Source organism: Paramormyrops kingsleyae, chromosome 24 (assembly GCF_048594095.1).
Source record: "Paramormyrops kingsleyae isolate MSU_618 chromosome 24, PKINGS_0.4, whole genome shotgun sequence".
NCBI classification, from domain to species: Eukaryota; Metazoa; Chordata; class Actinopteri; order Osteoglossiformes; family Mormyridae; genus Paramormyrops; species Paramormyrops kingsleyae.
In genome coordinates, this window is record NC_132820.1 from 21,897,916 (window position 1) to 21,970,004 (window position 72,089).

The 72,089-nt window shown below is 44.4% G+C and overlaps 1 long non-coding RNA gene and 1 pseudogene across 1 annotated transcript; one reads left to right on the forward strand and one right to left on the reverse strand.

The window, feature by feature from the left end:
• Window positions 1-16,310: 16,310 nt before the first annotated feature.
• Window positions 16,311-16,557, reverse strand: LOC140582505 (U2 spliceosomal RNA; annotated as a pseudogene).
• Window positions 16,558-41,468: 24,911 nt separating this feature from the next.
• LOC140582264 (uncharacterized) lies at window positions 41,469-51,356 on the forward strand. Its single transcript, XR_011985191.1, has 2 exons — window positions 41,469-43,309; window positions 49,098-51,356. It is a non-coding gene; the product is annotated as an uncharacterized lncRNA (long non-coding RNA).
• The last annotated feature ends 20,733 nt before the right edge of the window (window positions 51,357-72,089 follow it).

Consider the following 72,089-nt stretch of genomic DNA (forward strand, 5'->3'; position numbering starts at 1 on the left):
GTCTTTCGTTAAAATATTAAGTTACAAATGCGTCCTGTTCCGCTAATTTCCGGTTTATGATCTAACGCCATCCGACCTTACTGACAATTTGTCAGTTGTATTGTTTCGCACTGTCACAGCTGCAACACTAAAATGATATAACTACCAGGCATTGGCATTGTCTCCGCGATCCTTGAAAATCCATCGTCAAAGCATCTCTGTTGCAGAAACATCGCTACCGAACATTGATTCGACATTCCCCCGATGTCTGCGCCATGTTTCTCAACAGCGAGGCGACGTTAATGTGCTCACTATGCTACCTATAGCCCACTGTTATTTTTCCTTATTTGGCTTTATAACCCACAACAGGTTTATAGTATATATGTATTCCTATAGGGTAGATGTGTTCTGTTAGCCCCACATGCAGGCATACTGTTTAAAAGCACATATATAGAATCAATCCATTACAACGTTTACTGTTTGATATTGACAACATGACAGAAACAGAAACACTAGGTTTAACATTTATGCTGAAGTGATTATAACACAGCAATACTGTCCGATAGTGGTGGGCGGATCGATCCAAATATCGATAATAATGTTGGTATTTATATTGATCAATACCAGTTTAATGAGATCGATACTTATAAGTTTCAATCTCTCTCCCGAATGCACCGCAGCTGTGTGTTCGCGCTGCTGCTCTCAATTGCTGCTCCCAGCTGTCACATGACTCAGCGGCGCCAGGCTAGCAAACAGGCGCGGGCGCACACACATACACACACACACTATAATATTTCTAATAAAGTATTTTAATAGTGGGTCGCTGAGCCATGCTCACAATAATTAACCCTCTGCAGCCTAGGGGTAGGAAACACACTTTCACTGACTGGGGCATGGTCACACATTTCTTCAAATATCATAAACTTAATTCATGACAAATAAATTATTTCTTATATATTTGGTTTGGCAACAAACTCATCTTAATCTTAGTGTACTTTGTAAATATGTCAAATTTATGTGAAGTTTGTAATTTGACATTCAAAGTATAGACATTGCAAAATGCAGTTTGGAACACTTGCAGAAACATTATAAAAGTACATAGTAAGCAATGCTGGCTACATGAAGATGACTAAATGGTGTAGTTGCAACATTCATTTGGATAAATAAATAAGAAAAGCCTAACTCATGTAACTATTTCTGGCTCCTTTCATTGAATATGTAGCAACTTTAATGTGTATGAATGAACCATTGTCACCTGGCCACGTCCCTACCCCCCTTTTATGGCGCTGATGGGGACGTACAGTATCTGGATCGCGTTTCACCATTGCGCTGTTAATCAAATTACCATGCGAATGCGATTTGAATACGCGCTACACGCCCCCGATGCAGGTAAAACAAAGTAAGGTGACATGGTTTACTTTTTTGCCGATTCAACCTAATTTAAAAAACTTTAATACTTCCGTCAATGGATGTTTTGAAAAGAAGACAGATTACGGATTTTTCATGATTCTACATTAAGATTTGTGGGATTCAATAGAATTATAAAGAACATACAATGAATAGAGGAAAAGGAGAATATAGCTTAAAGCAGGGCATGATGAAAGGAGGGGGTTGATTCTAAAATAATACAACTAACAGAAATCAGGAACTGACAGTGTGCGAGCAGGGCAGGATGACCTCGTCCCAGACAGTTGGAAAAGAGGAACAGATGCTTATTTTAACTTTTGCTTAACAAAAGGGGGCTGCAAAAATGCTGACACAATAAGATGCTGGGAGGGGGAACATGTGCTAACTGACAAACAGAAGCAAATGTAAAAACATGTTGATGTCACGTAGCTGGGAAAATACCAAAAGAGGGGGGAACACGTACCCGGAGGGCTATAAAAAGACAGCCGATAACTATTGTTCGAGCTTCTTACTGTACATGCTGAATGTATGTCAGATAGTCGCTCCCTGATTGTAATCAGTCAGAGAATAAACTGGTGACTTGCAACTACTCCTCGTCTCAGCTGTGAATCTCTTCTCATCCACGGACCCGGTGGAGATTACTTACTCCAACAGATTTCAGCGAGATATAAACTGAAATAGACGCGAAAAGTACGTTGCATCGCCGACGATGCACTCGACCCCAGAGGGTAAAACAGCAGGGATAGTTCGGGGTTTAATCATCAGATGCATGCGTTTATTACAATTGCACTACTACAACCCACACACCGGCACTGCTCACCGTGCACGTCGCCCCGTTTACTCCTCATACACACGGTGGGCGCACGCACACATACACACACACTACACACAACAATAAACATTAACCACTATACATGACATAACACACAGCACATTTATAATCACACAAGCGATTACTTATAACTATTTATAAGCTATCATCAGTCCAAGGAGTGACGCCGATGTTTCCGTTCTGCCTTATTTGCTGTAACTGTAGTTCCGCTTTTTGCCAGCAGGCTGCGCACAGACAGCGTTTCTGTGGGCTGCACATGGTATGTAGTTAGATTAGTATTTCATAACTGCACTGCAGGACATTGCGTAAAATCATTTTCTGCAGTAAGTATTGGAGTGTTTATAAATGATCTTTTAAATAATAATAATAATAATAAATCAGTTTCTCACAAACACCTCCATTCATGACTGACTGAAATATCAAGGATGAAAGTGATTAGAATCAGCTCAGAGAGCCCATGCCGAGCTGTTGCTAAAGTAGCAGCAGTCAACTTTAAACCAATGTTAAACAAATACTAGTCTGAAAACAATCAGTCATTAAAATTAATCAGCTTGCTAAGTTGTGTTTCCTTTAATAATATAAATGTTATAGAAAAATGGAAACCCCACGCTCTCCGCGAATATTAATCACCAAGATTTATAAAAACCGCAACTGTACTGAAAAATAACGTTGCTTATGAATGTTGGCAAGTAAAAAGTATTTGTACTTTGTGATCAAGTGCCATTCTTGGCACATCACACAACGACGAAATGTGTCCTCTGCATTTTAACCCATATGTGACATATTAGTGGGCGGCTATATTATTTAGCTTCATTCTTAAAATAATAATACTAATACCAATAATAATAATAACAAAACCAAATATCCTGTAAATTTTAGAATGTGAAATGGTCGGCTAAGTTGACCTCGAACGGTTCTGCGTACTCATTGTTTTTTTTTTTTTTTTTTTTTTTCGTTTCTTGTTTTAAGAAACTGAAGCCACCCAATCAGCGTGCCAATGGAGTGACGTCAAGCGAAGGTTCAGAGAGATTCTAGAATTTATAGTTATTGCTACGTATATCTGGAAGCAGAAGCTGTAATTTTTTTTATTTCTCTCAGTCTTGATTTGGGCTTGGTTGGTGATTACTGTTCCTGTTCAATTCCTTTAAATAACTTCGGCAATGGCTCCTTTCAGTCGCTTGCGTAGTTTTCTACGCACTTGCCTGAGAAGCTTGAAGCGTTCCAACTTTCGTGTGGGCAAATCCACTGCACCATGCTCAAGTGTTGCAACGGGGGTTGCTATAAATGGCAACGCCCCTGCAACGGTCGGGAGTGGCATCCACCTCCCCAGTGGACACGGGGATCACGGGGATCAGTGGGCGGCAGTCTGGGAGAAAATTACAGCCCTCGAAGACGAGGTGGGCCGTTTACGGTCCGAGATCTCCCAGCTTGCCGGTGCCCTGACTCACCCAAATATGCCCCGGAGCAGTTCGGAGACCACTCTTATAGTCCCCACTTCAGCTCCAAGCTGTTTCCCGCCCCCTCCTCCTCCTCCACCGCCTCCTCCTCCACCGCTGCCTCCTCCTCCTCCGCCTGCTAATATCCAGGGCCCGAAGCAGAAGAGGAGTCATCCTCAGGGAAGTGGCACAGGACCCACCAATGGCCCCAGCATGGTGGATGTTCTGGCGGAGCTGCCGCACATTAAACTGCGCCCAGTGCAGAGGTCGCCAGGTGGGACGCCAGTGACCAGGAGGGGACCGACGCAGGGGACGCCCATGCCCTCAGAGGACTTTGCTGCCATTTTAGCAGAAGCACTGAAGAAAAAGTTTAAGCATCAGAACCACTCTGATGAGTAAGAGCAGCAGTCCTCTGAGGCCTTTAACACTAGGTTTGCTAAACCTACGCAAATCTACGTAAAATCCCCTCGGCCCGACCGGAATGGAACTCCGTAACCGATTCATGCTGCAAAAGGCAATGGAAGCAGAGAGGGAAGCTTTTGCAGCTGCTGCATCATTTGCTGCTGCTGTGCCAGGAACTGTTCAGACAACTCAGTGCCAGGTACAAGAGAGCTGCAACAGGAATCGCAGCAGATATCTCTGCGCAAAGTGTTGCAAATTCACCTGCGCCAAATGCAGGCACAGACGTTACTGGGTCTGCAAACGCTGCAAACACTGACTATGAAACCACTGAGATGATGAAGAGGAACTGAGGGACTGAGAATTTTTTTTTACTTCTTTTATTATTATTATTATTATTATTATTGATTCTGTTTTCAGTCTATTTTTGACAAATAAAACACTTGTGTTTCTATATTTTGTGAAATTGTGTCTTTCATATTTGTGGGTCAGTCAGAGTGTGGGATATTTTGTATAGATATGGCAAGCTTGCCAGCAGCAGTGGCGGTAAAGAAATGCAAATGTGGCAGGGTTCACAGGTAACTAGTGTTTTTGCACAACAAAAGCAGGAGGACAATGGAGCTAATGGCCTCTCCACCCGAGGTCGGGCCGAGGGAATTCTCACCAGTGTTACGACCCTGTCTAGGGGTTAGGGTGTAACAGAGGAAGGGAATGGGGAAAGGGGAACGAGGGGAACACAGGGTGTGGTGTACAAGGGAACACACGTGGACAAAGGGGATATTTTTATAGTTTTTTTATATTTTATTCACGCAAGACAGACACAGAACAGCAAACCTGGTGCAAGAGCTTCAGGAGTGATAAAGGCCAAAACAATAAACAAAACCCCAACTACCGAACGAAACCCAAGTCTAACTGAACTACCAAAGAACACAGAAACAACAAAACCTATACCTAACTCCCTATCCAAATCAGTGGACACAAAGTATAACAAAACAAAACGGCAACCACTCCCTACGCACCAGATACATACACAAACACACATACAAGCCAAAGCGTAAAGTCCGAGGGGCGCGCGAAGTCGTAAACCAAAAACCGGGCGAGAGATCGAAAACCAGAAAGCAAACAAAACCAGGGCAGAAGTACAGAGAAGGGCAAAGCGAGAAATCGTAATCCGAGAAACCAAAAACCGTCATACACAATAATCAATCAAATAGTAAACCAAACACAATCCAAAATATGAGCAGAGCTCCTGAGGGTTCTTTCTGTCCGGCTTTTCACTTCCGCCGGACGGAAGTGACGGCCGGTTTGCGGGGAAACGTGGGCGGGGTCCAGACGGGGAGGCGGAGCAAGGGTCGAGCCGAGTGGTCCTGGTGGAGGGGCGGAGCGAACAACAGCGGGGCGTAACACCCCCCCCCACAAGTGTGAACCTCATAGGTTCCACAATCCCAGTTAATTACAAAATTACAAGTAGGTAGTAACACACAGTATATTACCCCAGTCTATACAAAAAAAAAGGTCACATACGTGAGAGGGCGTCAGCCACCAAGTTACTGGCGCCTTTCTTATGGATAATCCGTAAGTTGAACGCTTGTACAATGAGGGACCAGCGCATGAGTCGTTGGTTGGAATTACACATTTTGTTTAAAAACACAAGTGGGTTGTGATCGGTAAAAACGGTCACAGGTTGGGGACTATCACCTACGTACACTTCGAAGTGCTGCAAAGCGAGTAACATCGCGAGGGCCTCTTTCTCTATCGTGCTGTATCCCAACTGGTGCTTCACGAATTTCTTTGACCAATATGAAATCGGATGGTCTAAACCCGCGGCGTCCTCTTGGAGAAGGACAGCGCCGGCTCCAGTACCGCTGGCATCTACCTCCAATTTGAAGGGTTTACCAAAGTCAGGGGCAGCTAACACGGGGGAACTAGTAAGCAGAGATTTTACCGAGTCGAAAGCAGATTGGCATTCAGCAGACCAATTCACTTGGGCGTCCTTACGGAGTAAATTGGTTAGGGGTGAAACGACATCCGAAAAATTTCGGCAGAAACAGCGGTAATAACCCGCCATCCCCAGGAAGCGGCGAAGGTCTTTCTTTGTCTTTGGAATGGGGAACGACGTAATAGCTTGGACTTTTGCGTCCACAGGCTTGACGGTTCCGTGTCCCACCAGTTTACCCAAGTAAGTGACAGTGCCCTGTCCGAATTCACACTTCTCCAGGTTTAACACTAACGAAGCCTCCTTTAATCTAGTAAAAACTAGGTCCAACACCGTCATATGGTGTTCCCACGAGTCAGAGTAGACAACCACATCATCTAAGTAAGCTTCACAATGTTTAACACCGCCGAGTACTATATTCATTAGTCACTGAAATGTGGCTGGGGCATTACGTAATCCGAAGGACATAACCGTGTATTGTAGGAAGGTGTCTGGGGTAGCGAAGGCGGAGATCTCCGAAGCACGAGGGGTTAATGGTACCTGCCAATATCCTTTCAGGAGGTCGAGCTTGGTTACGAACCGAGCGGACCCAATGCGGTCCACACAATCTTCCATTCTAGGAAGCGGAAAGGCGTCGGGTTTGGTTACCGCGTTGACTTTCCTATAGTCGGTGCAGAAACGAGACGTACCATCGGGTTTTGGGACAAGCAAACAGGGTGAACTCCAGGGACTGGAACTAGGAACGGCAAGACCCGTTTCCAGCAGGTAATCAGTCTCCTTTTTTAATAGCTCCCGCTTATGAGGACTAACGCGATAGGGGTGCTGTTTAATGGGGATATGATCTCCAACATCAATGTCATGTTCTAACACAGGGGTCTGCGAAGGGGTGTCGGAGAATAGCGACGGAAATTTGCGCACTAGGGCCTGGATATCCGATTGGGCGGCTCTGGGTAAGTGAGCAAGCCTTTTCTCGAGGACTTTAAGGGCTTCTGAATTAGGTAGGCGAGCGCATGGCAAACAATTTCTCCCGAGGTGCAGCTCATCGAGTTCGGGCGAGTACTCGCGCACCGGCACAGTAACCACAGCAGAGGGGAGCAAAACAGAAGCGGACGAAGGAACGGGGTCAGCACGATCAACGTAAGGTTTTAGCATGTTTATATGACACAGACGAGTTTTCCGCTTGCGGTTTGGGGTCTCAATGATATAATTGGTGGGACTTACTTTTTCCTGTATACTATAGGGACCTGAAAACCGGGCTTGAAGAGACGAGCCAGGCAGGGGTAAAAGGACCAACACACGATCTCCCTCTTGGAAAGACCTTTCTTTAGCTGTCTTATCGAAACGAGTTTTCATCACCTCCTGTGACGAACCTAACGAGCGCTTGGCCAAGTCCCTGGCTGCACCAAGGCGCTCACGCAGAGACTTAACATAGCTTAGCATATTCCTAGTCTGAGGAGGTGGATTCGGGGACAACCACTGCTCTTGCAGTACCTTCAAAGGACCACGTAGCGTATGCCCAAAAACAAGTTCAGCGGGACTGAATCCAGTGGATTCCTGTACTGTATCCCGAATTGCGAATAAAAGCAAAGGTACTCCCTCATCCCAATCTTTTCCTGCCTCTGAACAGTAAGTTCGCAACATTGTCTTAAACGTTTGGTGAAAACGCTCGAGGGCACCCTGGGACTCCGGGTGATAAGCACTGGAGACCTGATGTCTAATTTTCAATTCCCGTAATACCTGGGAAAACAACCGGGAAGTAAAGTTTGACCCTTGGTCGGACTGTACATATCTCGGTAAACCAAATGTGGTACAAAATTTTATTAGCGCTTTCACCACCCCTTTTGTTTTTAAGCTCCGCATGGGTATTGCTTCGGGGTAACGGGTGGTGGCACACATTAGGGTAAAGAGATAACTATTCCCTGAACGAGTTTTGGGTAATGGACCCACACAATCAATAAAGACATGTTCGAAGGGTTCCCCAATCGCTGGGACTGGGCGCAGGGGAGCGGGGGGGATAATTTGGTTTGGCTTTCCGACTATTTGGCAGGCATGGCACGAACGACAGTATCTTTTTATGTCTGAATTTATTCCTGGCCAATAGAAGCACTTGGTTATGCGGGCGAGCGTCTTCCTAATTCCAAGGTGACCTGAACACGGGTGATCGTGAGCTAAGGCTAATACTTGAGGTCGAAGGGGACATGGAACAACAACCTGAAATACCGTAGCCCATTCCTTGGGAGACTGAGGAGGTGTCCACTTCCTCATTAGCACACTGTGATCCAAGAAGTAAGCTACTGAGTGGTCTGCTAAGTCTGCTTTCTCCACGGCCGAATCAAAGCACTCCTTCAGGGAGGGGTCAGCTTCCTGAGCGGAGATTAACTCTCCCCGTGTACATGTACATATGCTACCAGTGGCTTGGGGTGGAACAAGTTTTTCTAGTTCAGGTTCTGGACCAGAGCACGGGGGCAAAATGGTGATCTCCTGATCAGCCATAAAGGTGTCAGCTAGCTCAATGTCTGCAAATTTTCGAGCCTGGGACCGAGTGAGAACACAAGTGGGGAATACAGCAGGATATTCAACATCCAAATTGTCAGAGCAGCACCCTGGCTCTGACGCGACCTCAGGTAGTGGAACTACCTTACCTCCCGCTATGTCGTTCCCCAAAATGAATGTAACACCCGAAACAGGGAGACGAGGTCGAACAGCCACTTTAACAACACCACAGAAGTCATCGGTTTTCAAATACACTTGGTGCAGAGGCACTCTCACAGTTCCTAACTCAATCCCTTGCACAAGAACATCATAACCAGTGTACGTCGAGTCAGTAAAGGGTAACACATCGTCTAGTATAAAGGACTGAGCAGCTCCAGTGTCACGCAAAATGGTTACAGGGGTATGTACATCGGCATCATCGAACGAAACAAAACCAGAAAACACAAATGGTTGGAAGGCAGGTTCAACAGAGTGGGCTGGCGGCGAGACATCAATAACACAATCAGCAACATTTACCTTCCTAACAGCCGAACGGGTATTCTTGCGCCGAAGCGCAGGACAAACAGATATCAGATGACCAACTTCATGGCAATAGAAACATTCCCTGGTTTCTACGCGTGGGGTAGAAACAGCCGTCTCAGGGGTCGGCACCGATCTAGGGTGGAGTTTACGAGGCACAGGGGTAGGAACAAACACGGTTCGATGGGTCAGTATGAATTCATCAGCGAGGGTGGCGGCTTCCGCAAGAGACGTCACCTTTTGCTCATTCAGGTATATAACCACACGATCAGGTACACAGTTTTTAAACTCCTCTAACAAAAGCAGCTCTTTTAGCTGGGCAAAGTTAGTCACACCACTAGCGGTACACCATTTATCAAAGAGGAGTGACTTCTCCCGAGCGAATTCCACGTGGGTTTGCTGGGCGGATTTACAAAGTTTTCGAAAATTCTGCCGGTATGCTTCGGGCACTAACTCATAAGCCCTTAAAACAGTGGCCTTCACCACATCATAATCTAGACTCTGTTCTAATCCAAGAGCCGAACATACCTCCTGAGCTTTCCCTACGAGTTTGCATTGAAGCAGAAGCGACCAAAGGTGCCTGGGCCAATTCAAAGTGGTCGCGATGCGCTCGAAGATGGGGAAATATGCATCCACTTCATTTTCTCTAAATATGGGCACGAGTCCAATATGGCGACTCACGTCAAATCCAATGTTCTCCCTTTCAGGAGATCGAGTTAAACCCAGCGGAGATTGAGGATTAGGACGCACGTTCTCGTCCGGCGAACCTACACCGGCACGAGCGGTGGAGCGAGCAGTTTCAAGGGGCGAGCTTACCTTCCGCGGCGGAGGAACAGGCTGTGCCTGGCCTACCCTCGCCCTTTGCACGGCAGCGTCCCGCTCTGCTTCCATCTCCAAAGCCCTAATCCGTAAGAGTTGGGCCTGGCAGTCCTGCCTCTTAATCTCCAGTTCGGTTTCTCTCAGCCGAATTGTGAGGAGGATCTCCTCCTTAGACGAGCCGAGACCTCCGGGATCCATGCGAGACCTAGGCACCGGGCCTTCTGCTTCCGCCAACGCAGGAGACCGGGGCGGGCAAGGTGCAACACCCGAAAGATCACCAGGCTCGGGCAGGATTCCTTGCATAACCAACTCGTCCTGCAGGACCTGCTTAATCACCTGCTTCGAGGCACCGACAGGGATCACCACGTTGAAGAATCCCGCTATGGCTACCAGGTCAGACTTCCTGCAAGCCTCAAATTGTTCCGCTGTGGGGTTCAGCGTAAACTCAAGCAGGTCGAACGTAGCCATACTAAACCTAGTTACACAAACTATCCCTACCACAGGTAAACTGCCAAGCAAACCCGAAAAGTACACAGCAACCGAGTGATACAGGCAACACAGGGGGACGATACAAAACAGTGAATTTCCAGGCAATAATATCCCGGACGAGCCCCCAATTCTGTTATGACCCTGTCTAGGGGTTAGGGTGTAACAGAGGAAGGGAATGGGGAAAGGGGAACGAGGGGAACACAGGGTGTGGTGTACAAGGGAACACACGTGGACAAAGGGGATATTTTTATAGTTTTTTTATATTTTATTCACGCAAGACAGACACAGAACAGCAAACCTGGTGCAAGAGCTTCAGGAGTGATAAAGGCCAAAACAATAAACAAAACCCCAACTACCGAACGAAACCCAAGTCTAACTGAACTACCAAAGAACACAGAAACAACAAAACCTATACCTAACTCCCTATCCAAATCAGTGGACACAAAGTATAACAAAACAAAACGGCAACCACTCCCTACGCACCAGATACATACACAAACACACATACAAGCCAAAGCGTAAAGTCCGAGGGGCGCGCGAAGTCGTAAACCAAAAACCGGGCGAGAGATCGAAAACCAGAAAGCAAACAAAACCAGGGCAGAAGTACAGAGAAGGGCAAAGCGAGAAATCGTAATCCGAGAAACCAAAAACCGTCATACACAATAATCAATCAAATAGTAAACCAAACACAATCCAAAATATGAGCAGAGCTCCTGAGGGTTCTTTCTGTCCGGCTTTTCACTTCCGCCGGATGGAAGTGACGGCCGGTTTGCGGGGAAACGTGGGCGGGGTCCAGACGGGGAGGCGGAGCAAGGGTCGAGCCGAGTGGTCCTGGTGGAGGGGCGGAGCGAACAACAGCGGGGCGTAACACCAGAAAATAAAAAGCTCAGTAAACCTAGTGTTAAACCTTTTTTACTTAAACTTTTTTTACTTAAATTTTTTATACTTATAACATTTTTATACTTATAACATTTTTATACTTATATCATTTTTATACTTAAGATTTTTATACTTATATACTTTATATACTTAAACTTTATATACTTATACTTTGTGTACTGATTCTATATACTTATTAATAAATAATATATTTATATCACTATTATTTTTAAAAGAGTTGCTGATTTTGTAATACTGCTGCAGCATTCTCCACATGCTAATCACTGCCCCACATCGAATTGGCACTTTGATCAGCCACGAATCACTTCACTACCCCCTGTTGAATGTTGCATCGTATGTTGTTAGATATTTCGTAGTAGTAAGTACTTCATTATTAGGCTGCACAATATTGGAAAAGATGTATTTCTACAATGAGTATTGCAGTATTTATTTAAATTGAAAATGCTTAAAACAAACCAATTTCTCACAAACACATCTATTCATGAGTGATTTAAACGGCAAGGATGAAAATGATTAGGATTACCTCTTATGATTAGCTCTTGCCAAAATAGGGCTTGTAAACTTTTGTGGTACTCAGAATTAACCCAAACAACTATGACTCTATAATCCTCTATAATCACTCTCACTCTGTCACACTTGAATCAAACTCCAGACCTCACATGTAATGAGCAAAGTTTTCTTCTTTATTCAGCAATGCAGCATAGTGTTCCAGCCACACTCGGGTACAATGCGCAATGCACCCCGCACCCAGAAATCAGCAGGTTAATATACTATAAGACGAATTCCTCTATATGGACTTCTAAGTCCTGATTGGTTACCAAACATCTGCAAACCAGGTTTCGAACATACAACAAACATAATACGCCACCTCTATTGGTCTACTTCAAGGATGTTCAACTTCCAATCCTCGTTAGGCCTAGGCCTCCTATGAGTCCCACACATAAGCCTGTCTATCCAGCCTAGGAAGGAGGGCAAAAACCCTAAACATTAGGGAAATTCCACTCCCAACCCAGCAAAAAGGTGCAACCCCCCCTTCGGTGTCCATGGCTGGCATGGCTCACAACGCTATCAGTAAGGGAAACCCCAACCCTATATTACCTAAATAAAGACTTCAGCGTAAACATATACAACCCTTATGGGTACATAACTTGCTTGTGTGTTCAAATGCTACCATACAACAAACTGCGTCTAGCATAGTACAGCAGCTACATTTCAAGGCCTCCTGCAGGTCCCCTTTCTCCCCCCGGCGATGTTCCCTTCAGCCCAGTTCTACAAGGTCTGTGGCCTGCAAAGCTGGTTCCGTGCAGGTGGCTGCGAGGCAAGGACACACGGCACCATCCCCAAAACAACAAAACCTGAGACACAAGAACAATCCCACAATGCCTCCCAACCCTGGCCTACCATCACTTTAAATTTCCCTTCCACACTTTGAAGTAATGTTAAACATATACTACATAATCCTGAAAAGGAGTGGTCACTAAAATTAAACAGCTCGCAGATCTTCACAATGCAAGAAATGCAAAGATGGAGAAAGCGAAGAACAGTTCACAGCCGGCTGGGCACATTGTCATCATCAAAGATTTTAAGCATGTTTATTTATATAGCACAATTCGGGCACAAGGCAATTCAAAGTGCTTTACAAAGACAAGGATACAATCAAATTAAAATGTCAAAATCACATTTCAAAGATAAGTAAAAGAAATAATAATGAAAATAAATAATTTTATTAATCAATTACAATGAACACATAATAATAAGAAAAAGCCAAAATAAATAAATAGCTAACTGAAAAGACGTCACATTTTAATGACAGAAAATGACTGGTGCTGCACTAGGAAACTCTGACCATGCAACAATTCATCTAATTCCAGCATACAGACAAAATCTGAAAACTGCTAAACCTGTTGTTACTAGAGTGAAACACTGAACATGTGGAGCAGTAGAGCAATTAAAATCATGCTTTGACTCAACAGACTGGAATGTTTTCAAAACTGCTACTAACAGCGTGGATGAATACACGGACACTGTAACATGGCACATAAGCTTCTGTGAGGACTCTCGCATTCCCAAAAAGTCTGTTGTCAGCTATAATAACGACGAACCATGGTTTACAACTGAACTCAGGCAGCTTCCTAAAACAAAAGATGAAGCTTACAGGAGTGGTGACAAAAACCTGTTCAAATTCTACTGCGGGTTTGAAAAGCCACATTCGCGCATCATACAGCCCTCACCTTTTCAATGGCCTTCTTCACACCTGGGTACCTTCACACCTCGCCCACACTATACCCAGCTCACCCCCCCCACGTCCAGCCACCTCCCCAGGAGAATCAACGACAGAGATGTAAACAAGATCTTCAGTAGCCAGAATACAAGGAAAGCTCCTGGTTCAGACTCTGTCTCCCCAGCCACTCTGAAGCACTGTGCAGATCAATAGTCACCTGTCTTCACAGATATTTTCAACCAGTCACTGAACCAGTCAGTGACTACAGACTGGTGGCTCTCACATCGGTGGTAATGAAGGCTTTTGAGAGACTTGTGCTGTCATACCTTAAAACCATCACAGACCTATCGCTTGACCCCAGGCTACAGTCTGCCTACAGAACCAACAGACCTGTGGACGATGCAGTTAACACTGGACTCCATTTCTTACTCCGACACTTGGAGTGCCCTGAGACATATGTTAGGATTCTGTTTGTGGACTTTAGCTTTGCATTTAATACTATTCTATTGGAGCTAATGCGGACTGAACTCTCACAACTGTCTGTGCCTGATCCAAAATAACATATTATAACCACGATGGCCCAGTTTTACGCTACAATCATTGAGTCCATCGTCACCTCCTCCATCACAGCCTGGTTTGGATCAGCCACTGAACGAGACAAGGCCAGACTGCAACACATCATCCACTCAGCAGAGCGAATAATCGGCAGTAACCTGCTTACCCTCCAGACACTTTACATCACCAGAACCAGGAAACGGGCATACAAAATCTTTGAGGACCCATCTCACCCTGCTCACCACATCTTTCAAGCCTTACCCTCCATGAGAAGACTCATGGCAATCAGAACCAAGACCACAAGACACGCCAAGAGCTTCTCCCCTCAGGTAGTCTCTCTCATTAACCAAACCAGTCTCTGAATGGACGTTCAATTAATCGTCAGCTGCAGTGAAATATCCACCAGCATAACCAGTGAACAACTGATAAACTTCCTCTATGATTATATTCTGCACTCTTGCACATTATGCACACATACTGCAAATTCTGTATACATATTGCACTCTTGCACATATAGTTGACTTGGCTGCTACTTAATAACGGCACCATTTAAGAGCCCTTTAAATTATTATACCATTTATATAGTTTATATTCATACTACAATGATTACTATGTACACACACATATATAAATATCATAATACCATCATTACTACCATTAATAAACTTAATTATCATATAATTATCATATTACCCAATTGCCAGTCTATTGTTTATTACCTTTCTGCATATGTCTTTGCTAAATGTGGGTAACTCTCGCCAGTGTGGGGAAGCAATAAAAAAGGCCAACAGAATGTTGGGTTATATCTCTAGGTGTGTGGAGTTTAAGTCAAGGGAGGTGATGATACACTTATATAATTCCTTGGTAAGACACCACCTAGAATACTGTGTGCAGGTTTGGTCACCATACCTCAAGAAGGACATTGCTGCCTTAGAAAAGGTGCAACGAAGAGCTACGAGAATGATTCCTGGTCTTAGAGGAATGTCTTATGAGGAGAGGTTAGCGGAACTGAATCTGTTTAGCCTTGAGCAAAGGAGACTAAGGGGGGATATGATTCAGGTCTATAAGATTCTAACGGGTCTGGATGCTCTTCAGCCAAATGACTATTTCAATATTAGTCTAAATACTAGAACTCGTGGCCATAAGTGGAAATTAGCGGGAGAAAAATTTGAGGAAGCACTTCTTTACACAGCGTGTAGTTAGAGTATGGAATAGTCTTCCTGCTAGTGTAGCGGAAGCTAAAACCCTGGGTTCCTTTAAATCAGAGCTAGATAAGATTTTAACAACTCTGAGCTATTAGTTAAGTTCTCGCCAAACGAGCTTGATGGGCCGAATGGCCTCCTCTCGTTTGTAAATTTCTTATGTTCTTATGTTCTTTGTAATGTCATGTAAAAGCACCACCCAGGCAAATTCCTTGTATGGAAACATATCTGGATTCCGATTCTACATCCTTCATCAGTACTAGAAAACTTCCATCCAGCGTTGCATTTCACTTTGACGCTGTCGCTTTTGAAACACTTTTCTGTGATCTAGCTCTTGTTTTGGTCACCGACTATCATCCAACAAAAGGTTCATTTCAGCTCTCCTAATCTGACATAAACCACACTCACAAACACTTTTGGGTTACTGTGTCACCGGGAAGGGATGGACTCCAGTCGGGATGGGTTTCCAGCATTTCCTATCCTGGCTGTTCTCTTTAGGGACAAACACAGGAATGGAGTCTAGTGATCACACCGGAACTTGACTTACCTGAACGGAGATGTATGGAGCAGACTCTCATATGCGCAGGGATGCTCTGGAATGCAAGGTCTTTACTACCCACCGCTATAAGCTACGCCATCCGACGCCATTTCTTCAACTCTTCCACTTTTGCTCTTGTCTTTTCCAATCCAGAAAAGAGAAGAAACGTATACCGGTCCTGAAGACCGAAGAGAGACCCGAGTCGATATGGGGCTGCCGCTTAGCGGGTCGCCGTTAGCCGGGCCTCCGTGACGCCCCCGCGCAGAGTAGAATGCCCAGGGGCGTCGCAGTCACCGGCGTCCTCCCTGTCCTCTCAAAAAACAGCAATCATTTAAACAAACATGAGGGAAAATTCAAAAGGCAAAGATGAAGTCATGCCTTACCTCAGCACAGCTGCCCACCGCACAAACGACAGCGTGTCACCTTACTTTAAAAAAAAAGAAAAAAGGCGGGAAATTGGGGCCGCGCACGGACAGGGCCCCTCCCTCACACCACATGCGGCTAATTAGTTGGCCATCCAGAGGCACTCAGTCTATTAGTCACCCATTCAGTCAGTCAGTTCTGCCTTTCAACAACAGGGGGCAGTAGAGGTGCACCGTTCCCGGAAGCACTGCAATACCGGGTCGATGCCTGGAGCAGATGGGGCAAGCCCCACTTCCGGCTCCCTGTTCCAAAAATCCGTTTAATATGTGGTCCCCTCCATGGGGGACGTATCAAAATAACCTTTTCATACCAAAACAAAATGTAAATCAGCTCAAATACATGAATAATAAATATTATGCTTGTACTACTTACATTAACACATAATCACAATCTATAAGGCTGAAACATTCCCACACTATGCAAATCATGCCAACACAGTACAATAAGACTTTCAAAGATAATATTACCCACACACTCACAGAGTGAAACTCTCCGACACAAGAAAAAAAACATAACTGATAACATCGGGCTGATATGGTAATAATTAAAATGTTAACAACTAAAATGATTTTTAACGATTAAAAAACGTCTGTGAGCCCACCAATAAGCGCACAAAACGAACTCTATTAGAATCAATGATCCTTAATGTTACCTGTAAGCTACAGTTGGTTGAAGGCTCATTATCATTACCCCAGTTCCCAATAGCGTAATTCGCGTTTTCTTTTAAAGCAACATTTCATAGCAAACTACTTAAATAAACAGGTCATTGAAAGATCAGAATTTAAGCCTTACCGTTTTATCCCAGGACTCTTCCAAAACTTCTGGCTGTGGCCCTGCACAAGGCAGCATGGGTCACGTGTTCCACAGCAACAATAACACTGGGCTGCCCGCAGACGTGCCTGTCTGAAAATCGGCGTAGTGCACTCGGATATCGGCCGATGCGGATACATTAAAAAATGCTAAATATCGGCCCGATATATCGGTCGACCTCTAGTTGATAGACTTGTATTCTTAGCTAAAAACCTTTAGTTAGCAAAGCAAATAAAAAAATATATATTTAAGTTATGTTATGAACCAATCAGGGGGGTTGGTGTTGCAAAGCTGCTGTTTAAATGTGTTCAGCTTTTCTGTTTACAGGAATATGTTCTCTAATCTGTTTAGAAGATTTAATACAAAATATCTAAAAATTTTATTTCATTTTGTTTATTTCATATATTTAGCCATGATTATGATGACCAACACCAACACTGTTTTACTTTGGCACTTTGGCTAAGAAAAGTTGACTTAAAAGATTGTGAACCAAAATGCTTATAAGTTGTTTTATAAAAAATATATTTATTTTAAGTTATATTGTTGTAAATCAATCAGGGGGGTTGGTGTAAAGCTGCTGTTTTATTTAAAAATGTGTTCTGCTTTTGTGTTTACAGAAATGTTCGAATTTTGGAATAAAATATTAAGTAACCTTTTTGTCACTTGTAATGAAGCTTGCTTATTAGTGAAATTATTAATATGTAATTATTGGTAATTATTGACTTTAGCCTGGATTGATGGCTCTCAATATCGCAATATATATCGTTTGGAAAAAAATATCGCAATGTAATTTTTTTCCAATATCGTGCAGCCCTACTCTGCACAAGGGTCGGGCTAAAACGGCATCATACACCTTCCCAAAACACATAAAATCAGTAAGCTTGGGAATGAAATAGGTTAATCGCACAATAAACAGCACAACAGATCAAATAAAATGCTAATAAATGTTAATAATGTTAATATTGATGAATAAGTGCTACAGTGATCAACCAAAACAGTGCTCAATAAAATCTTTACGTGCCATTAAATAAAATCCATACCAAATAAAACACACACACAGAAAAACAAAGCACACTTACCTAAAACCCGAAGTGTCCTCTGTGTGCTTCAGGAAAGTGCATCACGTGAACCCTGTAGGATGGAGTGTCACCACCTAGACGTACCGGGGCAGCTTTCGCCTAGGATCAAGGCAGTTGGATGGATGTCAACTTACCTCTGGGGGTAGGTCGTTTAGATAGATGGCTGCTTCCTTCTGGGGGCTGGGGGTTTGGGTGAATGTCAGCTTACTTCTGTGATCAGGGTCTTTGGGTGGAAGTGAGCTTACCTCTGGGGTCAGGGGGTTGAGTTGAAAGCAGCTTGCCTCTGGGGTTGGAACATTTGGGTGGATGTGATCTTACATGAGGGGCCTGCATTTTTGGGTGGACAGCAGTTTGCCTCTGAGATCGTCTGCAGCCGCCCCCCAACTTTCACAGCCAGGACCCCCTCCCTTCCCTAAGGTAGAATAATTCAGACATCCCAACCTGCAAAAACTCAGTTCAGTGAGGTGCCCCCAACCGCCCGACAAGGAGTGAGATGTAACTCCAACAAACTTGATTTCACAGTTTAATTTCTTCATTAATTTCCTCTAGTCAGCGCACTAAATTACGAAGGTCAATATTATGTATTATTTTGACAATAATATAAGTAGATTATTTTACCATTTATGCAAATTCCTTAATTATATTCCATTGCTACGTTACAAAAGTCTTCAAGGAGTCTTTCATGACAGCATTGGCAACTAACCAAGTGTCTAACTAGTGTAGACCTGAATAATACAGCACATGAAATGACACTTGTTAAACTCACCTCAACATGCATTTTACAGTCGTTTAAACCGTCATGAGCAATGCTGAAATCACTGTTGCTAACAGTACAGCACGCAACACTGTCATTATTTTCATCCTTATTAAACATGGATACACTTTCTGAAGTGAAATGCGTTTTATACTTCCGTTTTTTGGGGCACTCTCCGTCTGTCATGATGCTCCACTGAACCGATAACTTCGGTCCTCGAGAAGTTAAATAGAAGCCCGCCCACATTGAAATCTGATTGGCTTATTTTGCTAAGTAAACCAATCAGGATGCTGTCTGTCTAGCACGGGCTACAGTCACACACGCAGGGATCAACACATATATGCAGGTTCTCTCTTTCTCTCTCTCTCTCGCTAATTCCGTCGTACGCGCGCGTCTCTCCAGTGCGCGATGCACACACTACTGTCTCGCATGCATGCTCTTGTTTACTTCCTCTTCTTTCCGGGATATTTTATTCAATTTGCGGGTATCAGGGAGTCGCTGTCAATATATGGGAGACTCCCGGAACTTCCGGGAGAGTCGGGATGTCTGGATAACTGCTTATTTGTACTATAATGATAGCTGTTAATTTTCAGGGAGCTATGATGATATTCGAAATTGTGCAGGGTTATATAAGTACTGTGAAGCTGTCGTTATCCAGTTAAATGTTTAAAAATATGTATTATTTTATCATATTTTATGTATACTTTAAGCTTATTCACAGGTCTCTCCTGCATTCATCTTACCGTCCGTCCATGCCTACTTCAATGTAAAATCAGACAGATTGCTTAACTTGCAGCTGTCCAATTACGCGTACATATTTTATTGCTGCAGATAATTATTAAATTAAGGTAGGTAATACAACGCTGAAGGTTAGATGTATAGTACGATTACATATGTACAACATGTGGTCATTTCAGTCAGACAAACGTTTAAAATGGAAAACCAGCTTTCCGTTTTTACCGGCAATTTCCATAGCACGTCTTAGTCGAAGTACTACACTGCCATCTATTGGACAAGTCAGGTTACTGAATCGTGAAATGTGTCTGTACTAAAATGGATAATATCTTCAGTCATGTTTTCTTTTAGGACCACTACAAGAGGATTATCAGTATGAAGGTTTATCAATAAAAATAATTTATTAAACTAAATATTACAGGGCTCTCCCTGAAAATAAGACGCTCTTAGCTTCCAAAGGCAAGGACACATTCTAGTGATTTTCCAGGAGACTGGACCTAACTAACCTGGGGCCTTATTAAAAAAAACAATCAATCAATTCATGTTGAAGCTCACAAGGTGTGGAGAACAAGAAACACAAGTAAGGGAGAAAGGCAAGGTGCAAAGCATACACAAGCAGTGTAACGACATATCAGTTACAATGTATGATTAAAAATACATCATTTCTCACAGTATGAATAGTGGCCCGTTGCTCCTACTATAGCCTCACGCCTCCAGGGTCATGGGTTCAATCTGCACCCCTGCTGTAATAAACAGTGACATTATTACAGTAACATACTGTTTAAAATAGTACAATACTGTAGAAAAAACGCTTTCTGGGCAATATTTATGAGAACCTTGTCGATAAAATACTGTAATGTACTGTAATTCTGTACATGAACTGGAAAAAAATAAACTGTAGAATTTACTCAGATTGAATGATGTAACAATTTGCACTCACTTTTTTGGGTTGACTTTATACCAATTCTAAGAAACATTTTAAATAAATTAAGCTATAGTCTACCCACTGTCACAGTACTATCCTATAAGATTTACTCAAATCAATATTTCAATATTAATATTAATAAATTTTAATATTAACATTAATTAATATTTCAAATCAATATTTGTACTCACTCGTTTGGGTAAATTGGGATATTACTTTTTATGAGTAAAGTAAACCCAAGTTTAGCAAATAACATACCTAATGTATTTAAAGGGCCCTTTTCAGCATTCAACGCAAAGTGATACCAGGTTTGAAACAAGGGTCTTTGCCAGCATGGCCTGATACAGTTTTCTGTCCCTTTGGGAGTAAAGGTCTTTGCTCAAGAGCTCATTAATATGGCTATTCTGCCAAGACTGGGCTTTTCTGCAGCTGTGGTATATTTCACCCACCGTCATGAAGGAAACTCTCCCAAATACTGATCTTGCAAGATGTTCTCTGTTGAGATAAAAAAAAAATGGAATAGCTGTGATTGCTCATGTAATGCTTTTTGGGGTGATGTATTTGTTAATGTAAGGCCATTTTGATTACCCACACTTGGCCTTGTAGCCTTATATTTGCAGAAAAGAGCCTGAGCTGTATGTATATGTATATTTGCATAGCATGACATGGTACTGCCTTTGATGTAGTAGATTTTTAATTCACTGTTATGATGTTGAATAGGACAAGTGCATAAATCCCCAAATATATTGGCTACCACAGCTAAAACGGATCTTGGTGGGGTGTGTTGGTTCGTGCTCCATGGAGTGATCTTGGGTGGGTGGCTAAGATTGGATGTACATAGAATAAAAAACCTCAATGTCTTCTAACATCCCCACCATAAGAAAACACATTAAGTCCTGCTCATACTAATTCTGGTATCTAAACCATCAGCTTTTCAGGACTCTTTGGCAATTATACATCTCAAAACACACAAAGCCAACTGATACAGAGCAATCAGTTTAAACAACCAAAGGAATCCTGAAGTAAAACAAGCAATGATATGTGATGGAGACTAATATCTGTGGCATTCCATTCTCAACTGCAGTGGGATTCTAAATATTATGTAAACATGGATATCCAAAAAGTAAACCTAATTAAAATCGAAATATTAAATGAGCAGAATGATTAAATTTGTTGTTCTATCCCAATGTAGGAATTATTAGCTCAAATAAATTTTAATATTCTCCACCAATATGTTTGAATTAATTAAAGTTTAATGAATTATTATTTAATGCTGATTATTAATCAATTGTTATGCCGAATGGTCGGCTCCTCCAAACTCAATTGCGGCATCCCTGTGAGTCTGTTAATGTGAGACTTAAATGGGATTCACTAATTACCAGTATCGCTTAGTAACCTGGGTTAGAAGGCTCGTCCAGCGAGCTGCATCACCAGGTAATGTACACGATTGGTAGCGAAGCTTCCCTCACGGCCAATGAGAGAGAGTCTCGCGATGTTTCAGGCGAGTTTGAGGTTCAGAGCGTGTAGCAAGATCACACAGAGGCAGGAACTTAGTGTGAGTACTCAATGACGGAGGCTGAAGTTGTGTAAAAGACATGCATTTATTCCTAACTAACACTACAACTAACATAAGACAGACATTACACCTAACACAAACAACAAACACGAAATAACGGAATAAAACAAACGATGTAATTATGAAAATGCAATGACCGGATTTAAATGAGTAACCTTAAATGGGAAATACTGTTCTGCAAAGCAAGCATAGTTTGTGGAAACACGACCCTAAAGTCTTATAGCAGGTTAAACAGAACAGCTTAAGTTGTTAGAATGAAAGGAAGTTGGTTTACTTGGTTGAAGAGTGGGGGGTGGTCTTGGCAGTTGATGGCAGAGCTGCTGAGCTGATGGCACTCAGGAAGGTGCGGCGTTTGGAGCAGTGGAGTGGAGTCCCTTTAGATTCTCTCTCCTGGTGAAGCTTTGTCTTGGGTGCTGTTCTCTGTTCAGCTGGGCCTTCACCGGAGGGCTTCTTGTGGGCTTCTCTCCTCCTGGACTGATGTTCTCCTTCGGGCTGGCGGTTATTCTCTGCGCTGGCTGGCGGTTGTTCTGCTCGCCTTTGTTCTGAGGTGCCAGGATTTTATGCTGTAAAGTTCATGAATAGGAATGACCAGGAATTCGACTCCTGGCCCAATGGCTGGCCATCCATTTGGCGGGCTTTCGGAAGGGGGTCTGTATCAGTCCTTTTGAGATTTATGGCCCGACTGATTCTCCCTTTACTGATGATTTTCATTAAGCTGTTATAACTTTTGATACATCCACTTTTATGGTAATCACTGACCAGATTTGCAATCAGGGGTGATTAACAATCAGTTTGACACCAAACATGCCATACCAGCTTCACAGGTACATACCTCATACCCTCTGTATTAATTGATTAAACAATTAATTATTTTATCTATGTGACTGATTCACATCAGGATACAGGTGTTTTGGGTTGCACCTCAACAGATGTTACACTTTGTGCGGATATTACATCAAATATTCATATTACAAACAGCACATCTTATCCATAGATAGGCGTGGCCGTTAGTTTGTGGTAATATCAATATAAGTTGCACATCTGGAAACAACATATTTTGTTTGGTGTGGCTTATGCCAATTCATCTTCTCCAGAATGGATAAGATACACCTTAATTCAGTTCTTTTAACATAGCATGGTAGAAACAAAGAAACTTGGTGACTGTCCACCAAGATCAGATAAGGACCACAAAGGAATGTTGGAAGAGAAGGGGGGGGGTTTAACAAAGTTAGGACACATTGGTTACACTAATTTTCCAGATTCTTCTGGTATACCATGAGAACATATATACAATGGTAGCTATACCTATCTATTTATTTAAATTTATATGTGTTCAAGTACAAAGGGGTAAAATAGGTGATACTCCGTGAACATGGTTATAAGGGTGGCACACAAAACACTAAGATTGTCTAAGGACACATACAAACATAACGTATCTGTAGATTGAGACTAGTAGTCGTGAGTAAATCAATATACAGGGTATACAAAAGCCAAACTTAAATGAAATTTCCTTTAGGGTGTTTGTCTGTTGGGTGAGTGAGATGTAAGGCAGAGTGTATGTGGAGGGGGGTTGTGTGCCAAGTCAAGGGCAATAAAAGTTGGAGTACTGGCCTCCCTTGTTATCTGTGTGTATGTGTTCGTGTGTGTAACCCCCCTTTGGTGCCTCTCGTACCAGGCTCGGCCTTGTCTCAGGCCACCTGGAATTTAGGCCCTGTGATACGTGCATGTGTGATCCTACACCAAGTTGTGATTAAAAAGCAATGAGGCTGCCGCCCATTATATCTGCTCTAGGGAAATGCACTTCTGCGGCCACTAGGGGAGCTCTCACCTTCTCTCAGCCCTGCTAAATAATGTTGCATAGTCTAACAAGCTTTATAATCTGTGTCAATGAGCAGTGCCTTACCGGAAATGCTTTCCCTGGGAATTATTGTAAACATGTATCACGTATTATAGGAGAAATACTTGTAAATGAATTAGATTTATTAACTGGCTCCTGAAATTAGGAATTGTAAATGAACTGACCTTAATGAGTATTAATTAAATTAATTCAGAGACATTGCAGTTCATTCCACATGAAAAGTTACAACTTAAGCTAAATCCGCTTAAATCATTTAGAGCATAGTCATAGTGATCAATGAAACACCTATACACACACACACACACATATCCTTATGGGGACCGCTCATTCATTTCTATGGGAAAAATGCTAATGCTAACTTAACCCCTACTCAGCTCTAACCATAAGCATACAGTAAGTAGGCAACCAAAATACAAGAGTTTTTGCATTTTTAGTTTTTTCATTGCAGTCACGGATTTTTATAAAATAGAGTTTTCCCTTATAGGGACCAGGACCAGCTACACCTGTACTATTACACAGGCTACATGTGAAGAATGCGAGACAAAAAAGAAGAGCATTTAGACAGCCAGAGAATGTTAACTGCCAGTTTAATTATATTTATTACAGAGCTTATTGAATTGTTCAGTGAAATAAATCCATCCATCCATCATCCATCCATCTAGCAAACGGGCTGGTAGCCTCTCCTCAGCAGCATATGGCACAAGGTTGGTGCTCATCCTGGACGGGAGGCCAACTCAAATGTAATAGTGAATACTGAAAATAGGACAGTGGTGCGAACAGGAGAGATGATTATTTATTAATTTGTTTGTAATTTGATTAATTAATCACTTAATTCACGTTCCACAGCCACTTGTCCCATGTAGGGTTACAGGTCTCTGGAATATATACCTGAAAATAATGGGCGCAATGCAAGGAGGAACCCAGGAGGGGGTGGCAAACCCATCGCATGGCAGGGAATAACCCAGATGGGGACACCAGCCCTTTAGGAGTGCAGGGAATAAGCAGGGGGCGGTGCCAACCTATCACAGGGCAGGGAAAAAGCCAGGAGGGGGGTGCCAACCCATCACAGGGCAGAGAATCTCCCAGGAGGGGCGGCAGTCCATCACAAGGCATGGCAGTTCATTAGATCACAAAAACCTGCTTTGTCAGTTAGACTGCGAAAGGCATTCCTAAAACTCATTTAAAAATAATGAAAAATACTAGAGTAGCTGGTTGGATACAGAACAACAAATTAGGGTTATGAGCATCTCTCAGGGATCCACCCATCTATCTTCTAACCTCTCATCCTGGTGAGCGCTGTGGGGCCTGGAGCCTATCCCAAACAGGACAGGACACGGGGATGGAGTACATCCTGGACAGGATGCCAGTCATACAGAGGACACATAGACACTAATACAGCCAACTGGACCACATCTACCTCTTCTAAAACATCCATATAGTTTCCTGTCTGTTTCTGACAGCTTTCACCATTTTTCTTTTGCTCCAGTTCTTTGTACTTTTTGAGGTCACAGGTTTTAGTATCAGTACATTTGCAATCTAGAGGAATGTTACCCTCCAACTATGAATTATTGTTTGTGGTCAAAATCACCCCATTTGTGTTAATTTGCACAAATTATAGTATAAATCGATATATTCCAGATCAATTTTTAAAGTGATTTCAGGAAAGGCCTGAAATATCATTATCGACCATCATGTGACCCCAAAAGCCGTTGGAAAGCCAGTAAGAGGCCCATATGATGCTTAGAGCTGAAAAAAGGACAATATGCTGTTTTTGTTAAAAATATCACAGTGCAGTTGTTTTAAAAATAAATCAATGGCTTTGCACAAATTTTTTTATGTGTTTTGTCTAATAAAAACCTGAAGTATCTGAACTTGAACCAATACTGAGCAAAATATCACCACTTACTTTTATGAATGTACGCATTATCTGTGATGTAGAATAAAACACTATGGCTCAAGAAAACAGTCCATTTCTGTATTTTAACAAGATAAATGTTAAAGTAAGAAAAGATGACAAAATATTTCAAACTACATTTTAGAACAGCAAAATCAAATATACTGTATACTGATAAAATTGCAAAAATATAAACATCAGTATATCAAACAAATAACACCAAAATCCCAAAGATGAATGAACACTGAACAATAACTAATCACAAACACTGCAAATGCTCTGCACAAGTGTGACAGAATGCAAGAAATGTAGATGTATGTGGTTTGCTAACATAACATACAAGTAGCACAAAGTGTGGTCGTCTTGCATCTGGTGATCCTGTGCGGGGACGTCATTCACAGAAAGCGTACAAAAATGGATGCTGATTTGTAAGTTGGGGCTTTTCTCCTCTATATGTGGGGAACCCCTGTTCAAACAGATGCAATTAACAGGAAACTTCTTCTAACTTAAGGTGTGAACTGCTTCATCTGAGAAAACTAGACTTAGGAAACAGGGAGCATCAGCGACAAGTCAATGACTGACATCTCATACAGCCATATTGCAAACTAATACACACATAATGAGGATACAACATGAAATGGTCTGGGGGAGGGGGAAACATTTCCACATGTAGGGGGATAGAGGCATTTAATTATTTACAGAAAATTCCGTGTAGCCAGTGTAGGAACCTGAGGTCAGTTTAACACAGATCACTGTCCGTGGTGCTGAAATCTCTACTTGATCGGCTGGTGCTGAATGAATAGGACGGCTGGCCAACATATCTCACTGTGTGATTCCACTGACTGGTACCTTCTAATGCATGGGATTTTTAACAATGAGGAAAATAATTTAAAAAAAAGTTATTACAGGAAACAATATTTACATGCCTGTAGCTTTCATCTCTCACGACAGGAAACCCAAAAACTATTACTTTGTCAGGGATCCGGGGCGCGAGAACGAGGCATGGTGCACAGAAAGGGTGGACGATCCACTGGCGGCTCCAAGAACAAAAAGGGGTTTATTAAATAAAACAGAAAACACTACAAACACAGCAAAAACCAAAAGGACCACGAGGGGTCAAAAACTAAAGGGGATAAATAAAGACTAAATAACAAAAACCTAATACACGTTGAACACTGAAAATCTCAAAACCATCAAACAACGACAATCAACAACACACAATCACAATCAATGAACCACTGGGGAACTGAACAGAAGCAGGAACTAAAATACTAAGGGGTAACGAGACTAACACAGGACAGGTGAGGCTAATTAACAAAGACCAGGGAAACAGGGCACAGGTGAAACTAATAAACTCAAAAGGAACTGATAACAGGGAAACTAAGAACTAACCAAGGAAACAGAAACTAACACTGGGGAATTACAGAAAAGGTAAAGACACAAGCAGGGGCACAAGGAACAAAACCAAATACAACGTCACCAGATACAGGAACTAGAAAAACTCAAATGAAACACTAGGGAGCAAAATACAAAGACAGAGGAGGTGGGACTCAAACACAGGACAGAAGGGTACACACAACTGGATGCTCAACACAAGACAGGCAACAGGGGAGAACAAAGACTAACATAAAGAACAGGATGACCAGCGACACCTGCTGGTCAAACGGGGAAGGGACAGAGTGGGACAACAGGAGGGGCTGACCCTGACAGAAATACAGTAAAACCGGTCTAAGTCGACACTCGCGGGACCAGCTTAAAAGTGACGACTTAGAGAATTGACGAGATACACCTAAGTCGACACTTCGGCGACTTATGTCTATCTCGCCGTTTTGCCGACTAGTAAATATAACACCATACCTCTACTACACCGCACTATACACGCGAGACTTAAGCCCAGGGAGCGACTAGTGCGATAGGTGGGGATTCCCCGTTTCTACATCGCCGTGGTGACAAGCAGGCGGCGGGAATGCAGCGATTGGGGTGTCGACTTACAGGTAGGAAAATCCATTCATTTGTGTTGTTTGGGATTTAGGTGACGACTAAGGGAATTTGACGACTTACAAGCGGCGATTTACACAAGGAATTTTAAAGGAAACATCATTAGGAAAAATCGGGACTTTTGCTTGAGCGTCGACTTGTGCACATTGACGAGTTACAAGATGGCGACTTAGACCAGTTTTACTGTACATTCATGTTATATCAAGTATATCACATACTCATTTAAAATCACAAAACACACCTGATTTAATCTCTATATTTTAATTATTTCAATAGTATTGCTTAATTACAGCAGTTAAACATTATCTGTATTACAATGGTACAGAAAAGTTGGGCTTTGGTTTCCTGAGAGAACTATGGCCTTGCCAGGATAGATGTCCTGTATGATTTGCGTTCTCTTTCATGCAATTATAGACACGTTTGTATTCATCTTCCTGGAGACCATCCATTCATTTCTGTGGTCAAAACACTTTTTTTAGATTTTTGATTGCAGTCACAGATTTTTTTAAAATTGAGTTTCCCTTTGGGGGACTGAAAAAGCTGGTCTCCACATCGTCAAAATTTCAGGTTTTATTGCATTGTGGGGACATTTGGTCCCCAAAATTTAATATATACATAATGCGCGCGCACACACACACACAAGTTGGTCTTCTTATCTAAATGGGGACTGTCCATTCATTTCTATGGGAAAAACCCTAATCCCAGTCACGACACCCTTAATCCCTACCCACCCCTAACCTTAACCATAAGTAACCAACCCAGATACAAGACTTTTGGCATTTTTACTTTTTTGATTGCATTCACAGATTTTTATAAAACTGACATTATCCAAATGGGGACCTCAAAAGATGTCCCCAAAAGTAGGGAAATTTCAGGTTTTACTACACTTTGGGGACAGTTTGGTCCTCAAATGTGATCAATGCAAATCCACACACACACACACACACACGTTTGTATTCATTTCTTTGTTTGGACTCTCTATTCGGTTCTACGTGGAAAAACCCGAATCCCAACAATAACAACCTTTACCCCTCCAGCCTAACCTCAACCATAAGTAACTAGAAAAGATACAAGACTTTTGCCCCCCTTACAGCGCCATCCACCTGGCATTTCCCAGCTGGAGGCAAGGCACCGGAGCAGGGCAGTAGTGGGCAAAGTGTCTGATCTCTCCGCAGCTGCCATGGCTTTGCGCGTATAAGGTGCACGCTCTGTCCCTCTCTGCAGACGGAGCCCCCACATGCGCAGGTGCAGGTTTGGCATGAAGTGGCTGGCGACCGGCGTGATGTTGCAGACAGGGACAGGATTGCCTCAGTCCGCTCAGCCTCTGCCAAGGCCTTGGCAAGCATGGCCGGCGTCTGCAGCTACATGTGTTGGCACAACCGTTCCGGGTACCGGTGCCCTCAGCGGGGAGGCTTCTGCTCACTCTACCTGGTGGATCCATCGGGTTGCCCCAGGAAGGCACGCTGCCCGACTCCCGGGGTGCACATCCCACGCACTGGTGCTCCTGGCTGCCACTGTAGGAAGTCGTTGGGTCGTTGTATAGGAAGTGGTTGTAGTCTTCCAGGGAGGTTAGTTAAGAATATAAGAGGGGGGAGACAAAAAGCCCTAAGTACTAATAAGTGGGCAGTGTAAAAGGCCTACCCTTTGCTGTCTGTATTTAAATGCTAGGAGCAGTAGAAACAAAATTCATGATTTGAGGCCTTCATTTCATCAGACTCATGATATTATAGGACTAACAGAAATGTGGTTGAGTGACAATGATGGAGAAGAATATAATATGGATGGTTACATGTTGTTCTGTAGGGACCAGATAAGCAAGAAGGGAGGTGGTGTTGCAGAATATGTAAAAGAAAATTTGCAGGCAAGGGAGCTCACAGATAATAATAAACCTAGAGAAGCTACAGCACCCTCCACAATTATTGGCAGCCCTTGTAAATATTTTTAAAAAGGGTTAGAAAAAAATCTACCTTTTACTAAAATAGCTTCATCTAACACCGAAAAAATTAGAAAAATCCAACCTTTCATTGAAATAAATTTTTTCGAAGAAAAAAAAATCCATCAAGAAATAATTATTTTTAACAAAAATACTTGAGCCACCCCTGCTTTTAATACTTTGTACAACCTCCCTTTGCCAGGATAACAGCACTGAGTCTTTTATAAGGTTGGAGAATACCAAGCCGGGCATCTGAGTCCATTCCTTTTTAGAGAACCTCTCCAGATCAGCACTCTACTCTTCAGCTCAGTCCATAAGTTTACAGTGGGGTTCAGGTCAGGTGACTGAGATGACCATGGCAGAAGCTTGCTTCTATAGTCAGCTAACTATTTTTGTGTTGATTTGGACATGTGCTTAGGATCGTGGTCCTGCTGGAAGATCCAGTGAAGGCCCAGTTTTAGCTTCTAGTGTCAGTATTGTGTATGAATAAAATACAAAAAAATATCCCTTTGTCCACTGTTGTTGTCCAATCTTGTTGCCCTTACCCTGTTTGTCCCTTTATCCCCTTTCCTGTGAATACTGTTACACTGCAACTCTAGACTGGAGATCATGACAGCATCTTACCTATAGTTTTAAAAGAGATGAGGGATATTATTTAACTTTGCTATTTCAGAAATCTGTATCTGTTGGTGTGTTACTAATATAACACCCATATTCAAAAAAGGGGATAGAAGTAATCCAACAAACTATAGGCACTTGGAAAAGTAATGGAAGCTATAATCCAAGCCAAAATGGTGGACTACTCTTGGTGTGTATGTTGTTGCTGCCATGTCCCACTCTCGCAAATGTTGGGAAGCAATTAAAAAGGCCAGTAGGATGTTGGGTTACATCTCTAGGTGTGTGGAGTTTAGGTCAAGGTAGGTGAAGCTTAAGATTGTACAATTCCTTGGTAAGACCCCACCTAGAATATTGTGTGCAGGTTTTTTCACCTTACCTTAAAAAGGACATTGCTGCCTTTGAAAGGGTTCAACGTAGGGCTACAAGAATGATTCCCGGTCTTAGTGAAATGTCTTATGAGGAGAGGTTAGCTGAGCTGAATCTGTTCAGCCTCGAGCAAAGGAGACTAAGGGGGGACATGATCCAGGTATGTAAGATTCTGATAGGTTTATTTTTTTTCCATTACTGCAATATGTCACTCATGATTATATAACAGAATAGATGAAACCCTGCCTACATCTAGCTTTCTCCCAGGGGATTCACTATCCCAGTGTAATTCAATACAGTCAGTATCTACTGAGATGCTTGATATATTTTCTTTTTCATTGCATTTTTGATGGACATAGAGGACAGTATTTGGCTGAGACAGTATTAGCAGTTTAAATACAGCTCCCCCTCATGACAGTGAAAAAGTCTGCAGGCCATTGCAGAGGTCTTGGATGATGTTCTCATCTATGGAGGTCTTTGGTGGCTGTCGTAACCAGTGTCTCTGCCTAGGCCAGTGGTGGGTCTCATATTGAGGTACAGAGAATGGGTCCTTCCGCCTTGCGGATTCCCTCTTTCCCTGAGCAACAGCTTCCCTCCAAGATGATGGGGGGAGTGCGGTGGACAGAACTGGGGCTTCTTCCCTGTCATGCATTTTCTGGACCACTGGCTGAGGCCGGACACACAGATGAAGTTGCATCCTCAATGTTAGGCCTCTGGAGACCAATTTCTTTAGCTGGCCTGTTGCACAGAAACATTTCTCTTTATTGTAAACTGTAAGATGATTACAGCAACTATTCTGCTGTTATTCAATCAGTGAGAATAATTAACATAGTACCGACCAATTTTTTAAACTTCAATTAACATCAGACTGTCTCAAACTCATGTTAAAAAAAGTTCTGAAATACATACGTTTATATACGGGCTGATGATAATGTTCCACTGCCCCAGCATCCACGTCTCCAGTACAGGTGCCAGCCTGGTTAGAGGGAGGTGATGTGGGTGGAGATTCGTCATCTCCCCAATCAATCACCTCATCCCACTTATTCCAGGCTGCCCAGTACTCATTATCTGTCCAGCTCACGGCTTTTTCCAATCGCCTAGTGCTGAGAGGAGAAACAGGTTTCAGTCAGACAGGTTGCACTACAGCTCACCAGACAACAGTAAAAACCTCTTAAAGAGCAAATACATAAGCCGGTTCTATCTAATAATTGTATTTAATAATAAAACAGTACAATCATCTAAGTTTTATCAATGTAGATGGCCAGAAAATTTTACTGTCACATATATATGTACTTGTTACTGTGGCAGTACACTTGTTAACAATAATGCTAATATACTCACTGCAGCTACAGGATATATATATATATGGGGCATATGGCATACCGAGCATTCTCCGGTATGGAATTAATTCTAGTGCCACCCCCCTCCCCCAGTCAATAAAATGTATTGCTTGGCAAAAGTTATCCACTTAATGCCAACAAAGGGAAGGGTGAGTGCACTTGACCTTCTGAACATGATAACTGGTATTTGTTGCATCTTTTTATCACTTCACATAATGTCAAACGTTTAAATGCAGTTTTGGGTGTTTTTAGAAATCCATATTGCTCCCTCTCACGAGAGCGTAAAAACCACTATCTCTGTTTGGACCAGTGGTGGGTCTCGTACTGAGGCACAGAGAATGGGTCCTTCCACCCTGTGAATTCCCTCATTCCCTGAGCGACAGGTTCCTTCCACGCTGATGGGGTGACGGTGGTTTCCAGAACTGGGGCTTCTTGTTCCCTGTCATGCACTTGGCTTTGCTGGACCAATTGCTGAGGCTAAGAATGAAGTCGTATCCTCACCGTTAAGCCTCTGGACAGCAGTTTCTTTTGCTGACCTGTTACATAGAAACACTTCTCTTTATAGTAAACTGCAAGATGATTACAGCAACCATTCTGCTGTTATTCAGTCATAGTACCATACAATTTTCAATCTACATCAGACTCATGGTTCGAATTATGGGGGGTACTGGAGGGTACTGTACCCCCCGATCAAGACCCAGACCCCCCCAAAGAGACAAAAATAGCAGTTTTGGGGGGTTTTTAACATTTTTCTTTTGCTGCAAAAAAAAAAAAAAAAAGATAACCTCACCTTGTAGGAAAAGTTTATGTAAAACAATTTCAGACACCCCTAATGTGGACCGTACCATTTTAACCACCTCGGCGCTAGAAGCAGCCAGTCGGTTGCGTCATTCATTCTCATTGAGTGACCTGTTCATTGTGTTCGTCTGTCATAGTACTGTTTGTCGTGCATTGGTAAATGTGAGTAGCCAGCAGAAGTCTAACCTGTTGAAAATGTGTTATTTTACAACCTTCATTTATTCGTTTAAGTGTTTCATCTACTAATGCAAGCTGAAGTCTTTATAAGTTGAATTACTTACCATTGTCCTTCTGAGGCAGATGTTCTGTCGAGTTGACCTACTTTGTCCAGGTAATCTACTGTAGTGCTAATTGATAGCCCTAATCATAGCTTACCTCGACAAAGTAGCTCAACTCGACAGAACACCGGTACAGTCAACTTTAGTTACATTAACTAGCAAGATGAGCTAAGTTCTCTATTTAAACCAGGCTTATTTGGTGAGGTAAAATCGATCATGGTCATTTTCCAAGGAGATGAACTCCATATGTTTTCGTTCTCATTTTATCACGAATAAATTGTGCCATTCTGAAATTAATTTGCCACTTAGCCTGTGTGGTTTGTTATTAGGCTAATATTAACGCATAAGAATGTCTAACGTCATGCTCTGAAAAAACATTACTATAAGTGAAACCTATAGGGGCAACGTAAAAAAAACTAGCTAACAAATAATAAGCCCTATTATTTGAATTTTAGTGGTATTGATTCTGCATTCCACAATTTCATATTTATAGACATTTTAGAAGCTTCATCTGATAGCCCAGATACTGTTTTGTTAAATATAGATTAGATTTTATTCACAGACACACTATGAGGAAAAGGAAAGATGGAGACATCAGACACTCTTTTGGTGGTAAAAGAAGAGTAAGTAGGAAATATTAGTGTTAAGAGCTACAGAACATTACACTAAAAGTATAGGTTACTTAATGTGTATGAAGGAAAGTGGTGGTCAGCAGAAGGCAGGAGAGGCACAGGAGCAGGGAGATGGCAGGATGAGGACAGTGAGCAGGCAGCAGGGAGATGGCAGGATCAGGACAGTGAGCAGGTAGCAGGGAGATGGCAGGATGAGGACAGTGAGCAGGCAGCAGGGAGATGGCAGGATGAGGACAGTGAGCAGGTAGCAGGGAGATGGCAGGATGAGGACAGTGAGCAGGCAGCAGGGAGATGGCAGGATGAGGACAGTGTGCAGGCAGCAGGGAGATGGCAGGATGAGGACAGTGAGCAGGCAGCAGGGAGATGGCAGGATGAGGACAGTGAGCAGGCAGCAGGGAGATGGCAGGATCAGGACAGTGTGCAGGCAGCAGGGAGATGGCAGGATGAGGACAGTGTGCAGGCAGCAGGGAGATGGCAGGATCAGGACAGTGTGCAGGCAGCAGGGAGATGGCAGGATGAGGACAGTGTGCAGGCAGCAGGGAGATGGCAGGATGAGGACAGTGTGCAGGCAGCAGGGAGATGGCAGGATCAGGACAGTGTGCAGGCAGCAGGGAGATGGCAGGATGAGGACAGTGTGCAGGCAGCAGGGAGATGGCAGGATCAGGACAGTGTGCAGGCAGCAGGGAGATGGCAGGATGAGGACAGTGTGCAGGCAGCAGGGAGATGGCAGGATGAGGACAGTGAGCAGGCAGCAGAGAGATGGCAGGATCAGGACAGTGTGCAGGCAGCAGGGAGATGGCAGGATGAGGACAGTGTGCAGGCAGCAGGGAGATGGCAGGATGAGGACAGTGAGCAGGCAGCAGGGAGATGGCAGGATGAGGACAGTGTGCAGGCAGCAGGGAGATGGCAGGATGAGGACAGTGAGCAGGCAGCAGGGAGATGGCAGGATGAGGACAGTGAGCAGGCAGCAGGGAGATGGCAGGATGAGGACAGTGAGCAGGCAGCAGGGAGATGGCAGGATCAGGACAGTGTGCAGGCAGCAGGGAGATGGCAGGATGAGGACAGTGAGCAGGCAGCAGGGAGATGGCAGGATGAGGACAGTGTGCAGGCAGCAGGGAGATGGCAGGATGAGGACAGTGTGCAGGCAGCAGGGAGATGGCAGGATGAGGACAGTGAGCAGGCAGCAGGGAGATGGCAGGATGAGGACAGTGAGCAGGCAGCAGGGAGATGGCAGGATCAGGACAGTGAGCAGGCAGCAGGGAGATGTCAGGATGAGGACAGTGAGCAGGCAGCAGGGAGATGGCAGGATCAGGACAGTGTGCAGGCAGCAGGGAGATGGCAGGATGAGGACAGTGTGCAGGCAGCAGGGAGATGGCAGGATCAGGACAGTGAGCAGGCAGCAGGGAGATGGCAGGATGAGGACAGTGAGCAGGCAGCAGGGAGATGGCAGGATCAGGACAGTGAGCAGGCAGCAGGGAGATGGCAGGATGAGGACAGTGAGCAGGCAGCAGGGAGATGGCAGGATCAGGACAGTGTGCAGGCAGCAGGGAGATGGCAGGATCAGGACAGTGAGCAGGCAGCAGGGAGATGGCAGGATCAGGACAATGAGCAGGCAGCAGGGAGATGGCAGGATGAGGACAGTGAGCAGGCAGCAGGGAGATGGCAGGATCAGGACAGTGTGCAGGCAGCAGGGAGATGGCAGGATGAGGACAGTGAGCAGGCAGCAGGGAGATGGCAGGATGAGGACAGTGTGCAGGCAGCAGGGAGATGGCAGGATAAGGACAGTGAGCAGGCAGCAGGGAGATGGCAGGATGAGGACAGTGAGCAGGCAGCAGGGAGATGGCAGGATGAGGACAGTGTGCAGGCAGCAGGGAGATGGCAGGATAAGCACAGTGTGCAGGCAGCAGGGAGATGGCAGGATGAGGACAGTGTGCAGGCAGCAGGGAGATGGCAGGATCAGGACAGTGAGCAGGCAGCAGGGAGATGGCAGGATCAGGACAATGAGCAGGCAGCAGGGAGATGGCAGGACCAGGACAGTGAGCAGGCAGCAGGGAGATGGCAGGATGAGGACAGTGAGCAGGCAGCAGGGAGATGGCAGGATGAGGACAGTGAGCAGGCAGCAGGGAGATGGCAGGATGAGGACAGTGTGCAGGCAGCAGGGAGATGGCAGGATCAGGACAGTGAGCAGGCAGCAGGGAGATGTCAGGATGAGGACAGTGAGCAGGCAGCAGGGAGATGGCAGGATCAGGACAGTGTGCAGGCAGCAGGGAGATGGCAGGATGAGGACAGTGTGCAGGCAGCAGGGAGATGGCAGGATCAGGACAGTGAGCAGGCAGCAGGGAGATGGCAGGATGAGGACAGTGAGCAGGCAGCAGGGAGATGGCAGGATCAGGACAGTGAGCAGGCAGCAGGGAGATGGCAGGATGAGGACAGTGAGCAGGCAGCAGGGAGATGGCAGGATCAGGACAGTGTGCAGGCAGCAGGGAGATGGCAGGATCAGGACAGTGAGCAGGCAGCAGGGAGATGGCAGGATCAGGACAATGAGCAGGCAGCAGGGAGATGGCAGGATGAGGACAGTGAGCAGGCAGCAGGGAGATGGCAGGATCAGGACAGTGTGCAGGCAGCAGGGAGATGGCAGGATGAGGACAGTGAGCAGGCAGCAGGGAGATGGCAGGATGAGGACAGTGTGCAGGCAGCAGGGAGATGGCAGGATAAGGACAGTGAGCAGGCAGCAGGGAGATGGCAGGATGAGGACAGTGAGCAGGCAGCAGGGAGATGGCAGGATGAGGACAGTGTGCAGGCAGCAGGGAGATGGCAGGATAAGCACAGTGTGCAGGCAGCAGGGAGATGGCAGGATGAGGACAGTGTGCAGGCAGCAGGGAGATGGCAGGATCAGGACAGTGAGCAGGCAGCAGGGAGATGGCAGGATCAGGACAATGAGCAGGCAGCAGGGAGATGGCAGGACCAGGACAGTGAGCAGGCAGCAGGGAGATGGCAGGATGAGGACAGTGAGCAGGCAGCAGGGAGATGGCAGGATGAGGACAGTGAGCAGGCAGCAGGGAGATGGCAGGATGAGGACAGTGTGCAGGCAGCAGGGAGATGGCAGGATAAGCACAGTGTGCAGGCAGCAGGGAGATGGCAGGATGAGGACAGTGTGCAGGCAGCAGGGAGATGGCAGGATGAGGACAGTGAGCAGGCAGCAGGGAGATGGCAGGATGAGGACAGTGAGCAGGCAGCAGGGAGATGGCAGGATGAGGACAGTGTGCAGGCAGCAGGGAGATGGCAGGATAAGCACAGTGTGCAGGCAGCAGGGAGATGGCAGGATAAGCACAGTGTGCAGGCAGCAGGGAGATGGCAGGATGAGGACAGTGTGCAGGCAGCAGGGAGATGGCAGGATCAGGACAATGAGCAGGCAGCAGGGAGATGGCAGGATGAGGACAGTGTGCAGGCAGCAGGGAGATGGCAGGATAAGCACAGTGTGCAGGCAGCAGGGAGATGGCAGGATGAGGACAGTGTGCAGGCAGCAGGGAGATGGCAGGATCAGGACAGTGAGCAGGCAGCAGGGAGATGGCAGGATCAGGACAGTGAGCAGGCAGCAGGGAGATGGCAGGATAAGGACAGTGAGCAGGCAGCAGGGAGATGGCAGGATGAGGACAGTGTGCAGGCAGCAGGGAGATGGCAGGATGAGGACAGTGTGCAGGCAGCAGGGAGATGGCAGGATCAGGACAGTGTGCAGGCAGCAGGGAGATGGCAGGATGAGGACAGTGAGCAGGCAGCAGGGAGATGGCAGGATGAGGACAGTGAGCAGGTAGCAGGGAGATGGCAGGATGAGGACAGTGAGCAGGCAGCAGGGAGATGGCAGGATGAGGACAGTGTGCAGGCAGCAGGGAGATGGCAGGATGAGGACAGTGAGCAGGCAGCAGGGAGATGGCAGGATGAGGACAGTGAGCAGGCAGCAGGGAGATGGCAGGATCAGGACAGTGTGCAGGCAGCAGGGAGATGGCAGGATGAGGACAGTGTGCAGGCAGCAGGGAGATGGCAGGATCAGGACAGTGTGCAGGCAGCAGGGAGATGGCAGGATGAGGACAGTGTGCAGGCAGCAGGGAGATGGCAGGATGAGGACAGTGTGCAGGCAGCAGGGAGATGGCAGGATCAGGACAGTGTGCAGGCAGCAGGGAGATGGCAGGATGAGGACAGTGTGCAGGCAGCAGGGAGATGGCAGGATCAGGACAGTGTGCAGGCAGCAGGGAGATGGCAGGATGAGGACAGTGTGCAGGCAGCAGGGAGATGGCAGGATGAGGACAGTGAGCAGGCAGCAGAGAGATGGCAGGATCAGGACAGTGTGCAGGCAGCAGGGAGATGGCAGGATGAGGACAGTGTGCAGGCAGCAGGGAGATGGCAGGATGAGGACAGTGAGCAGGCAGCAGGGAGATGGCAGGATGAGGACAGTGTGCAGGCAGCAGGGAGATGGCAGGATGAGGACAGTGAGCAGGCAGCAGGGAGATGGCAGGATGAGGACAGTGAGCAGGCAGCAGGGAGATGGCAGGATGAGGACAGTGAGCAGGCAGCAGGGAGATGGCAGGATCAGGACAGTGTGCAGGCAGCAGGGAGATGGCAGGATGAGGACAGTGAGCAGGCAGCAGGGAGATGGCAGGATGAGGACAGTGTGCAGGCAGCAGGGAGATGGCAGGATGAGGACAGTGTGCAGGCAGCAGGGAGATGGCAGGATGAGGACAGTGAGCAGGCAGCAGGGAGATGGCAGGATGAGGACAGTGAGCAGGCAGCAGGGAGATGGCAGGATCAGGACAGTGAGCAGGCAGCAGGGAGATGTCAGGATGAGGACAGTGAGCAGGCAGCAGGGAGATGGCAGGATCAGGACAGTGTGCAGGCAGCAGGGAGATGGCAGGATGAGGACAGTGTGCAGGCAGCAGGGAGATGGCAGGATCAGGACAGTGAGCAGGCAGCAGGGAGATGGCAGGATGAGGACAGTGAGCAGGCAGCAGGGAGATGGCAGGATGAGGACAGTGAGCAGGCAGCAGGGAGATGGCAGGATCAGGACAGTGAGCAGGCAGCAGGGAGATGGCAGGATGAGGACAGTGAGCAGGCAGCAGGGAGATGGCAGGATCAGGACAGTGTGCAGGCAGCAGGGAGATGGCAGGATCAGGACAGTGAGCAGGCAGCAGGGAGATGGCAGGATCAGGACAATGAGCAGGCAGCAGGGAGATGGCAGGATGAGGACAGTGAGCAGGCAGCAGGGAGATGGCAGGATCAGGACAGTGTGCAGGCAGCAGGGAGATGGCAGGATGAGGACAGTGAGCAGGCAGCAGGGAGATGGCAGGATGAGGACAGTGTGCAGGCAGCAGGGAGATGGCAGGATAAGGACAGTGAGCAGGCAGCAGGGAGATGGCAGGATGAGGACAGTGAGCAGGCAGCAGGGAGATGGCAGGATGAGGACAGTGTGCAGGCAGCAGGGAGATGGCAGGATAAGCACAGTGTGCAGGCAGCAGGGAGATGGCAGGATGAGGACAGTGTGCAGGCAGCAGGGAGATGGCAGGATCAGGACAGTGAGCAGGCAGCAGGGAGATGGCAGGACCAGGACAGTGAGCAGGCAGCAGGGAGATGGCAGGATGAGGACAGTGAGCAGGCAGCAGGGAGATGGCAGGATGAGGACAGTGAGCAGGCAGCAGGGAGATGGCAGGATGAGGACAGTGTGCAGGCAGCAGGGAGATGGCAGGATAAGCACAGTGTGCAGGCAGCAGGGAGATGGCAGGATGAGGACAGTGTGCAGGCAGCAGGGAGATGGCAGGATGAGGACAGTGAGCAGGCAGCAGGGAGATGGCAGGATGAGGACAGTGAGCAGGCAGCAGGGAGATGGCAGGATGAGGACAGTGTGCAGGCAGCAGGGAGATGGCAGGATAAGCACAGTGTGCAGGCAGCAGGGAGATGGCAGGATAAGCACAGTGTGCAGGCAGCAGGGAGATGGCAGGATGAGGACAGTGTGCAGGCAGCAGGGAGATGGCAGGATCAGGACAATGAGCAGGCAGCAGGGAGATGGCAGGATGAGGACAGTGTGCAGGCAGCAGGGAGATGGCAGGATAAGCACAGTGTGCAGGCAGCAGGGAGATGGCAGGATGAGGACAGTGTGCAGGCAGCAGGGAGATGGCAGGATCAGGACAGTGAGCAGGCAGCAGGGAGATGGCAGGATCAGGACAGTGAGCAGGCAGCAGGGAGATGGCAGGATAAGGACAGTGAGCAGGCAGCAGGGAGATGGCAGGATGAGGACAGTGTGCAGGCAGCAGGGAGATGGCAGGATAAGGACAGTGTGCAGGCAGCAGGGAGATGGCAGGATAAGCACAGTGTGCAGGCAGCAGGGAGATGGCAGGATGAGGACAGTGTGCAGGCAGCAGGGAGATGGCAGGATCAGGACAGTGAGCAGGCAGCAGGGAGATGGCAGGATAAGCACAGTGTGCAGGCAGCAGGGAGATGGCAGGATGAGGACAGTGTGCAGGCAGCAGGGAGATGGCAGGATCAGGACAGTGTGCAGGCAGCAGGGAGATGGCAGGATCAGGACAGTGTGCAGGCAGCAGGGAGATGGCAGGATCAGGACAGTGAGCAGGCAGCAGGGAGATGGCAGGATCAGGACAGTGAGCAGGCAGCAGGGAGATGGCAGGATCAGGACAGTGAGCAGGCAGCAGGGAGATGGCAGGATAAGGACAGTGTGCAGGCAGCAGGGAGATGGCAGGATAAGGACAGTGAGCAGGCAGCAGGGAGATGGCAGGATGAGGACAGTGTGCAGGCAGCAGGGAGATGGCAGGATAAGGACAGTGTGCAGGCAGCAGGGAGATGGCAGGATGAGGACAGTGTGCAGGCAGCAGGGAGATGGCAGGATCAGGACAGTGTGCAGGCAGCAGGGAGATGGCAGGATGAGGACAGTGTGCAGGCAGCAGGGAGATGGCAGGATGAGGACAGTGTGCAGGCAGCAGGGAGATGGCAGGATCAGGACAGTGTGCAGGCAGCAGGGAGATGGCAGGATGAGGACAGTGTGCAGGCAGCAGGGAGATGGCAGGATCAGGACAGTGTGCAGGCAGCAGGGAGATGGCAGGATGAGGACAGTGTGCAGGCAGCAGGGAGATGGCAGGATGATGACAGTGTGCAGGCAGCAGGGAGATGGCAGGATGAGGACAGTGTGCAGGCAGCAGGGAGATGGCAGGATGAGGACAGTGTGCAGGCAGCAGGGAGATGGCAGGATGAGGACAGTGAGCAGGCAGCAGGGAGATGGCAGGATGAGGACAGTGTGCAGGCAGCAGGGAGATGGCAGGATCAGGACAGTGTGCAGGCAGCAGGGAGATGGCAGGATGAGGACAGTGTGCAGGCAGCAGGGAGATGGCAGGATGAGGACAGTGTGCAGGCAGCAGGGAGATGGCAGGATGAGGACAGTGAGCAGGCAGCAGGGAGATGGCAGGATGAGGACAGTGAGCAGGCAGCAGGGAGATGGCAGGATGAGGACAGTGAGCAGGCAGCAGGGAGATGGCAGGATGAGGACAGTGAGCAGGCAGCAGGGAGATGGCAGGATAAGGACAGCGCACAGGACCAAGTGGTGAGTTAGAAATTAGGCTGTACTTTACTACCATTATCTACTGTATCATCAAGGCAGATATTAGCCTAATAGACAAATATTCATTTCTGAAGGCTGTTGGAGCTGGGGGGACTGAGAGGGCAGGAATAACACCAGACTGCTGGACCAGACCAGGCTGTTTGTAAATGTATAGGCTTATTACTTTTACTAGTATACTACTTCTAGGATAATTCCTGAGAGTTAGCAAAACCAAATTCTTTTGGATAGGGATAAGGATAATGAGATCTTCTGTATTGATTCTCATTTTGTCGCATGTCCAGACCATGACCGTGTGTTGCATACATGTTAGTAAACACCCCTAGCGCATCTTGCACTCTTAACATTGATCCTGGTGGCGACTATTCGTATTGACGCGGTAGCGGACCATAATGGTCATAGAAGTGTTATGAAGGCAGTACCCCCCAATTATGGAGGGGTAATTCGCACTCTGGATACAAATACAACACTAGCCATGTAAACGTATTAATTGGGGAATTCATTTATAAAGGCTTCGTGTGACCGAAAAAGATGCCAAACATTCATAGGCATATTTGCAAGAGGGTTTTGGGATTTATAAAGAAAAACGTATGCTGAAAACAACTCGCACGTTTTGTGAACGAGGCTGAAAGGAATGCAGTTTCGACAGAATCCTGTAGAGGGCACTGTGTATGCTAAATTGAAGGCTCCAGGAATGTTGTCGGCATTTCATTTCATTTCATGGTCACACGGCCATTGGCTCTGAAATTAAACTGTTCTTTTAAATAGAATTGCCACTGCCACTGAGCATCTCCTCTACAAGCAAACACTGGGGTGCCACCAAGACCAGCAGGCTGCTGGTGGCTCTGGGATGCAACCACTACTGAGGCCAGATGAGGGAGCCACTAATGATGGCTTGAAGACATATCAGTGTCAGAATGACATGACATGGCTTGTTTGTTGAACCTTGGCCGGGAATTTGAGAGCACACAGATCCAAGGATGGGGCACATATATGAAACAGAGGTACACCTGTGCAGATTTTGCCTAGGGGCACTGAAATGACCCAAACATGAAGCTCAGCTTTCCAGGTGCTGAGGGGAAATAGTTTCAGAAAACTTTTATTCTAGGGACAAACTTCTGTGGAGGCAGGACGAGTCACCAGCTTCTCACTTCAGTTATTTACACGCAATGTTCATCTATCAAAGGTAAGACACGTTGTTTGAGATAAATGTAGAACTACAGGATAAATTTACAGTTATACCGCCAGGTGTTTTCATAACAGCTTGCTTATAGTAACATTATCACTAGCAACCATTTCACTCGTTTGACGAGAGAGAACTGACAGACTTTTGTCTCTCATACGTTGTAGTGGAAAATTACCACCAAGCATGATGTCTGATGGTTACTAAGGAAGTTAGGCTGCAAAATAAGGTTGCTATGCTCGAAGAAACAGATGCAAGAGACTGGGGAGGGGTTTTAGACCTTACCCATGTTAAGCTAGACAAGAGATGAATTTTTATTCTATATATGGTAAATATAAGATGCTTGTGCTAGACGAAAAGCTTGTCCTGAGCATAGAATGTGCAAAAGCAGACATGGGTCTTCCGGTTGTGGTTGCAGAGAAAGGTCATTTGTCTGTCAGTATAAAATGAAAGCAACTGCGTTTGCTATTTGGAGAACTTCTCAGAACTGTCTGTGGAGAGTCTCCCCGAGCTCGCATAGAAAGATATCTCAATAAATGAAACCAAGCTAAACCATTGGACTCATCTGTTACTTCCTACCTCCAAATTTCCATAACAGACTTGGGGGCTCGTCCGGGATTCGGTTGCACGGGGACCGCCAGGACCTTCAGAAGGACGCGAGTCCTAGAAGGACGACGAGGTACCCGTCTGGAGTCGAGGACAGAGAATTTTAGCCTGACCCATCGCAGTTCCTGAGGCCTGCGGTCCCCCGTCACTCCGACCGGACTAAAAGGTAGGACAAATTTTGTGGAATAGAAAATTTGTTGCGGTATCTTTCTGAAGGTAAAGGCCTCACGTTCGACTGGGAGAGTCGTAAAATAACCAAGTTCGACTGGGAGAGTCGTAAAATAACCAGGTTCGACTGGGAGAGTCGTAAAATAACCAAGTTTCGACTGGGAGAGTCGTAAAATAACCAAGTTCGACTGGGAGAGTCGTAAAATATCCAGGTTCGACTGGGAGAGTCGTAAAATATCCAGGTTCGACTGGGAGAGTCGTAAAATATCCAGGTTCGACTGGGAGAGTCGTAAAATAACCAAGTTTCGACTGGGAGAGTCGTAAAATATCCAGGTTCGACTGAGAGAGTCGTAAAATATCTGTATCACGTCCAGCGAGATGTGAAATGTGTTTTGTCTGCAGACTAGATAAAATAAGATTGTATGAATGTAACGTGCACGGTATGAATGTGTAAGGTTTGTGGTTTGGATGAGTGTGCCGAGTGTGAAATTAGAAACCTGACAAGTCAAGAATATCAAATAAATGTGCTCATAAGTATAAAAAAAAAATTATTAAGCAGAAATTAAGGTGTAAAAGGTTCTGCAAACATATAGTTTAACGGAGAGGCTGAGACAAAGACCTCAGTGTACTGTAGATTATCCCCACGACTGTTTTGTCCCTATTATCAGAACTGCACCCCGAATTGAGGTTTATGTTACTGGGATGTGCATTTGGGATACATAAATTATACAAATATAATTGTTTTGTGATAAGTCTTTTGTAAAAGTCTGCATTGTTGCAATGAAGAACTTGCTTTGCAAAATAACACAGGCATAGAAGTTTTCTACTGTGTGACGATTTTAATATATATATATATATATATATATATTCTTTCCCTGCAAAGAAAACAAGTTTACCTTTTCTCTTTTTCTTTATGCAAAGAAGACTGGCTTGTCTAACATATTCTGTGCATGTTTGTTAAGTAACCTATCTTAAAAAAAAAAAAAAAAAAAAAAAAAAAAAAAAAAAAAAAATCAGTACTGAAAGTCTGGTGCGACAAAATGGGAAATAGCAGTAGCAAGTCAAATTGGACTCCTGATCCGGCTTATGATCCGGAAGGTGAAACAGCATTTGAAAGGGAAATGCGAAAACGTGATAAGGGAAATAAGGGCTTACTACGGGGTAAAACATGTAGGGAAGCAGTAGAGGAAAGAACTGGAAAGGACTTTTCGGAGATGTGTGAAATGTGGGCGAAAAGGACAGGTGGCAAGTGGCCAAGAGATGGGTCTTTCGACCCTGCGAAAATAAGGATGGTAAGAAGAAAGATAAAGAAGCGAGAAGGCTGTTGTGGATGTTGTAGAAGTAGTGAAGGTGAAGAGGAATGTTTGGAAATGTGGGAAAATGTGGCAAGACAGATCGAAATAGAGGCTGAGAGACGCAAGAATGAGGGAATCATAAAAAAAATAGGCGAGGAAACAGCAAAGGCAGTCCAAGCACAACAAAGTCTGAATATGTTGTTAAAAGAGAAAGAAGATAGAGGCAAAGGCAGTGCGTCTGTCGTGCGAAAAAATGAAAGCGGAAGACAGCTGCATCTACCCACCCCTCCCTTCAGCGCCGCCAGCTCCCCCTGCTCAGGAAATCCTGCCACCACCAGCGAGACAGGATCCGCCCCCTGCATACTCGCCAGCGCAAGCCACAAGAGCTGCAGATTCGGCAGAAGATGAAGAAGATACTCCTCCTCGAAGGAGTGAGCGTATTCAACAACGCATGCAACAGCCTCCGACTGAAGAGCAAAGGGCACCTGTTGGAGTGCCAAGACAGTTCCCCTTGGTGGAAATGCCAAACCCCAGAGACGACGGGATGGTACAGGTGCAGAGGAACTGGGATCTAAGTGAACTGAAGGAGGTGGTGAACAGTCTGCCAGACCCAAACCAAGTGGGAGGGGCCCGTTTCTGGGATGAAGTCCTTGCATTGGATGGGATTTACCAACCCAGTGGAAGGGAATGGGAACAAGTTCTCCGGAGGAAGCTGAAAGGTGACTGGGCCGCAGTGAACGCTGATTTTGGAGGAAATGCCATGAATACTCGGGCTAATCCATTCACTGCAGACATGGCAGCACTGGGAACCAGAATTAAGGAAAAATATAAGAAGACTCCAGACTGGAACAAAATCCAAAAGGAAAAACAAGGATCTGGAGAAACCGTCTCCCAGTGGGAAGCACGTTTGGATGGGCTAATGAAAGACCACTCTGGGATCGACAATGACGAAGCAAGGAGGAACGCCATGAAGACGCTCTTTGTGGCGGGCCTCCGACCCAAGGTCCAGCAGATGGTGAAAACCACATGCCTGGGATGGAGTCAGGCGGAGTGGCAAGAACTAAGACGTCACGCTATACATGCAGAAGAGGTAACCCAGGACCAGAAAGAGAGGCAGGCCTCGACTCTGCAATCGGCCCAGCTCCAGTTAGCCCAAGCCCAGCTCCAATACCACCGGGGTGGACCTAACAACAGAAGGGGCCGAACCCCGAGAGAAAGAGGCGGCTTTAGCAGTCGAGACCGGAGACAGTTCCACCGCACCCAACCCCGGGGTGATGACCAAGAGGGATGTTTCCTCTGTGGAAAACAAGATCATTGGAAAAAGGATTGTCCCCAGAATAATGGTCAACAGTGGCCGCCTCCACAGAGGGGAGGAAGAGGAGGAAGCCGTCAGGGGCCCCCACCCCAGTGGGGTACAGATGGCCCACAATGAAGAGGCGAGGGGACTGAGGGACCAGGAAACGGCCAGTTCCTGTCCCTCACAGAGACATCAAGGGAGGACCCCACGATAACCCTCGAGATTGACAATCATGCTGTTGTCTTCCTAGTGGACACAGGAGCTACCAAGTCCACAGTGAAAGACACAGACCTCCCTGGAGTCCCTAAGTCTGGAAATCATGTGACAGTTGTGGGGTCCTCTGGCCTACCCCACACCTTGTTAGAGACTGTTCCGTTATCCATTGCCACAAGGTCCGGTCCTGTCCATCTCGCCTTCCTGTTGAATAACCACTGTCCAGTTAACCTTTTGGGCAGAGACCTACTATGTAAACTGCAATGCAAAATTGATTTGGACGAGAGGGGAGTCCACCTGACCTCTCCCCCACTTGGATTGTATGTCTCCCAAGAAAGTAAGCCATGCTACGCCGCATGGGTCCTCACTGATAACACCATTGGTTGAGAAAAGGTGTCACACTCACTTGAACAACCCCCATCCTCCATTGCACGGCTCTCTATAGTTCACACTGCGACCATGAGATAAGGGAATGGATGATGTTTTTCCTGGAAGAACAGAAACCCCCTGAGACCGTGTTAATGAAGTTTCTGTATGTAAGCGCGTCCATGGCCGGCATGTCTGTCCAGCTCAACCAAGATCAAAGTACATGGATCTTCGATCATCATATGCCCCATGTGTCACTGGGAAAAACTGACGCCCACCAATGGAAAGACCTAGGCCCATGGATCAAAGACTGCGAAGACAGACAAGACTGGATTCCAGTCGAGGATGGCCGAAGTATCACTACTGATGGAACCATTCAAAGACATACCATCTCCCTCACAGTAGATGTCAGGAGAGAAGCGTTCCTCTCTGAAGAACATCGCCAGACCACGAACCTACCAGCCCCACCAACTGAACCTGAGTGGCTGTCTGAGATACCAGGAACCCTATGGGCAAGTGGCAAGAATGACTTTGGGAGAATCTGCACCGCGGCACCACTGCAAGTCCAGCCAAAGTCCAACCACAGACCAGTAAAAGCTCAGTACCCACTCTCACCTGAGGCAGAGAAGGGTATCACCATGGTGCACCAAGAACTGGTACAAAAGGGGGCTCTGAAGGAAATTCCCTACTCCCCCGTTAATTCCCCGATCCTGCCTGTGAGGAAGGCAGATGGATCCTGCCGGTTTGTACAGGACCTGAGGGGGGTGAATGACGCCATACATCCCCGTGCACCTATTGTTCCTAATCCAGTAACTATCCTATCATCCATACCACCTCAGGCTCAGTGGTTTTCTGTTATTGATCTAGCAAATGCATTTTTCTCTGTCCCTGTTCACCCAGACTCACAGTACTGGTTTGCGCACACCTTTAGAGGCAAGCGTTATACGTGGACAGTGATGCCCCAGGGGTACACTGAGTCACCCAGCGTTTATGCTCAAGAATTAGGAAAGAACTTAGAGGGGTTCAAGCCCCCGGGCGGGAGCACCCTAATTCAATATGTAGATGACCTGCTGTTGTGTTCCACCACTAGGCAGAGTTGTGAGCAAGATACCAAAGCGCTGTTGCTGTTTCTAGCCCAAAATGGCCATAAAGCCTCAAAGGCAAAACTGCAGTTAGTCAAACAAGAGGTTCAATATCTCGGACATGTCCTCAATCACCTAGGCAGACGCCTAGGTCTAAAACGGGTAGAAGGGATTCGCAAGGCCCCCATCCCAGATACTAAAAGGCAATCGATGAAATGGATGGGAATGGTCGGCTACTGCCGTCCCTGGATCCAGGATTTTGCCGAAAGATCCCAACCTTTACTAGACCTTATGCATGGGGGACAAGGACTTAGACCTAATGACAGACTGGACTGGACGACTAAGGCTGAGACGGCGTTCTCTGACCTTAAACAAGCGCTATGCGATGCGCCCGCTTTAGGAGTACCAAATTTTTCCAAGCCATTTCAATTGTATGTGGATGAACGGCATGGTTTCATGACCGCCGTCCTTGGCCAGATTCATGGTGACAGGTTGCGCCCCATTGCGTATTATTCTAAACGTCTGGACACGGTGGCCAGCTCTCTGCCAGCCTGCCTCAGAGCTGTGGCAGCCACTGCGGAGGCAGTCCTCATGTCTGCAGATTTAGTCCAAATGCATCCCCTTGTGGTGCACACCTCGCATGCTGTGCATGCCCTAATAACGCAGGCTAAAACATCTCACCTTACCACTGCACGTCTGATTCACTACCAAAACATCCTGCTTACTCTCTCCAATGTGACCCTCCAAAGGTGTTCCACAATAAACCCGGCCACACTTCTTCCCACTGAAATGGAAGGTTCCCCTCATGACTGTGTTGAGGTTGCTCAATCCCTCGCTAAGCCTAGATCAGACCTGGGTGAAGACCCATTGCCAAATTCTGAGTTCATTTTTGTGGATGGGTGCTCCCTTAGGCTCCCTGATGGGAGCCCTTCTACCTCTAACGCTGTGGTTGTGTCAGAGGGCCAATTGCTGTCTGGAGGTAAGTTACCGTCCACCTGGACAGCACAGGCTGCAGAGCTGTTCGCCCTAGCCCAGGCCTGCCGCCAGTTCGCAGGTGAGGATGTCACGATATTCACAGATTCCAGGTATGCATTCGGGGTATGCCATGACCATGGAGCCCTCTGGAAACAGAGGGGCTTCCTCACCAGCACAGGTAAACCAATACAGCACCATGAGTTAGTCCGAGACCTCCTTTCTGCCATCCAACTGCCTCACTCCATTGCTGTGGTTAAGTGTAAGGCTCACATGGGGTGCTCTGACCCGGTCAGCATTGGTAACTCCTGGGCCGATTGGTGGGCTAAGAGGGCAGCCTTACACACTGATGCCCCAGTGGCGCTCATGCCTTCACGGGTATTACATGACACTCACACCCTCCTTGATGTCCAGTCGGGTGTGACAGAGGGGAAGAACACATAGTGGAATGGGGTTAGCCCCATTTGAGGTGCTCACCGGGAGACCAGTGCCGCTCCCATACCCGGGAGGCACGCTCACGTTAGAAACTGTTGATGGCGATTTACTACCCTATGTGTCTAGTTTACAGATTTCCTTGAAGAGGATCCATAGCCAGATCAGGGCTGCTCAGGTCGGACCGGAGCCAAATCAGCCAGAGACCATAGGACCAGGAGAGTGGATCCTGATCAAGGACCTGCGCCGGAAGCATTGGCATCAACCGAGGTGGCGGGGACCATACCAAGTCCTTCTCTCTACACCTAACGCCGTGAAGGTCGACGGTATCTCCTCCTGGGTCCATCAGTCGCACTGCAAGAGATCTTTAGTCCTCCTGAAAGACTATGATTTGGAGACGTAGATTGGGGTATTGGGCCCCAGCTATAAGCATTATTATTGGTTTTGTAATTTTGTGTTCTATCATTGCTTATGTAGGGTATATGTATGATCATGTGAATCTAAAGGAAAGCAGAGATGATAAAAAGGGTGTAGGAACAAAAACGTATCATATGCCTCAACTGAATTCGTATTGGCAATTTGCAAATTTCTCGGTGATGCAACAAAACATTTCTGGCCATTGTTTGGTATGCACTTTGATTCCTCACTCAGTGGAACAGCCGTTTCCCCTACGGACGGCTCCGGGTACTGTGTCAGGCGTGGTGGCACTGATATTTGCGCCTACCCAGAACATCACGCGCCCAGGTAAATCAGGAAAACTAGACATGACAGTATCGCCTGGGGTTAATCGGTTTGTCCTGTGCGCCAATTTCACGAGAGGATGGACAAAGTCCTCTGTGCCACTACCCTCAGTGCTCGCCTCACAGTGTAAAAATATAATTTCACGTCATGTCCCCAATAGCGGGATGCCGTTTGATAGCTTCCAGGGGGAAGATTCCCGAATTAACATGTCACTTTTCTATAATCAGGATATAACTAACCACTCCGCGTTGAATGTTACCCAATTCCGGCTGGATATCACTCTTCACCAGCGCGTAAACCCTTGGATATATGCCGCACTCCCAGGAGGTAGGGTGTGGCCAAATTGGCTGACCACAAAGGGTCAAGATTGGTATTGGGAGTGTGGGAGCTCCATCTACCTATGGTTACCATCTAATTGGGTAGGTGTTTGTGGTCTTGTGCAATTACAAGCTGCAGTCCATATGGTGTTCACAGGAAACACTGGCCCCCTCCATGTCCGGACGAAGCGTTTTCTTAAGGCCATAGATAATAATGACTTTCCCCCACCTGAGCATCAGCTCTATACAAAGCTTCAAAAGTTTGGAATGAGCCTGTTTCCCCAGTACGGCATGACACAGGTTTGGAACCAATTGGAGACCACTCATTACCAATTGGCCAAGTTCGTTAATGCCTCCATTATTGCATTCACTGCAGTGAAAGAGGAACTCACGGCTGTCCGTTTAATGACCACCCAAAATAGATTAGCCCTAGACATACTGCTAGCCAAGGAAGGAGGAGTTTGCGCTATGGTTGGGGACCATTGCTGCACGTACATTCCCCCAAATGACGAGGACAACGGAAATTTGTCACAGGCCATCGCCAAAATGCATGAGGTCGCCCATGCGCTGTACAGTCAGGAGTCTCATGATAATGGCATATGGCCATGGCCCCTGAATGTGTTCCAGGCATGGTTTGGGAAGTGGACCTTGATTATCCTCTCTGCTCTCCCTATTGTTTTATTGCTTGTCTGTGTGTGCTTATTTGTTCCATGCTGTATACCATGTTGTTCTACTATGGCTCAATTTCATCCTCGGGCGTCACATCATCAGATGGTACAGCTTATGCAGGATGTTCCACCACAGAGGAAGAAGCAGCAGACAGCACGTTCTGCTGCCTCTCTTTCCCAGCTGGAATGGACTGCTCCTGGGAACCCTTACTCCTCGGACGAGGACGACGTCAGTGTGTGATACAAGAATGATTTTGTATCAAAGGGGGGAATGTAGTGGAAAATTACCACCAAGCATGATGTCTGATGGTTACTAAGGAAGTTAGGCTGCAAAATAAGGTTGCTATGCTCGAAGAAACAGATGCAAGAGACTGGGGAGGGGTTTTAGACCTTACCCATGTTAAGCTAGACAAGAGATGAATTTTTATTCTATATATGGTAAATATAAGATGCTTGTGCTAGACGAAAAGCTTGTCCTGAGCATAGAATGTGCAAAAGCAGACATGGGTCTTCCGGTTGTGGTTGCAGAGAAAGGTCATTTGTCTGTCAGTATAAAATGAAAGCAACTGCGTTTGCTATTTGGAGAACTTCTCAGAACTGTCTGTGGAGAGTCTCCCCGAGCTCGCATAGAAAGATATCTCAATAAATGAAACCAAGCTAAACCATTGGACTCATCTGTTACTTCCTACCTCCAAATTTCCATAACAACGTTCCCTGTAATTATGCGCTAAATAATGAATTGTCATGACCGTTATTTGATAATGTGTGTGGTTTTTATGTTGTTGTATGATAAAATCTTGTCGGCACGGTATTGACAGTAATTTTGTGTCACCAATTAGCTAGCATCGCTCACTTGGTAAGAGGCTGAAGCTAGGTTTGCCGCATAGCCTATGTGTCCATGGCTTGTATAGTTTTTTGTCATAACGTTAAAAAATTTTGTCAGTCCGTTTCTGACAAACTTGTGTTGATCAGTGACCTGAGCATCGCTCACATGGTAGACTATTATCTGTCTGAACAATTATAAATTGCACTGACCAGAAAAGCTTGAGTGTTGATAGCATCACAGGCAGAACCATAAATGATTTTTGGTAACATTTTTTTTGTTTTAGTCATTTTTAAACACATTGACAATGCATTATAATGCATTCATAAAGCATTATGAACATGGCTATATTTCTAAAAGGGCATAACAAATTGCCATGTTTATTATGCACTATGACTGCCTTATGAAGCTCTCATCTATAATGCACTATAGATACCTTTGTAATACGGTACAAAGCTGTATTATTCCGAGCATCATAATGCATTATGAAGGTATCTATAGTGCATTCCAGATGAGACCTTCATAAATCATTCATAATGCATAATACACATGGGTATAATGTGTTATGCCTTTTGATAAATAATTATAGCCATGTTTCTAATACTTTATGGATTCATTATTATTAGTTATGAATGTGTTTATAAATTGCTAAAGCAATGGCCTTAAGTAGTGTTACCTGATTTTTGTTTACAAATGTAACATTTTTTGCTGAGGGGCTCTCTAACCCCAAAATGGCCTTAGATGAATTTGCAGAGACAGAATTCTTCCAGAAGGAGCGGGAGGCTGCCAAGAAACGGGTGGAGAAGAGGGTGGAGAAAAAGAGGAAAAGGCCAGACTCACGACAAGCAGGCCGCCTTTGCAGATTCTGCCGCATGGAACCTGAAACAGGGACCAAACAGCTAGCCTGCACATCCACACCGGCTTCCCTGGAGTGGCAGGGAAATGCACTTACTGCCCATCTAAAGTGTACTCTGTATACCGAGGAGATGGACCGGAATGAGTTTCAGGCATCTCCTTTGTTTAAGGCAGAGTGATAAAGATGGGTAAACTTAATCATTTTAATTTAGTCATTTTAATGTAATATTTGAATGCAGGCCTTAAATGATCCATATTATTTCAATAAGGCCTCCCTTTAGGGGTATAGTCCATGCTTTTACGTTTGTGTAAAACAAACCAAACAAAGGATGCGGCCGCATGACCCCGCGGCGCCGAACAAAGAAGCACTGTGGGACATACGGCGGCGTCCGAAACAGAATGAGGAAACGAGCACATCGCCCGCCACTGCCCAGAGTCCCGCTCGCAAACGTCCAGTCTAAACTAGGTGACCTAAGAGCGAGGTTGGAGTTCCAGCACGATGCAAGAAACTGCAATACATCATGTTTCACGGAAACGTGGCTGACCCCCCTGGTACTGGATCTAGTGGTGACTCCGTCGGACTCTTTCTCTCTTTTTCCTGTTTCATAACTGCTTGCTGTTGGTCATTTAGTACTTGCTCTTTGTCCATGAAACTATCATACTATGTCATAAATAAAAAGGATATTTAATTGAAATATTACACGCTGATTTTTTTCCTGGTTAAATAAAATCGATACAGCAGATTCTTTTCTACACACACGACTGCTTTTTTTGTATTTTAATTATGCCATCTAACACGACAGGTTCTCTGTCATAAGAATATTCCAATATGTTGGTTGAGATTATTTAAGCGGTACATCAACAATCCTTGTGGGGGAAATTAATGATAATTAAACTTTGACAAACAAGGGCATAGCTGAAAAATCAGTACACTGCTAGTGAGTTACTGGCAATATAGCATAGAAATTTACTAGTCAGCTGTGCTAAGAATCAGCTAAACTGAAATGGAAGGCTTGTAGTATAAGGGGAAAGGTGAAGGAGAATCTTTTATGTGTTTTAAGTTGATTAAGCAGGGAGGAGCACTTCTCTTTCTCACATAGTAAAGGTTCATTCTCTCTTCAAATGATTGCTTGCAAATTTAAGGATCTAGGAAATTAACTTAAATAATATAATATTATAATATAAATATTATATATATATATACACTCACCTAAAGGATTATTAGGAACACCATACTAATACGGTGTTTGACCCCCTTTCGCCTTCAGAACTGCCTTAATTCTACGTGGCATTGATTCAACAAGGTGCTGAAAGCATTCTTTAGAAATGTTGGCCCATATTGATAGGATAGCATCTTGCAGTTGATGGAGATTTGTGGGATGCACATCCAGGGCACGAAGCTCCCGTTCCACCACATCCCAAAGATGCTCTATTGGGTTGAGATCTGGTGACTGTGGGGGCCATTTAAGTACAGTGAACTCATTGTCATGTTCAAGAAACCAATTTGAAATGATTCGAGCTTTGTGACATGGTGCATTATCCTGCTGGAAGTAGCCATCAGAGGATGGGTACATGGTGGTCATAAAGGGATGGACAAATTGTAGCCTCTTTTCCTATTTGTAGTGGAGATGAATGGTACCCGGTGGGGTCTTCTGCTGTTGTAGCCCATCCACCTCAAGGTTGTGCGTGTTGTGGCTTCACAAATGCTTTGCTGCATACCTCAGTTGTAACGAGTGGTTATTTCAGTCAAAGTTGCTCTTCTATCAGCTTGAATCAGTCGTCCCATTCTCCTCTGACCTCTAGCATCAACAAGGCATTTTCGCCCACAGGACTGCCGCATACTGGATGTTTTTCCCTTTGCACACCATTCTTTGTAAACCCTAGAAATGGTTGTGCGTGAAAATCCCAGTAACTGAGCAGATTGTGAAATACTCAGACCGGCCCGTCTGGCACCAACAACCATGCCACGCTCAAAATTGCTTAAATCACCTTTCTTTCCCATTCTGACATTCAGTTTGGAGTTCAGGAGATTGTCTTGACCAGGACCACACCCCTAGCAATCATGGCGTTAAATGCAAAACATAACAGTTCATTTCTTATATTTAATCAGTGCAGTATGGTTATTCAGTGCAGTCGGTATAGTCAATGCAGTATTCAATGCAATTTGTATATTTTGTAATATTTTATTACTCTTTTTATACCTCACATTGACTTGAATTGCATTTTCAGTTTCGTTGTCCAAGTGACAATGACAATAAACATTATCTTTATCTTTGTTAGGTGGCTACGTTTACATGCCTTAATGCAATTAAGATGTTTTCATGTAAACAGATTAATTGGGGAACTCATTTATAAATCTGATTGAAAAAGATGGTAAGCATTCATACAAACATTTATAGGAATCCTATAAATACATGATACAATCCTATCATTCTTATACTATGGTATCTTATATCATATAATCTTATCTTAACCTTATGGTAAGTTATCCTGTCTTAGTCTTAACTTATATGCTATTTTATGTTATACAATCTTAACTTGACCTATCTTAACCTTATTGTTGAGCTTTCTGCCTCCATATGTATGAACCAAATGTTCTCTTCATTCATTTGTGTAAATCAATAAACTGATTAATATTGTAAACTGGTGTTTTATTTTACGTCTTTTCAGTATTTACATTTTCGTTTTAAAGCATACATTTTGACACACGTCTACACACGTCTGCTGTCATGAAAAACTTACAGAAAGAGAGAAGAAATCACTCCACACGCAGCATACATCGTGTCACACATTATACATGCGCAGAAAAGAAAAAGTAGACCCTTTTTGTCAACATCGTGGAAAAAACTTAATAATCAGAAATAATACAAACATATGAGATGAGAACACATAATCCAACACCCCCACTTGTTCTCATCATATGAAAACACCTGTTAGTGGTATTATACATCTCTATTCACTTCCAAAAAGAAAACATTTGAACTTCAACATTCTTACTTTTGATACAGGTTTGGTCAACATGTCAGCAACCATCTCTTCTGATGAACAATACTCAATACCTATTTTTCTTTCATTTACTGCATCGCGAATGAAATGGTATTTAACGTCAATGTGCTTTGATCGCTTTCTGTTCACAGGATTTTTTGTTAGTACAATTGCTCCCTGATTGTCACCATACATTTTAGTACAGGTGTACACCTTGTTATCCATACCACTCAGCAACTGACTTAGATATATGCTTTCTTGGGTAGCATTTGCTAGACCTATATACAGTATTCGGCCTCACATGTGGACAATGCAACGACTGGTTGCTTCTTTGACTTCCAGGAAATTACCGGACCTTGTTCTGTCAGGCTAAAACAATATCCTGAAGTACTACGTCTGTCATTGAGGGATGATGCCCAATCAGAGTCACTGAAAGCTATTAGACTCAGATCACAATTTGTTTTCTGAAAACACAACTCGTAATCACTTGTGCCCTTTAGATACCTTAGCACGTGTTTGGCAGTCACAAAATCCCGTGCTTTTGGACTTGATAGGGTTTGTGATAGTTTGCTTACTATCCAACTAATATCTGGCCTGGTACATGTCATGGCATAGATAAGACTGCCCACTATCTCTCGATATTCTCTGGGATTTTGGACCTCCATGCTGCTATCTTGATCATTCTCACCACTCTCTACCTTTAACTCGCATGGAGTAGTCCTAGGCTTGCAGTCTGACATTGCAAAACGTTCTAGCATTTTCATCACATATCCCTTTTGGCTCATTTTGATTTTTCCATTTGTTTGTTCAAATCCAATACCTAAGAAATGTGAAATCCTCCCTAGATCTTTCATATTGAATTTATTTTTCATGCTATTTTTGAATCTGTTAAGTCCTTTGTTACTGCTTGCTGCAATGATTAGGTCATCTACCCAAATGATGACTATGATAATGTCTTCTCCGGCTTGCTTCCTATATATACAGTGATCTGACAAATTTCTCTCAAAACCATTTTGTCCAAGGTGATCATTTAGTAGCTCATACCAGTTCCAACCAGATTGTTTCAAACCGTACAGGGATTTTTTCAGTTTATACACCAACTTTTCCCCTGTCACAGAAGTTGATTCGAAACCCTCAGGTTGCTCCAAGTAAATGTCTTCATCTATAGGTGCATGTAAGTATGCCGTCTTGACATCCATTTGATGAACTATAAGGTCATTCTGGACAGCTATTTGCATTAATGCTCGCACTGACGTCAGATCTGCTGTAGGTCTATACCTTCAGTCTGGCTATAGCCCTTTGCCACATATCTTGCTTTTAAGAGCTTTCCCATCCCACCATTTTCTTTAATGGTGTAGACCCATTTTCCTCCAACGATCTTCCTATTCTCAGGTAATGTAGGCTAGTTAATTCGAAAGTGTCATTTTCTTTGAGTGAATCCATCTCTTCCCGCATTGCACGCTTCCACTCAGGTGCATCAGGTGACATCAAAGCCTCTCTATACGCCTGGGGAACACCAAATACTGCCCTGTAACAATAATCAATGTTCACATATGTTACATCACTCTTGTTTTGATCTGATACGTAATCCTCTAAATATTTTGGGGGTCTCTTTTCTCTCTGTGATAACCGTTGTTTTTGGTTTGGGATGATTTCTGCATCTGTTTTGTTTCCATTCTCATCTGAGACTTCCTCCCTCATCACCTCATTATCCTCTTGATCATCTTTGATCTCATCATCTGTACTGCCCTCACCATGTGACTCGTCAACCTTCTCCCCACCAGCACTGTTGTCTCTACCGGCAACTATTTCTAGATCATCCTCATCTGTTTGTGTTGTTTGTTCACTACGTTCTTTCTTAGTGAATTTTACCAATCTGTGCTTGGTCACTTTTCTTGTCTGACGGTTATAGACCAAATATGCAGGGCTATTTTTACTGTACCCCACAAAGACTCCTTTATCACACCTAGGATCTAATTTCTTCTGGTCATGCCTGTATGTGTAACAGTCTGAGCCAAATATCCACATTTTTGAGAGGTCTGGCCTCTTTCCGGTGAGCATGAAGTAAGGTGTGTTTTGCGTTCTTTCATTATAGCAACGATTTCTAATATGGGCAGTCGTTTGAACAGCATATGGCCATAACACCTTTGGTAACTCTTTCTCTAACAGTAGGCATCTTGCCATCTCAAAAATGGTCCTCCACTGCCTCTCTGCTGTGCCATTTTGATGCGGAGAGTACGGGCATGATGTCTCATGTCTAACCCCTTTTCTTCTCAAAAGGGATTGGAACGCATTACTAGTGTATTCTGTGCCATTATCAGACCTTATACATTTTACCTTGCACTGTCTGCAAAAAACTTTTCAGTGGCTAATGTTGAGTCACTCTTATTTTTGAGAAAGTACACTGATATGGCACCTGAATAATCATCTGTGAATGATATGGCATATTTGTACCCTTCTGAAGCAGTTGGTTCAATGGGACCCGCCAAGTCAGTGTGCACCAGTTCGAGGGGGGCATTAGCTTTTGCATCTGCTTTTCTACTCCTACAGTTTGTGAACTTCCCTTTTATGCATATGTTACAATTTACTTTAGTTTTATCATTTATCTGCATACCCTCGACTAGTTTAGGTAATTTCAACAAGTCATCAAAGTTACAGTGCCCCATGATTTTATGCCATGTCTTAACATCACATGCTAAGTTTACTTTATCTCTGGCACACATATCATTTGCAAATTCATAATCACATTGATCTGGTTCATTTACCGTTTTCAAGTAGAATAGTCTCTCGTGCTCTTTGATTGGAAACACAGTACCGTCTTCACCTATGAGTTCGTTTTGGCCCTTTTGGAAGATCACTCTTGCTCCATCTTCGGTGGCAGCTTGAACGGAGATGATGCTCTGTGGATATGACGGTATGAAGAGGGCTCTCCTTAAAATGGTCTTGACCGTTTTTCCTTCCCCGTCTTGTAAGAACACCTCTGCTTCTCCGCGCTTTAAGGCTACGTTATTCATTCTCGTTCCATCCGCCAATTCCATGTAATGCAATGCAGGGTTGAAAGATTCATCGAACCGCGTGAATCTTGCTTTCTCTGTAATGATGTGAGATGTTGCTCCGCAGTCCACCATTAGTCCTCTTCCTTTAATGCTTTCGGGAAGTAAACGTTGGCTTACTTTAAAAACGAAAGTTTGCTCGTTGTCGTCTTTCTTTTCGGCTGTCTGTTTGGCATCATCTCTTTGTCTGTTGCCTTTTCTCCTGCACGTTTCGTCGCTGTGCGTTGAGCTTCGATGGTAGTTACACCACTTCGATGATGCTTTCTGGCGGCACTCTCTGGCTATGTGACCTCGATTACCACAACCATAGCATGTCACGGTCGATGCTTCTGCTTTCATCACGTTGTCCGATTTTGTCTTGGGATCAAACTTTTCTGTCTCCTCGTAACTTCGTAGTCGACTCTTGAATTGTACGAACGTCAATTCTTCGCTGCTTTGTGTGATGTGGATGGCAAAGGGTTTGTATGATTCTGGCAAGCCCTTCAAAATCATAGCTATTATCAGTCCATCACTTAACATTTCTTTAGCATTTCTGAGAGACGTTATCGCTCTTTCGGCTCGGATAATATAGTCTGTAACGCTTTCTTCTGGTTCCTTCTTCAGAGAAGTTAGCTCTGTATATAAGGCAATGATTCTCGGCTTACCCTGGCTGGCGTAGTGATTTCTTAGGATTTTTAATGCTTTCCTTCCGTCATCGGTTGCTTCTCTCATCACTAACGACAGGCTTTTGTCATCGAGGAACTGAATTAGCGCTGCGTAGCATTCTTCATTCTTCTCTCGGTCGACATTGTCGTCAGCGGATAGTATTGTTTCCTTTAGGCCAAGCATTCTCATGTGGCCTAAAAATTTTACTTCCCATAGTTCGTACTTCTGTTCGTCGCCATCAAAAACCAGCCTCTGCCATGCTCCTGCACTTCTCCTGGGCCCATAACCTGTTGAGCTTTCTGCCTCCATATGTATGAACCAAATGTTCTCTTAATTCATTTGTGTAAATCAATAAACTGATTAATATTGTAAACTGGTGTTTTATTTTACGTCTTTTCAGTATTTACATTTTCGTTTTAAAGCATACATTTTGACACACGTCTACACACGTCTGCTGTCATGAAAAACTTACAGAAAGAGAGAAGAAATCACTCCACACGCAGCATACATCGTGTCACACATTATACATGCGCAGAAAAGAAAAAGTAGACCCTTTTTGTCAACATCGTGGAAAAAACTTAATAATCAGAAATAATACAAACATATGAGATGAGAACACATAATCCAACACTTATCCAATATAATCTTAACTTATCCTATGTTACCTTATGCTACAGAACTTGATCTTAACCTTAACATATCCTATCTTAATACTGATAGCCCATCTCCACAGCCAACTCCTGAACCCCAGGGATGGCACTTAGCTGCTCCAGTGCATCAATAGGAAAGATGAAGACAGCATGTTCCCCTAATTTCCTGTTTCTGATGGAACGCCATCCGACCTCACCGTGGCGAAATGAATGGCTGATATTATAGGTACGGTAATAGATACAATTAGACAGTTGTATTGTCTGGCGTTGTCATAGCTGCAACACTAAAATAATATAACTAACCAGAGTGCACATGCACATGCATTGGTACTATGTCTCCGCGATGCTTCAAAATCCATCGGCAAACATCTCTGTGATGCAGAAACATCGCTACCGAACATTTGATTCCATATTCCCCCGATGTCTGCGCCATGTATTTCAACAGTGATGCGATGTTAATTTGATCACTCTGCAGCCTTTAGCCCGCTGTTATTTTCCGTTATTAGGTTATTATACTGTACAGGGCAGCTCAGGCCGGGGGAGCAGGCGCTGATGCAGCCCGGTGCCGCACCCACCACACGTCGGAACTGCTCGCGATCCCGGCCGGCGACCCCCCAGGCAGAGATCTAGACACGCTCGATTCAGTCCCACCCTTATTATAATTACTTTTATATCCTCCTGAGACCCAAGGAAAAAAGTGTCCTTCAATTGTAGGTTATGTGTCTTTGGAGGAAATAAGACATCTTACAATTTAGATTTTTTCTAATTTATTTTTATTTTTAATTTCACAGCATGTCCTCTTTAGTGCACAACAGGAATAAATACGTTTCCTAACATCAGTGAAAAAATAAATGCAAAAATACAATGTCCACTACAATGGACATAAATGAATGGGTCGGGTCTCAGGAGGATATGCAGTAATTGGTAACTAGTCATTTTCAGTAACTTGCACGAGACTGCCAGTTGGCTGAATCCGAAATAGTTGTAGTGCTACAAGGCTGGATTGTTACAGGGACTGTGTTAAATGCAAATGCTGTTCTGATTGCGTTAAAATCAAACGTTTTTGCTCAGATTTCATGAATTTGGTGGTGTGCTCTTTATACCATGCCAAGTTTTCCTAAAAGCAGATATTTTTTTTAAAGGTGAAATAGAGCAGCGCATTGAATTGTAATGCCTGTATCTTGAAACGTAGCGTGTTGCCAGACTCTCCGATGCACAGCTCTATGGTCCATACAGAGGAGATGAGGAACATGCAGTTTGCAAAGTCACCAAATTACCTTTTGTTAAGTGGCTACGTTTACATGCCTTAATGCAATTAAGATGTTTTCATGTAAACAGATTAATCAGGGTGCTCATCTATAAATGTGACTGAAAAATATGAGAAGCATTCATACACACATTTATAGGAAGATTTTGGGATTTATGAAGAAAACGTTTTGTGAAAAAAAACGCACATATCCCTGGGGAAACCAGACCACCTTATAATTAGAGGAAAAATATGTCCATTGCTTAAAATTATCATACAGACCCAGTGAACTCAAAAACAGGTGTTTTGTAAAAATAAATGAGATTGAAGGAGATGCTGTTTCGACAGAATCCTGTAGAGGGCACTGTGTATGCTAAATCGAAGGCTCCAGGAATGTATTCGGCAGTTATAATAATAAACAATAATAATTAAAATATTTGTGTACACACGGCATTTGGCTCTGAAATTACACAGTTCTTTAAAACAAAATTGTTTAAAAAAAGTTTTATGAACAAGTCAAATATGAATTATAAAATACAATTTTCCAGTTAAAATACTTATTTTAAATACATGCCTCAGAAATTCCGACACTGAAGAGGGAAGTATGATGAATAAGTATCATTGGTTCTAACTGAAGCCAAAGGCGAGGAGTACAGCAATTTCACCCAAGAAATAAAAATATCCTCAAAGCCAAACCGCTTCAGAACATAAAACAAATAGTTCCATTCAACATGATCAAAGGCTTTCTCAGCATCTAAAGATAGGAGTACCTCTGGGCACTCAGACGAAGATGATGTGTAAAGGATATTAAATACACGCCTAATATTAAAAAAACAACTGTCTATTTTTAATGAAACCAGTTTGATCAGATGACACAATGGAGGGTAATACAGATTCAAGACGGAGAGCCAACACCTTAGCCAGTATCTTAACATCAACATTAAGGAGACTAATTGGACGGTAAGAGGAGCAAGCGAGGGGATCCTTGCCCTTCTTCAGAAGTAAGGATATTGATGCCTGACGTAGAGTTGGAGGCAGGCATTGGGACTTTAAGCTGTCATCAAATACATCCTTGAGTAAAGGGTTTCATTTTGCTGCAGACTTTTTATAAAACTCTGTAGGAAAGCCGCCCGGGCCTGGACATTTCCCACTCTGCATGCATGTGATAGCTTTATGAATTTCATGTAAGGAAATAGGATTCTCTTACATTCTCATCCACGGTGGGTATATTCAGGTCTTCAAAGAACCTATCCATTAAACTCAGATCAAAAGAGTGTTTAATACAAATTAAAATAGAAATCACTAAACTGCTTATTAATATCTAAGGGATCTGATAATAGTCCTGTGTCAGAATCAATCTGGGCAATTACTTGAGTACTAGATGTCTGTTTTAAACTATAAGCCAGAGCCCTGCTTGGTTTCTCCCCATACTCATAAAACATGTGTCTGGTTTTTAACAGAGCCCGTTCCGCCTGTCCAGTTGAGAGCAGATCAAATTCAGCCTGATACATCATCCGCCGTTTATATAGCTCTGGAGATGGACCAGTGGCATAGGCTTTGTCTACTCTAGAGATGAATTCCAAAAGTTATGTTTGCCTAGCTACCTGTGTTTTATGAACAGAGGCATTGTAGGAGATAATTTGGCCCCTCAGGTAAGCCTTGAGCGTCTCCCAAAGTAAGGAAGGGGAGGTCTCTTCATTTACATTAGTTTCTAAAAACATATCTATACCAGCATTTACGAAGGCAATAAATGATTCATCTGACAAAAGAAGTGAAGTGAGCCTCCATCTGAATCTGCTAGGTCTATGATAGGGGAAGGTCAGGACCAGTGTTACAGGTGCATGATCTGATATTACTATACTGTTATAAACACATTCTTTTACCAATGGGAGTAGATATGTATGTATGTATGTATAAAGAAATAATCTATACGTGAATAATAAAAAGAGTATTCCCTCTTTGTAGGATAAAGAAATCTCCATGGGTCAGACACCTTGCAAGATTGTAAAAAAGTCTCTATGCATTCAGCTGTTTCTGAAGCACCAATTGGGCGATTGGAGGATCTATCCAATACTGGGTTAATTACACAGTTACAGTCACCAGCTAAAATAAGCTGATGAGTGTCCAGGTATGGTACGGTCAATAGAAAATTGTTCATGAACTTAGAATCGTCCCAATTTGGAGCATATACACAAGCTAATATCACAGGCAAACGGTACAGTTTACCCACCACAATAACAAAGCGGCCATTGGGGTCCAATATTGTTTCAGACACTTCAAATGATACTGATTTGTTGATCAAGATTCCAGCCCCCCTGGCCCTACTCCGAAAGGTTGAATGGAATACTTGTCCAACCCAGCCTCTTTTTAAACTCAAATGATCTGACCTACGCATGTGCGTCTCAGTTAAGAAGGTTATATCCGTTTTTAAAAACTTAAGATGAGCAAGGACCTTGGTGCGTTTCATAGGATGATTTAGGCCTTTCACATTCCAATTAGTAAACTTAACTGACTGGCCACTCCTCCCAGAAGCCATATTTGAATTTGCCATATTTAATACTGGTAATATCCAGCAGACATAATCTGAGTTGCAGTAAATTAATTCTGTGACTCTGGTAGATGTCATGTTCGAAACAAAGTGTAACCACTAATGGACAAAATGAAAGACAAAAAAAACAACAAAATAAAAAAGAGACTTTAAGTACAAAAACACCACCACCCCCACCCCCCAGCACTATCCCGAACACAGTGCATATCCCAAGAGCAAAACACTGCAAAATTCTAACTTGGGTCTCTAATTTAACCAAAAACGACCCAAAGCACAGCGAGCAATCACATTCAGAAATATATATACAGTGGTACCTCGGTTCTCAAACTCACTAGAACTCGAATTTCTTGAAAGTCGAACAAACCAGTTTGACCTAGAACTCGATCTGAATATCAGAAGTCGAACCATGAACACTGACTTAATATAAATTGTACGCGCCAGGAAATGAGTCATACGACAATGCAATTCTTACTTGAATGCCTTCTTCACAGACTGGACGATTAACCAAATAAAACAGCGCAACATTACAGTAACTAACAATAAATAAACCACTAACTTACGTGTACTATTAGAGCATTTATGTCATTTATTTAAACTTTATTTTACCAGGTAAATTAACTGAAAACCACTGCTTTACGTGATATTCGGGAGAAATAGCAGATTACGCATCGGAACTGCCTGGGATACAAACGTCATGCATGTAACTAAACTCTTCAGCCAATAAGGGCAAAGGTGTGTTGTCACGGAGGCGGTTCCAGTTTGTGCAGCCGGGTGAGAGGTCGCAATGCATCTAACCGTAATGCATTGCGTCAGGATCAGAATGCGTTGCTTTAAGCCAGCGCTGTAAGCAAGTCGAACGCACCCAATGACCGGACTGGGGAAACAAAATTTACAAGCGGACTTAATACAGAGGACTAATGACAACAACCAGAAACAGCTGATCACATGGGGATCCCACACGAGCTTAACGAGGGGGCGTGGCACACGGAAGGAGCGGCCGATCGGGGCAGGACAGGGGTAATGTTGGGATAATATCTTTATCGTTTTGGAAGCCATTAAGAAAAAAAATGCTCTTCTTGTTTTATCCTGTTCATTTTGTGTTGAAGTGCTTAAAAAAAAACACACACACACACACACACACATATTTAGGTGTCATTTTGGGGGGCCGGGAACCAATTAATTGGTTTTCCATTATTTCTTATGGGAAAAATTAGATCAGAACTCAAACTTTTTAGGATTCGATCTGGAGTCCGGAACGGATTAAGTTCGAGAACCGAGGTACCACTGTATAGTGCAAAATACCATGTATTTTGTAATGTCTCAAATGAAGTAGGCCTAAACTAATATTAGGCCACTAAACATAGTGTACTATCAAAGAGCAGCCCATTGGTTTTCAATTCAGTAGCCTAATATGAAATACTATGGTTTAATGGTTTAAAATTATAGTAAACAAAAGCAGCTCAAGAAAATCAACTATTCATATGTTATAGCCTATTTATATGAGGAAGAGAACAAGAATTCCCGGCATGTTGAAAAAAGTGCCTACACCAAACCTTTCCATATAGACTAATAAGAACCGAGAGAAAAAAGGGAAAATAAATGTCTTTCTCATAAATTGAGCAACATAGCACTATCTGCATTTAGTAGGCTATAGACCTGGTTAATTCAACTTTGACACTGACGGTGAAATAAACCTGTACAGTTCGGTCACTTAAAAAACACTGACCGTTTTTGAAAGTTATGTCTGTACCTGATCATGATGGAGGAGAATGGTAGTCTTTATATACGAGATGGCCCGATGGGGATCGGTAAAGGTTTTTTCCTCGCCATCAAATGTGATACGGAATGTAGCTGGATAACGGAGACCAAATCTCACATCCTTAACAGTTCTAAGGAGCTGCTTTGCCTCTTTAAAGGCAGCTCGCTTCTTTGCTATCTCCAGAGTGAAGTCCGGAAAGAAGTGCACACGCTTCTCCTTGTAAAACAGCTGCTTCTTCTGGCTGGAGAGGCGAAGGATGCGATCCTTCACGTCACCATGATGTACAAGGATTATGAATGGTCTTGGCCTCTCCCCTTCCCGCAGCCTCGGTGCTAATGAACGGTGGCCCCGGTCCAGACGTGGAGTTTCCTCCAGGTTCAGTATCTCCTTCAAAGCAGTCGCGCAGAATTGCCGCGGGTTGGTCCCCTCTTGGCCCTCCTCTATTCCAACAATGCATTTAGTTGTCAGGTTACACACATCTGACTGCAGTTTTTTCGCAGCAGTTTCCAAAGTAAAGACTGTAGAGCTCCACGCCGTGGTAGACTGCTCGAGGTCGTCCAAACGCTCGGAATGCTGTGCATTAGCAGTCTGTAAGGAGCTAGCCGTAGAATGCAACTCTTGGCGGATAGAAGTTATTTCTTGCCAGAGGACAGCAGTTTGTGTATCTATTTTCGTGCCCAATAGTTCAATCGCTGTCATAATTTTCTTAACCGAATCCGAAGAAAGTTGCTGTGCATCACCCTCAGTGGTAGCCTTCTTGCTAGCTGTAGCAGGTTTCTGTGAGCGACTAGCCATTTTTAAACGAGGAGGAAAACAAAACTTTTAAACGCGTTTTCTTGCTGCCTTAGTCCTTCAATTAGTGATGTTAAACTTTTCAGATAAATATTTATCTATCAATATAGCTTCTGCAAGTATGTAAATATAATGAAAATGAAATTGCTCGCTGAGCTCCAGGACCTCACAGCCTCACGTGTCGAACGTCAACCGGAAGTTCCCATGCAATTGTTTCTTAAACATACCTTTACCTATCTTATCTTATCCTATGTTATCTTACGTTATGTGAAATGTCGCTATTTACATCTGACAGATAGCCCATCTCCACAGCCATCTCCAGAACCCCAGGGATGTCACTCAGCTGGTCCAGCACATCACTAGGAAATTTGACCTCATCTTCATCAAGTCTCGGTCGCAGGGGCACCCTCATTATCCCTGTATGAATAGCGAGCCTCAGAGTTTCCATTCCTCTGTTGCTTGCAGATGTGAGCTGAGCTCATGAAGTCGTTCCAGAACTGCTGGCACCAGTAATGAGCATAGCACTTGGCATCATAGGTCATCTTATTGTAGTTGCTTATATCGTAATTATTGAATTTTTCCATTTTTTCAATAACAAGAGAAGGGGACAAAAACGGTGGTGTTGGACCCATGACCAGCTGAGATGAGGGGGCCTGCACCAGAACGTGAGGCAGAGGGGTGGGATGAACTATGGCTGGGGCTGAAGATGGTTCTGGAGCTGGGCTAACTGGTGAGGCTACGCATGGGGATGAAGGAGGGGAGTCCATAAAAAGAGATGGAGAAGGAGGTAAAACAAAAGAGGATGGGACTGGTGAGGGAACTAAGAAGGAAGTTGATGATAAGGCTGGTGAGTAGGGCTCAGGGTGCGACGTTGTTGGGACTCGATGCAGGATGGTAGCGATCCCACATGGGTTGAATCGAAGGGGTTACTGGAGAATAGCAGCTTTTGTAAGTTCTTGGTATATGGCCCCCTTCCGTCCTTTAGGTTTCCTCCTTCGTCCTGATAAAAGAATGACGGTACAATTATGCAAAATAAAGTGTAAAAATACAAGAGTCAAATCAATTGATGGCTGTTAGTGACAGACAGACAGCACACTTGGCAGTCAGTACTGCACATTGAGAAAAATACTGCCATCTCATTGTCTCATTGGAGACAGGAAACAAATGCTTGGGAGACTTACGCGCTGGTCTCGGATTGGGCTGCCTGCATTTCCGTAGGGGTACTTCACCTATAAAAACACACCAGTCAGTGCACAGATTGCCTGATATGCAGAACAGCATTTACTATAGAGAATAGCAACGCTGGAAAGGTTCATGTGCACCAAGGCTAACAGCCCACTCAATCCAAATGCTGGCATCAGGAACTGACTATTCAATCAAATCATTTACTGTATATAAGGGAACTTTATTGTCATTCACACCATACAACAGTACAACAACGGAAGCATAGCTGAACAAAATTGCATACCTCCAGGCTCAATGTGCAGACATAAAAAGACAGGTGCACATAGTCAACACATGGATAACACAAAGAAAATTTCACTTCTTACACAGAAGTAATTAAGACTGTGTAAGACAGCATAAGGCAGCACAGGACAGACACTAAATATACAAACCAATATACATATATCTTGCGCCTTCCATAAATTCCATTATTTCTTTACTCTCAGGGTACCTAAAGTAAGAATTCTGCCTTTTCTGATTTACATTATGGGGACATATTCACCTGTTATCTTACTATTTCACAATGATTATCTGTGATGTTTAAACACATCACAGCAGCAGAATTTACCGATTCCATTATACAATACAGTAACCATGCGGATTAGAGCCCCGTATGTTTACCGTTTCATGGTAACAAACACGATCTATTACTGTAAGTAAAACTCCATCCATCCCTTATGAACATTTTATTTTTAAGTATTCCAAGACACACACTTCCAAAACAAGATGATTGTCACAGAATACAAGACTCAACAACACCAGACAGCCCTATTCTGACTTTCATTCTTCAAGTGTTGAGTTACTCTGGCCATCGTTTTGCCATTCTTACCGGGGCAATGGAACCAGGGTTGTTTTCTGGAGCAATCCACACAAGTTTCGGGGTGACAATGAAACAAGACGGACCAATTAGTGCTGGGCTGTTTATCGGATATTTACGGAATATCGATATATTATCAAAACCAGATAAAGGAGGACACAATACAGTTTATATCGACATAATTTGGTCGTTTGTTAAAATCGGGCGCTATTAAAGACTTTAATTATAATTCCTTCCCCTTTTAGAAGTAACGCGAGAGCTGCGGTCCCGACGTTGCACAGACTCCCAGAATTCACAGCGAAAAGCGACCCATTCAGTTAGGATTCATGGGGCTTAATGCAATGGGACAGATAATATGTCACATGTGGTTTTCATTTAAAACTGAATATTTACCACACTTGAAGGAAATTTTCATGTATTGCTAATCTTCCTAAAAATACAGAGGTGGATCTATGCACTTATGCCGATATTATGTTTTGTTTACCCATGTTTACAGTTTTATCCTTAACATAGCCTCCACGGGTTTGCTCTAAAGACATCTCATTTCATTTACACAATGACAATAAAGCTATCTTTATCTTATCTGAGAGTGGAAGAAGCAAAATGACGCAATGCTAACGTTAGCATTAGCAAACAGCTGCCTAGTAATCTTTGGAAGTAACACGTTACTATAATTCCACTACGTTTGGCTGTAAGGAGTAATATAGCTAAATACCCTTTCAAGTTAAATAACACAATTAACAGTACCGAAATTTAAATGGACTTGTTACTTTTGTCTTTCGTTAAAATATTAAGTTACAAATGCGTCCTGTTCCGCTAATTTCCGGTTTATGATCTAACGCCATCCGACCTTACTGACAATTTGTCAGTTGTATTGTTTCGCACTGTCACAGCTGCAACACTAAAATGATATAACTACCAGGCATTGGCATTGTCTCCGCGATCCTTGAAAATCCATCGTCAAAGCATCTCTGTTGCAGAAACATCGCTAACGAACATTGATTCGACATTCCCCCGATGTCTGCGCCATGTTTCTCAACAGCGAGGCGACGTTAATGTGCTCACTATGCTACCTATAGCCCACTGTTATTTTTCCTTATTTGGCTTTATAACCCACAACAGGTTTATAGTATATATGTATTCCTATAGGGTAGATGTGTTCTGTTAGCCCCACATGCAGGCATACTGTTTAAAAGCACATATATAGAAACAATCCATTACAACGTTTACTGTTTGATATTGACAACATGACAGAAACAGAAACACTAGGTTTAACATTTATGCTGAAGTGATTATAACACAGCAATACTGTCCGATAGTGGTGGGCGGATCGATCCAAATATCGATAATAATGTTGGTATTTATATTGATCAATACCAGTTTAATGAGATCGATACTTATAAGTTTCAATCTCTCTCCCGAATGCACCGCAGCTGTGTGTTCGCGCTGCTGCTCTCAATTGCTGCTCCCAGCTGTCACATGACTCAGCGGCGCCAGGCTAGCAAACAGGCGCGGGCGCACACACATACACACACACACTATAATATTTCTAATAAAGTATTTTAATAGTGGGTCGCTGAGCCATGCTCACAATAATTAACCCTCTGCAGCCTAGGGGTAGGAAACACACTTTCACTGACTGGGGCATGGTCACACATTTCTTCAAATATCATAAACTTAATTCATGACAAATAAATTATTTCTTATATATTTGGTTTGGCAACAAACTCATCTTAATCTTAGTGTACTTTGTAAATATGTCAAATTTATGTGAAGTTTGTAATTTGACATTCAAAGTATAGACATTGCAAAATGCAGTTTGGAACACTTGCAGAAACATTATAAAAGTACATAGTAAGCAATGCTGGCAGTTTGTTTTGATCCCAGATATCTGATCACCAAAGTCTTGGCTACATGAAGATGACTAAATGGTGTAGTTGCAACATTCATTTGGATAAATAAATAAGAAAAACCTAACTCATGTAACTATTTCTGGCTCCTTTCATTGAATATGTAGCAACTTTAATGTGTATGAATGAACCATTGTCACCTGGCCACGTCCCTACCCCCCTTTTATGGCGCTGATGGGGACGTACAGTATCTGGATCGCGTTTCACCATTGCGCTGTTAATCAAATTACCATGCGAATGCGATTTGAATACGCGCTACACGCCCCCGATGCAGGTAAAACAAAGTAAGGTGACATGGTTTACTTTTTTGCCGATTCAACCTAATTTAAAAAACTTTAATACGTCCGTCAATGGATGTTTTGAAAAGAAGACAGATTACGGATTTTTCATGATTCTACATTAAGATTTGTGGGATTCAATAGAATTATAAAGAACATACAATGAATAGAGGAAAAGGAGAATATAGCTTAAAGCAGGGCATGATGAAAGGAGGGGGTTGATTCTAAAATAATACAACTAACAGAAATCAGGAACTGACAGTGTGCGAGCAGGGCAGGGTGACCTCGTCCCAGACAGTTGGAAAAGAGGAACAGATGCTTATTTTAACTTTTGCTTAACAAAAGGGGGCTGCAAAAATGCTGACACAATAAGATGCTGGGAGGGGGGACATGTGCTAACTGACAAACAGAAGCAAATGTAAAAACATGTTGATGTCACGTAGCTGGGAAAATACCAAAAGAGGGGGGAACACGTACCCGGAGGGCTATAAAAAGACAGCCGATAACTATTGTTCGAGCTTCTTACTGTACATGCTGAATGTATGTCAGGTAGTCGCTCCCTGATTGTAATCAGTCAGAGAATAAACTGGTGACTTGCAACTACTCCTCGTCTCAGCTGTGAATCTCTTCTCATCCACGGACCCGGTGGAGACTACTTACTCCAACAGATTTCAGCGAGATATAAACTGAAATAGACGCGAAAAGTACGTTGCATCGCCGACGATGCACTCGACCCCAGAGGGTAAAACAGCAGGGATAGTTCGGGGTTTAATCATCAGATGCATGCGTTGATTACAATAACAATTGCACTACTACACCCACACACCGGCACTGCTCACCGTGCACGTCGCCCCGTTTACTCCTCATACACACGGTGGGCGCACGCACACATACACACACACTACACACAACAATAAACATTAACCACTATACATGACATAACACACAGCACATTTATAATCACACAAGCGATTACTTATAACTATTTATAAGCTATCATCAGTCCAAGGAGTGACGCCGATGTTTCCGTTCTGCCTTATTTGCTGTAACTGTAGTTCCGCTTTTTGCCAGCAGGCTGCGCACAGACAGCGTTTCTGTGGGCTGCACATGGTATGTAGTTAGATTAGTATTTCATAACTGCACTGCAGGACATTGCGTAAAATCATTTTCCGCAGTAAGTATTGGAGTGTTTATAAAGGATCTTTTAAAAAATAATAATAATAATAATAAATCAGTTTCTCACAAACACCTCCATTCATGACTGACTGAAATATCAAGGATGAAAGTGATTAGGATCAGCTCAGAGAGCCCATGCCGAGCTGTTGCTAAAGTAGCAGCAGTCAACTTTAAACCAATGTTAAACAAATACTAGTCTGAAAACAATCAGTCATTAAAATTAATCAGCTTGCTAAGTTGTGTTTCCTTTAATAATATAAATGTTACAGAAAAATGGAAACCCCACGCTCTCCGCGAATATTAATCACCAAGATTTATAAAAACCGCAACTGTACTGAAAAATAACGTTGCTTATGAATGTTGGCAAGTAAAAAGTATTTGTACTTTGTGATCAAGTGCCATTCTTGGCACATCACACAACGACGAAATGTGTCCTCTGCATTTTAACCCATATGTGACATATTAGTGGGCGGCTATATTATTTAGCTTCATTCTTAAAATAATAATACTAATACCAATAATAATAATAATAACAAAACCAAATATCCTGTAAATTTTAGAATGTGAAATGGTCGGCTAAGTTGACCTCGAACGGTTCTGCGTACTCATTGTTTTTTTTTTTTTTTTTTTCGTT